The sequence below is a fragment of the Saimiri boliviensis genome, chromosome X (assembly GCF_048565385.1).
Source record: "Saimiri boliviensis isolate mSaiBol1 chromosome X, mSaiBol1.pri, whole genome shotgun sequence".
Classification (NCBI taxonomy): Eukaryota; Metazoa; Chordata; class Mammalia; order Primates; family Cebidae; genus Saimiri; species Saimiri boliviensis.
The window spans coordinates 45,273,149-45,340,185 of record NC_133470.1 but is presented as its reverse complement, the minus strand read 5'-3'; the positions used below and the strand labels follow the sequence as shown (position 1 = coordinate 45,340,185).

The following is a 67,037-nucleotide window of genomic DNA, read 5'->3' as shown; positions in this document are numbered from 1 at the left end:
TTGCTTCTTCTCCACTCCCACTGCTTCACTCGACTAGCCTTTAAAAAAAAAAAAAGAAAAGAAAAGAAAATAAATAAAATAGAATGAAAGGATAGCAAGAAATGAAGATTGTTCTTTGGGGTTAAAGTTGGCAAGGAAGCTCTCTACGAGGAAGTGACATTTCACCAGATAGTTGAATGCAGTGAGGGAGTGAGCCATGCAAATATCTGGAGGAAGAGTATTCAAGGAAGGGGAGTGGCAAGTGCAAAGGTCCTGGGGTGCTAATGTTTTTAGCACTTCTTTTTTTTTTTTTTTTTTTTTTTTTTGAGATGGAGTTTTGCTCTTGTCACCCAGGCTGGAGTACAGTGGCGCTATCTCAGCTCACTGAGCTCACTGCAACCTCCACCTCCCAGGTTCAAGCAATTCTCCTGCCTCAACTTCCTGAGTAGCTGGGATTACAGACGTGCACCACCATGCCCGGCTAATATTTTTTGTATTTTTAGTAGAGATGGGGTTTCACCATGTTGGCCAGGTTGGTCTTGAACTCCTAACCTCAGGAGATCCGTCTGCCTTGGCCTCCCAAAGTTGTGGGATTACAGGCGTGAGCCACTGCACCTGGCCACATTCTTAGCACTTTCAAAAAGCTACCAGTGATGGCCTGGCGCAATGGCCCACGCCTGTAATCCCAGCACTTTGGGAGGCCCAGGAGGGTGGATCACCTGAGGTCAGGAGTTCGAGATCAGCCTGGCCAACATGGTGAAACCCCATCTCTACTAAAAATTAAAAAAAAAAAAATAGCTGGACAAGCTCACTTGAACCCACGAGGCAGAGGTTGCAGTGAGCCCAGATTGCACCACTGTACTCTAGCCTGAGCAATAGAGTAAGACTCTGTTTAAAAAAAAAAAAAAAAAAAAAACAGTGAGGCTGGAATGGAGCGAGCAAGGAGAGTGGTGTGGAGTGAAGATCAATGGAGGAAATGTGGGAGCCAGATCCAGGGCTTTCTGGGCCAGGGTGAGAACTGTAGTTTTTCCTGAGTTCAGGAGCCATGGGAGGATTGTGGGCAGAGTTGAGATGTCCCACACAGGGTTTAACAGGCTCCCTCTGGCTGCTTTGAGAACAGACTGTTGGGGGAGGGGCAGCAGGGAAGCGTGGAAGCAAAAAGGTTCTGTGGGATCCAAGAAAGGTCTGTTCTGACTGTACTGATCCCCCTCAGCCTTGCCCATCTGCAGAAATCACCCCCTATTTCCTCATACAGGGAGAAGAGCAGTGAGAAGGACCTCCCACAGGAGAATGGAGAGCTGGTGAGTTACAAGCGTGGACACTGTCTACACCTCCCACTTCCACCACTACCTGTCTATGTGTGTATGTCTGGTTTTATGTTGTTGTTGTTTTATTTTGAGATGGAGTCTCACTCTGTCAGCCAGGCTGGAGTGCAGTGGAACCATCTCGGCTCACTGAAACCTCCGCCTCCTGAGTTCAAGAGATTCTCCTGCCTCAGCCTCCTGAGTAATGGATTGCAGGCGTACACCACCACACCCAGCTAATTTTTGTTATTTTTGATAGAGACGGGGTTTCACCATGTTGGCCAGGCTGATCTTGAACTTCTGACCTCAAGGGGTCCACCTGCCTCAGCCTCCCAAAGTGCTGGGATTACAAGCATTAGCCACCACACCTGGCCATGTGCATGTCTTTGACCTTCATTCTCTGCCTATTCATTCCCCAATTATTGCATTTCTTCCATGCCTCTCCTGTTTCCATTCCCTGTGTCTCCCTCACCATTGATGACCCCCGTCTTCCTGTCCTCAGGTGCCTGGTGTGGAGAAAGAGGAAGAGGAGGGTGCAAGGAGTGAAGGAGCAGGCAAGTGGGCAGGGCCAGGTGGAGCAAGTGTGGGATCTTGGGGACAGAGCTCAGGCAGACAGCTCCTGCTCCCTGAGACCCTCCTCTCCAGAGATCAGCCTTTTCCAGGATCATCCTGAAAATAACAGACTTGGTGTGTGGTTAGTAATATTTGGGAACGTTGAAGTTAAAGAAGAGAAATGCAACCTAGGCGACATAGCAAGACCCCATCTCTACAAAATTTAGTTAGCCAGGCATGATGATGCCATCCTATAGTCCCAGCTACTCAGGAGGCTGAGGCAGAAGGATCGCTTAAGCCCAGGAGTTCAAGGTTGCAGTGAGCCATGATGGCACCATTGAAGTCAAGCCTAGGGGACAGAGTGAGACCCTATCTCTAAAAAGAAAAAAAAAAAAAAAAGAAGACAAACACGTTTTGTTTACTGCTGAACTTCTCAGAGCCTTTATTATATAATAGTGTGTATATACAACATTCATTCAACACACATTTACTGAGTTCCTACTGTGTCTCAGGCACTGTTCTAAGTGCTGTGGACACAGCAGTGAACAAAACACACTAAAATACCTTCCTGGAGGAGCCAACATTCTAGCACGGAAATGGGAAGAATTTGCTATATGACAAATACTGTTCCGGGTGCTTTATGTCAACTTACTCAATTAATTTTCTTTTGTGGTCTTTCCCTGGTGCCAGACATGGAGGAGGAGGAGGAGGAGGAAGAGGAAGAAGAGGAAGAGGGTGCAGGGGGTGTGGAACTCCTGCAGGAAGTTGTACCCAAGGAGAAAGTCGTACCCATCCCTGAGGGCAGTGCCTTCTTCTGCCTCAGTCAAACCAATCCGTGAGTGCTGGAAGTGGCGGGGGGGCGGGAGATGAGGCAGGAGGGGCTGGGACAGACGGAGGACCATGGAGCAGCCAAGGTGGGAGTGAGGGCTTGGCCTGTTGCAGCAGGGCCAAAGCTGTAGCCCTTGGAATCCCAATCAATTCTGTGTTCCTGAGTTCTGACCACGGCCCACTCCCTCTCTGCAGGCTGAGGAAGGGCTGCCACACCCTCATCCACCATCATGTCTTCACCAATCTTATCCTGGTGTTCATCATCCTCAGCAGTGTATCCCTGGCCGCCGAGGACCCCATCCGAGCACACTCCTTCCGAAACCACGTGAGCCTTTGGCTGGGAGCTAAGAGCTGAGGGGAACCTCCCAGAGCAGTCCTAGTGGGCACAAGCTGGGGCAGGGTGGAGACAAGGAGAAGAGCCCTAGGTGAGACAAGAGAGAGGCTTAATAATGGCGGCTGATGCAATTCCAGCCTTTACTGTGTGTGCAACACACAGGGAAGCGCCAGGGAGGAGATCAATATTTGACTGAGGAGGAAGCTGTGCTCAGAGAGGTTAAGGAGGCCAAGGGCGCCCATGTAGCTGGGCAGAGGCAGAGGAGTCCAAATTTGAACCCTAATCTTTCTGATGGCCAAGCCTTTTGATAAATCACCTAGGATCCCCTTGAGTCGTGACTTGGTGGCTCCCTGCTCTTTCTCACCCGCCCCCGCCCCCCACACCGCTGCAGATTCTGGGTTACTTCGATTATGCCTTCACCTCCATTTTCACTGTGGAGATTCTACTAAAGGTGACTAATGGGACCACAGTCCTTCCCTCAGTTGCCCCAGCACTCTCCCCACCCGTCCTTGTAGTCCACCTCTCCTGTCCCCATCCCCACCTCCTCCAGCCCCCACCATCCCCAGGTCTGGAGTCTAGCCTCATGTCCTCCTGTCCCCAGATGACAGTGTTTGGGGCTTTCCTGCACCGCGGCTCCTTCTGCCGTAGCTGGTTTAATATGTTGGATCTGCTGGTAGTCAGCGTGTCCCTCATCTCCTTTGGCATCCAGTAAGTGACAGCCCCCACGCAGCCCTCCCCATTCCTCTCACGGGCCCCAGCCAGGGCCAGTGCCTGAGGATTGCCCCGTCCCCAGCTCCAGCGCCATCTCGGTGGTGAAGATTCTGCGAGTACTCCGAGTACTGCGGCCCCTCCGAGCCATCAACAGGGCCAAGGGACTCAAGGTAACCCCACCCCACCCAAACCCACAGGACCCAGGCCCTGCCCTGCCCCTGGGGCCAGAATCACTGATCAAACTGACCATTTGCACTGTTGTGTGGTCATACAGCCTGGACATGACATGTAAACACACATCCCTGATCGCTAGCCATGTGGCCTGACCCGTGTTCCTTCCAAGTGACCATACGTTTTTTACCAGTGACCACATTTCTCAGACCCAGCTCCCTGACAGGTGGCCACAGATCCCCACCCAGCAAACACTTATTCCTGGTGGGTGCCCACACGTCTTTGACCCGTGACACTGCCTCTTGAACACATGTTGCTAACCATACATCCCTGACCCATCACCACATATCCCCAGCCCAATCCCTGAGCTGCATCTATGACCAGAATCCCTGCCCCATGACCACTGTGGCCTGCAGTGTTCAGTAGCCATATGCTTGGTTGCCCGCAGCATGTGGTGCAGTGTGTATTTGTGGCCATCCGGACCATCGGGAACATCATGATTGTCACCACACTTCTGCAATTTATGTTCGCTTGCATCGGGGTGCAGCTCTTCAAGGTGGGGCAAACACTGGAGGGAACGCAAGGCAGGGGTCCGGGCGGGGGTGTGATGAAGGGTTAACCTACTTGACAGACATCCTCCCTACAGGGAAAATTCTACACCTGCACGGATGAGGCCAAACACACCCCCCAAGAATGCAAGTGAGTGCCCAAGCCCCTGCCTTCCATGGCGCTCAAGACCCCTCCCAAAGACTATAGAGACCCTAGATCTCGTCAAAGCCCAAAGATACAGTCCTGGAATTGTCCCAAGAACTGCAGAGGCCCTCAGATCTCACCAAGTCTTTGGAGAACCCTTGATACCTCCCCCAGATCCCTCTCCACATTCCCCAGAGTGACCTACATTCCACTCCAGAACCCTTAGCAATCACCACCCCTGCCCTGAGCCCCCAGCTTCCATCTTTTTGAAACTCCTGTAGAGGGTAGTAGTTAAAAGCCTGGGCCCTGAAGTCAGATATTCCTGTTTCAAATCCACTTCATGAGACTTAGGTACATTTCTTAACCTTACTCAGTCCCATTTCACTCAACTGAAAAATGGGGCTAAACAGTACCTATCTCGCAAGGATGTTGTGAAGAGTAAATGAGTTACTACATGGAAAATGTACTTTGTACAATGTAAAGTTGCTACACAGAAAACCTTGGCTTGGGCCGGGTGCTGTGGCTCACACCTGTAATCCCAAAACTTTGGGAGGCCAAGGCAGGCAGATCACCTGAGGTTGGGAGTTCAACACCAGCCTAGCCAAGATGGTGAAACCCTGTCTCTACTAAAAATACAAAAATTAGCTGGGCTTAGTGTTGTGTGCCTGTAATCCCAGCTACTCGGGAAGCTGAGGCGGGAGAATCACTTGAACGCAGGAGGCAGAGGTTGCAGTGAGCCGAGATCATCCCACTGCACTTCAGCCTGGGGGTGACAGAGGGAGACTCAAAAAAATAAATAAATAAATAAAAAGCAAAACCTAGCTCAGTGCCTAGCTAGCATATAGTTAGTGCTAATAAACGTTGGCTATTATTCATTATACTTTTTCCTGGCAGGTGATGATGAGGATGATAATGGTGATGAGGAAATGATGCCAACTATGTGCCAGACACTAGTCTCCTTTATTGACTTGTGACAAGCCAGGAAATCCATTCCGTTATTATCCTTATTTCTTAGAGTGGGGAAACAGAAGCAGAGAGGGTGAATGCGAAAGGTCATTCAGCCAGGACATGGAGGGATCAGGATTTGAACCCAGACCATCTTGCTCCACCACTATGTCCTGCTGCCTCGATGCTGGAGACCCCAGCCCCTTTTCTCCAGTTCCTCACCCCTCCTCACCCATCTAACCTGTTTGCAACATCCACAGGGGCTCCTTCCTGGTGTATCCAGATGGAGACGTGTCACGGCCCCTGGTCCGGGAGCGGCTCTGGGTCAACAGTGATTTCAACTTTGACAATGTCCTTTCAGCCATGATGGCCCTTTTCACTGTCTCCACCTTTGAAGGCTGGCCTGCGTGAGGGACAGGGCCCTGGAGATATAAGGGGATGAGGCAGGGGTCTCTGCAGGATTGGGTTGGGATCTCCTGGGAATGGGTGGGAGTGTACCTTGGGGATGTGACGAAGGTCTCTCGAGACTAGATAGCGTTTTCTGAAGAGTGGGGGATGTATCAGAGGACTGTAGAAGTGGGGTTCTCAGAATCTGGGTGGGGGTTCTTTGGGGACTTAGGTGAGGGGTCTCCAGGAATCGGACAGAGGTCTCTAAGGAACTAGGTAGCTAGATAGAAGCCTAGAGAGGATTGGAGATGGTCTGGGGGGACAGAGTGGAGGTCTGGGTTGGTCGCTTGCATTGGGGTGCGGCTCTTCAAGGTGGGGCAAACACCTTGGTCTTCAAAGAGACGAAGCTGAGATTCAGGGGTTTCTAAAAAGCTGCGCAGCTCTTTGGGGTACTAGTTGGGGAGCTCCGGGAAGAGATGGAGCAAGGATTCAAGTTGATGGGACAGGGATAAATTTCCAGATCATCCTGCCAAGTGAAATTTTGTTACAGAGGTTAAAAAAAAAAAAAAAAAAAAAAATTCCAGATCGTTGTGGGCAAGTTCAGGAGAGTTGCATGGGGGTCTCCGGGTGGTTGGAGACGGGGATTTGAAGGTCTGTGGGAACTTAAGGGATTTCTGAATCTTTGAGGGTCTGAATGGAGACTCTCTGGAGGGCTGTATGGGGGTTTCTGAGGGTGTGGGACAGGGGATTGGGGACTCTCTGAGGGCCTGGCAGGGGTCTCTTAGAGTATGTATGGAGGTTCCAGGTGGTTAGGTCAGGAGATTTAGGGGTCTTTGAGGTGCTGGGCAGGAAACTCTGGAGTGTCTGTGATAAGTGGACTGGGGACAGGTCTGAGGGGGTCTGAGAAATCCCCTAACCTGCCCCACATCTACCCACCTCTGGCTCCCACAGACTGCTATACAAGGCCATCGACGCATACGCAGAGGACCATGGCCCCATCTATAATTACCGTGTGGAGATCTCGGTGTTCTTCATTGTCTACATCATCATCATCGCGTTCTTCATGATGAACATCTTTGTGGGCTTCGTCATCATCACCTTCCGTGCCCAGGGCGAGCAGGAGTACCAAAACTGTGAGCTGGACAAGAACCAGGTGACCTCTGACCCTTGACCCCCTATGGATGGTCACCAACCCTTCCCCCCCTTGCCTCAGGACCCCACTGCTCACTCATGTCCTGCCCTGGTATGCAGCGTCAATGTGTGGAATATGCCCTCAAGGCCCAGCCACTCCGCCGTTACATCCCCAAGAACCCGCATCAGTATCGTGTGTGGGCCGCTGTGAACTCGGCTGCCTTCGAGTACCTGATGTTCCTGCTCATCCTGCTCAACACAGTTGCCCTAGCCATGCAGGTCTGAGATCTCTGCCTGCCCCCCACCAGACTCTGACCCTATTCTTTCCACATAATCCCTTGGGAACCATTAGGAACACTTTAGGCTGCAAGTAACAAACCCCCTGCCAACTAACAGTGACTAAAGCTATAAAGACATTTGCCATATTTCTTCAAGTCTATGCCCAATACTTGTAAGTTGCATCTTGATTTCAGAGATGTGAGAATGTGGAAAAAAAAGTAGCCAGTGGCCATTGTAAGTTGCCATTGATTATAAAATGCACCCCAATTTCAGAGATTCTAAAATGTAAAAAGATGTGCTTCCTGGAGTCAATGAACTGTGGTAATTACCTCATGTATCAAGACGTGCAGAGGTAGGCCATTCATTGTTCATCAGGGACCCATGCTCTGTCTGTCTTTCTGCTTCACCATTCTTAGCAAATTGGCATTTGTTCTCATGGTTGTTGTTTCATGGTCAGAGCTCCAGACATCAAACTCACACTCGAGGCAGGAAAAAGTAGGGAGAGTTGCACCAGGGGCCTCTCCTCATTTGATCCTCTTATTGGAAAGCAAAATATTTTTTACAGAAGCTGCTAATCAACAGCAGATTTATGTTTATGTATCATTAGTCAACTTGGCCTTGCCTAGATACAAGAGAAGCTAGGAATCAAGAACTAACCTTTCCAGTATCCAAAATGGGAGGCAGACAGTGCAAGGGGTTTGGCCAATCCATAGTGCAATCATGTCCCCACTCGCCTCAGCCCGGGCCAAGGAACATTTGGTTGGGAGTGGGGGATCTCTGCCTCAGGCTCCATCTCCACTTGATTTTCTCCTGTAGCACTACGAGCAGACTGCTCCCTTCAACTATGCCATGGACATCCTCAACATGGTCTTCACTGGCCTCTTCACTATCGAGATGGTTCTCAAAATCATCGCCTTCAAGCCCAAGGTGCCCCCCCTGCTTTAGCCCCACCCACCAGTGGATGAATTCCTTTGGGGTGGAGCACATTTCAAAGCTCTAGGGTTGGAGATGCGGGCAGCAACCAGGGAGTGTGAGGCTAGGGAGTGAGAGGGATTCAGGTGCAGGCCCATTGTGTGGTCCAAGTTAAGCCCTGGCCCCCTTAGCACCCCCTACTACTATTGGCGCCCTACCCTGGCTTAAGAACTTTGAGAAGACAGGGCACTGCTTTTCTCCTGCCTGCAGCATTACTTTACTGATGCCTGGAACACGTTTGATGCTCTTATTGTGGTGGGCAGCGTAGTGGACATTGCAGTCACTGAAGTCAATGTGAGAACTGGCCTTTCCACTATCCATTCACCCTACACACCTTCCCTCACCTTTATCCGGGGGCTCCCTTTCACGTGGGTAGGTGGCTCCCACTCACATCCTCCCTACTCCTGGAGACTCAGTGCTTCTCATTCTAGCTCTGTCTCTTCTGAGTCCCTATTGGGTTCAGCCAAAGTCCCCCTGTACCAGGTTCCTCATTCCATTTTGTAACCTATCTGCTGGCTCCACCATCTCCTGAAATGCCTCTCCTGTTATTCTGTTCTCTCTTTCATTGCCTTTACATCCCCCATCCATTGGCTCTGTCATCTCTACTGACTCCTGTTTTGGCTCCATCTTTTCTGATGACTTCATTGGCTTCATTTCTCCACCAACTTCATCGTCTCTGACACTGGCTCTTTCATGGCTCTGTCATCACCGCTGACTATATCATTGGCTCCATCACCTCCGTTGGGTACTACATGGTTCTGTCACCTCAACTGACAACGCTGCTGGTTCCATATCTCCATCACTGGCTTCTCCATTGGCTCCTCCATTGAATCTCTCATCTCCATCATCTCCATGACTCCACTGGTTCCATCATTTCCTCTATTGGCTCCAATGTCTTTCATCCATCCTTTATTCTCTCCTCTCCCTTGCACTCCCATTACCAACTTTTTCCACAACATCCTTATCCACAACCACATAAACTTTCCTAATGTCCTCTGTATAATGACCCCACGACCACCCCCTATATCTGCTTCATCATTTCTCCCCTTGTTCATTTGGGCCTATGATCTCATCATCTCCCCTATCACCACTTTATTGGCCATATCTCCCTCTAGAATGGTGGCCACCTCGGTGAGGTAGCCCACCCTCATAATAGGGACTCTCTGCTTGTCCCTCCGTCCCTCCGTCCCTCCGTCCCTCCGTCCCTCCGTCCCTCCGTCCCTCCGTCCCTCCGATTACCCTAGGACCTGAGTGATTTGGGTACTGGGAGGGCCAAAGCATGAGATGAAATAGGGAGATAACTGGAGTAAATGCAAACTGATCATCCCTACTGCACCCCTCACCCCAGAGCTCTGAAGACAGCTCTCGAATTTCCATCACCTTCTTTCGCCTCTTCCGAGTCATGCGGCTGGTCAAGCTTCTCAGTAAGGGCGAAGGAATCCGCACATTGCTCTGGACGTTCATCAAATCCTTCCAGGTAATCCCCTACCCCATCCCTTTGACCATACCTCGCCCCCATCTCACACATCTCAGCCTGCCCCTTTACCACCCTCAGTACTACATCCCGCAGCATGCCATACCCATTTCCAAATTATCATTTCCAATTTTCTCTCTTTTCTGGGCTCTCCATTCTCAACACAGCTCTGGCATCACTGACCTCACTCTATCTACTTAACACTATGTTCACATTTGAGAGACACCACAGTTCTGGGCACTTTGGAGATGGACTGCAACTCCCAGTAGGCCCAGGCCAGGGAAACCGGTGCATTCTGGGGCTTATAGTTCTCTGCCTGAACCTGTGCATCTATTCTCTGCCACCCTCACCCATCCCTATAGGCCTTGCCCTATGTGGCTCTTCTCATCGCAATGATATTCTTCATCTACGCGGTCATTGGCATGCAGGCAAGTGGGAACCTTAGGAGGCATCCCTTAGGCACTCCTCTGCTGACAGGGGATAGGGTAGGAATGGCTCGAAAGTAGGGGTGGCAGGTAGACAGACAAGCTGGATGGCCCTGGGTTAATCTACACATCTGTGAAATGAGATCGCAGTGATGCCCCGTTTGTCAGAGTTATGAGGCTCCTTTAGGTATTAGGAGGTGTGAAATGGGTGGGGCGTGGGTTCACCTAACTGACACAGCTCTGGTGTGTCCACAGATGTTTGGCAAGGTGGCTCTTCAGGATGGTACACAGATAAACCGAAACAACAACTTCCAGACCTTTCCGCAGGCTGTGCTGCTTCTGTTCAGGTGACATCTACTCAATCCCCTACCACCTCAATCTCCAGCATGCCCGTGGGTGCCCATACACCCTCTCTGAGCCCCAGACTGCTTGAGCTATGGGAATAACAGGGCAGCGTGGGGCTCCATACAACCCGAGATGTTTCCTGGCTATGATGTGAGGAGTCTGTTAGACTATTCTAGCCTCAGCCATTCTCTTTCTAGCTGTAAGACGCATCCCCTTCTCAGGTTTCAGTGCCTCATTTGTAAGATGCAAACACGACTGTCATCAACATGGCCACACTGGCTGTTACAATATTGAAATATTATCTGTGCCAGATGTAGCCCCTTGTGAGAAGTGGGTCATCTCCTCACTCTCCAGTCCTCCCGCAACTCCATTTGCCATGACTTCATAGCCTCCCCTTCAGGATTCTACCCCTGTGTGACCCCCACCAGGTGTGCCACCGGTGAGGCATGGCAGGAGATAATGCTTGCCAGCCTTCCTGGAAGTCGGTGTGATCCTGAATCTGACTTCGGCCCTGGTGAAGAGTTTACCTGTGGTAGCAATTTTGCCATCGCTTATTTCATCAGCTTCTTCATGCTCTGTGCCTTCCTGGTGAGGACCATTTCCTCACAACCACCACCACTGTCATGGGGGCTGGGCCTGAGGGGCTCAGGGATGTGATGTGGGCAGCCCAGATCTTCAGAGTGACTGGCCCGATGACAAGATCAACCCAGACTCATGACCCAGTGACCATATAAGCGCACACTAGCCTCCCACCATCCCTCCATGACGCTGTTCTGCCCTTCACCTAACCCCGCTCCTCTACTCACTGCCCCACAGATCATAAATCTCTTTGTGGCTGTGATCATGGACAACTTTGATTATCTCACCAGAGATTGGTCCATCCTGGGCCCCCATCACCTTGATGAATTCAAGAGGATCTGGTCTGAATATGACCCTGGGGCCAAGTATGCCCTCTACCGCCTTACCTAGAATCCAGGGGACAGTGCACTGCCCTACACAATCCCTTAGCCCCTGAATGTCTGACCTCTGCATCTCATTACCCAGTCAATAGATGCCCCGAGGTTTCCACTGCCCATCGTCTGCCCTCTCTGACTGCCCTCCGATTCTTCCCTGGCAAGCTCTGGAATGTTGGTGGGGGGAGGTAGTGATGAGCTGATCGGGCCTTGAGAAAGAGCTAGAGGGGGTATCACCAATCCAGTGGCACCTCCACTCCTCCCCCAGGGGCCGCATCAAACACTTGGATGTGGTTGCCCTGCTGAGACGTATCCAGCCCCCTCTGGGATTCGGGAAGCTGTGCCCACACCGAGTGGCCTGCAAGGTCTGTGCACCTGTCCACCCCCAGGCCCCTGAGAGGGCTGTCTATCACATGGCAAGGGTGGGAAGGGATCTGCCTTGGGTTGGAAGGGGTGTTTGGTCGTATCCTTAGAGGTTTCTGCCCCTGAACATTTGTGCCTGCATACCCGGCATTTTCCCAGAGTGGGTTTCATGTGTCTGGTGTTCACAGAGACTTGTGGCAATGAACATGCCCCTCAACTCAGATGGGACGGTGACATTCAACGCCACACTCTTTGCCCTGGTTCGGACATCCCTGAAGATCAAGACAGAAGGTGTAGGGGAGGGGCAGGAGTGGGATCCTCCCTGGGGAAGGTAAAAGGACCAAACTTATTGAATGATGGCCCCACTCCTAGTTCTGAACCTCAAAATGGGTAACCGGATTCTCCAGGCCTGTTCCCCGCCCTCCAATGGGGGCGGTGTGTATCTGCGGTAGCAGCTTGTGAAGCCCCCCCCCCTCCAACAGTGAGGGGGCAGCTGTGGAGATTCTTCCTATTGGCTTATGCCCCATATCCTCCTCCAACGCAGGGAACCTGGAGCAAGCCAACCAGGAGCTGCGGATTGTCATCAAAAAGATCTGGAAGCGGATGAAGCAGAAGCTGCTAGATGAGGTCATTCCCCCACCAGACGGTGAGCTATCCCCGCCCCAGTTCCCTGCGCCAGCTTCTGCATGGCAGATGATTGCTCTCCACCACAAAACCAGCGCTGGCCAGAGGGCGAGGGGAAGTCCATGCTGGTGGGTCGGGAGATGGGGAGGCGGGTTGGGGCAGAGGACCCCTGTGTGATCTTGCCTTCTATCCCTTGCCTCTAGAGGAGGAGGTCACCGTGGGCAAGTTCTACGCCACATTTCTGATCCAGGACTATTTCCGCAAATTCCGGCGGAGGAAAGAAAAGGGGCTACTGGGCAACGAGGCCGCCCCTAGCTCCTCCTCCGCCCTTCAGGTCTTCGGGGCTGGGCCTGTTGTGAATGGGCATGTGTGGTAGTGCTGTGGCTGAGGCTGACCTCCATTTTGATCTTGTGAAACCCATGTCACAGATAAGGAAACTGAGGCCCCAGGCCTCACAGAGGGCCACAGTGGCTGAAGGACTCCTTCCCCCACCCTACCCACCTGCATAGAAAACAGAGAAGGGAAGTTCAAACCCTGAGCTTCCTGCTTCCCTATTTCTTCACCCCCACAGGCTGGTCTGCGGAGCCTGCAGAACTTGGGTCCTGAGATGCGCCAGGCCCTCACCTGTGACACGGAGGAGGAGGAGGAAGAGGGGCAGGAGGGAGTGGAGGAGGGAGATGAGAAAGACTTGGAAACTAACAGAGTAAGGACAAGTTTTCACTCTCCCAGGAACTTGATTGTAAAATACTTCATCAATTCCCTGAGTGATTTTACACTGCTTCTGGGAAGAAGCTCCCCCCCACCGCCCCACCAGAGAACCCCCCTCAGCAATAGAAAAATACGCCTATAATCCCAGCACTTTGGGAGGCCAAGGTGGGAGGATTTCTTGAACCCCAGAGTTCGAGACCAGCCCTGGCAACATAGTAAAACCGCCTCTCTACAAAAAAAAAAAAAAAAAAAAAAAAAAAATTTAAAGTAGCCAGGAGTGGTGGTCCAAGCCTGTAGTCCCAGCTATTTGTGAGGCTGAGTCAGGAGGATCACTTGAGCCTGGGAGGTTGTGGCCACAGTGAGCCGTGATTGTGCCACTGCACTCCTGCCTGGTGACAGAACAAGACCCTATCACAAATATTTATTTATTTATTTGATATTTACCGCTGCTGTTGGAGGGCAAGGCCCATATTCATGGATCTGTAGGGGAGCTATGCTATATGACCAAAAGACTTAGCCACAATGGGGATGCAACACTCAGTCCTGTGACTCTCCACAGGACTCCACGATGATCTCCCAGCCCCCATCTCGCCGGGGCTCCAGGATTTCTGTGTCTATGCCTGTCGGGGACAGACTTCCAGATTCACTCTCCCTTGGGCCCAGTGATGATGACAGGGGGACTCCCACCTCCAGTCAGCCCAGTGTGTCCCAGGCTGGATCCCACACCTACAGGTATTGTCAAGTGTCTGGAGGTAGATTGTGAGGAAAGGCAAGGACTAGACACTGGATAGAGGTAATTGAGGAGACAGGAGGTTGGGTGGTAGTAGGGAGGGCCTGGAGGCCTTCGAGCAAAAATTTGGGAAGCATGGAGGTGTTTCAAGGGCTCAGGTAAAAATAGAGGCTGATAAGACATTCATATGAGAAAAGCAATGCAAAGGTTTAATGCAAAAAGCACATTATGTGAAACCAAGAGTTTCAGTTCAAATCCTTGCTCTGCCATTTGCTAAGTGACCTTGGGCTAGCCACTTCATTTCTGTTTCCCCCCGCCCACTTTTTTTTTTTTTTTTTTTTTTTTTCTGAGACAGAGTCCTGCTCTGTTGCCTAGGTTGGAGTGCAGTGGCTCGATTTCAGCTCACTGTAACCTCCACCTCCCAGGTTCAAGCAATTCTCCTGCCTCAGCCTCCCGAGTAGCTGGGATTACAGGCATGCACCATGATGGCTAATTTTTTTTTTTTTTTTTTTTTTTGTACGTTTAGTAGAGATGGGGTTTCCCCATGTTGGCCAGGCTAATCTCGAACTCCTGACCTCAGGTGATCCACCTGCCTCGGTTTCCCAAGTGCTGGGATTACAGGCATGAGCCACCAAGCCTGGCCTATTCACTTCATTCTATAAGCCTCAGTTTCCTCACCTGTATAAAGGGGATGATAAAGCACTTCACAAGGATAAAGAAAGGATGAAATGAGGTAATGCATGTCAAGCATTTAGCTTTTAGACAATACATAAGCAGATGAAATTAAAATTTAAAAAATAATAATTAGAGTGTATAACTTGGCCAGGCACAGTGGCTCACACTGGTAATCCCAGCACTTTGGGAGGCCAAGGCAGGAGGATCGCTTGAGCCCAGTAGTATAAGACCAGCCTGCACAATATAATGAGACCCTGTCCATATAAAAAATTTAAAAATAGCTCAGTGTGGTGGCGCATGCCTGTAGTCCCAGCTACTTGGAAGGCTGAGGTGGGAGGATCAATTGAGCCTGGTAGGTTGAGGCTGCAGTGAGCTGAGATCATGCCGCTGCACTCCAGCCTGAGTGACAGAGTAAGACCCTGTCTTGGAAAATAAAAAATAGAAATACGGCCAGGCGTGGTGGCTCATGCCTGTAATCTCAGCTCTTTGGGAGGCCAAGGCGGGCAGATCACCTGAGGTTGGGAGTTCAAGACCAGTCTGACCAACATGGAGAAACCCTGTCTCTGCTAAAAATACAAAATAAGCTGGGCATGGTGGCGCATGCCTGTAATCCCAGCTAGTTAGGAGGCTGAGACTGGAGAATCGCTTGAACCCGGGAGGCGTAGGTTCCGGTGAGCCAAGATCACACCTTTGCACTCCAGCCTGGGCAACATCCATCTCAAAAAAAAAAAAAAAAAGATGATTAGATGTCATGAGTGGGTAATTACAAAAAAAAGAAAAAAATGGAAATAAAAAAATAAAGTGCCGAGTTTTTACAGGCTCCCCTCATTCCTAATACATGCCCAGTTTTGTGTTGAAGTTGTCTCTCTAACAGGTCAACTTTGATTTTTTTTTAAACTTTGGGTCCTTCCAATGAGATGAATGCCTGTTAAACAAAAGCCCATGGTCACTTTAAAATGGTTAATGTTAATTTTATGTGACTTGTGCTCAACAAAAAAAAATCCGGAAGCCCAGTGTTTCTGTAGGGGTTGGGGCATGTGATTCGTGGAACCAGGGGCCCAGGACCACATATTGGGGGATCTGGTCTGCCTAATGTGCCTCACTTTCCACAGGAGAGGCTCTGGGGCTCTCATCTTCACCATCCCAGAAGAAGGAAATTCTCAGCCCAAGGGAACCAAAGGGCAAGACAAGCAGGATGAGGAAGAGGAAGTCCCCGATCGGTACACTGGCCATGCTCCACGGGATGAACCCATGAGCTGGGGTGGGGGAGGGGTGGGAACTGTGTAGGGGAGGACTGTTGCCCAAGTACATCCCTGGCCCTCCCACCCACACAGGCTCTCCTACATAGATGAGCAGGCAGGGACTCCTCCATGCCCAGTCCTTTTGCCACCTCACAGAGCTCAGAAATACATGGATGGACACCTTGCACCACGCCGCCGTCTGCTGCCCCCCACGCCTGCAGGTGAGAGCAGGGATGGATCCAAGGAGCCCCCAAGGGCCTGCAGGATAGAGATCTGGGGAAGCACTGACATTGCTGTTTGCCCCTGGTGCCCCACCCACCTCCAGGTCGGAAGCCCTCCTTTACCATCCAGTGTCTGCAGCGCCAGGGCAGTTGTGAGGATTTGCCCATCCCAGGCACCTATCATCGTGGGCGAAATTCAGGGCCCAGCAGGGTTCAGGTGAAGCTGCGGAAGTGGTTCTGGGGTCTGGAGAGGTGGGGGCAGCCTAGGCTGAATTTCTCAAACACAGTACATCGGGCCTTTCTTTTTTTTTTTTTAGATGGAGTTTTGCTCTGTAACCCAAGCTAGAGTGCAGTGGGGCAATCTCGGCTCACTGCAACCTCCACCTCCTGGGTTCAAGCAATTCTCCTGCTTCAGCTTTCCAAGTAGCTGGGATTACAGGTGCCCGCCACCATGCCTAGCTAATTTTTGTATTTTTAGTAGAGACACGGTTTCAGTATGTTGGCCAGGCTGGTCTCAAACTCCTGACTTCAGGTGATTGGCCCGTCTCAGCCTCCCAAAGAGCTGAGATTACAGGCATGAGCTACTGCTCCAGGCTTCAGGCCCTTCTGAAGAACAAGACACATGAATGAATGCACACAACACTCACTGTACTTGTGAGGAAACTGAGACCCAGAGAGGTTTATCCCAGATCATGCAGCTAGTAAGTGGCAGAGTTGACATTTAAACCCAGGCCTTCTGTGCTCTTACATAAATAAACTCAAGCCTGACTTAAATCCATTCAGTTTCACTCCAGTTGTATATTGAGGAAAAGGAGTAGGCACAGGAGTGAGTCCTAGATCCTCATACCCTACTCACCCATCCCTGCCCCTCTGATGTTTATTCTGGCTCAGGGTTCCTGGGCAACACCGCCTCAGCGGGGTCGGCTCCTGTATGCCCCGTTGTTGTTGGTGGAAGAGGGAGCAGCGGGGGAGGGGTACCTCGGTAGATCCAGTGGCCCACTGCGCACCTTCACCTGTCTGCACATGCCTGGAACCCACTCAGACCCCAGCCACGGCAAGAGGGGCAGCGCTGACAGCTTGGTGGAGGCTGTGAGTCCAGAGGGCATATAGACAAGATGGATGGGGGAGAAGGGAAGGAGGTGGGAGCTGGAGGAGGAGGGGAAGGAGTCCCCAGGTCCTTCATCGTGCATGTAAATATCCCTTTGCCCTACGACCTCTGCTCACCCCTGTCCCCCACTGACTTCCCTACATGCCCTCATGGGCACATCCTTTATCTACATTGAACCCTCTGTGAACACTGTGCCCTCTGTCAACACTGATTCCACCTGTGCCCCCAGGTGCTTATCTCGGAGGGTCTGGGCCTGTTTGCTCGAGACCCACGCTTTGTTGCCCTGGCCAAGCAGGAGATTGCAGATGCATGTCGTCTGACGCTGGATGAGATGGACAGTGCTGCCAGCGACCTGCTGGCACAGGGGACCAGCTCGCTGTATAGCGATGAGGAATCCATCCTCTCCCGCTTCGACGAGGAGGACTTGGGAGACGAGATGGCCTGTGTCCATGCCCTCTGATTTCCCACCCCTCCCCCACTGCTCAATAAACCTCCTGCCCTCCTCTCCCCAGCAGGAGACAGGCATGGACGACACCCCTGGATTTTCTTGTCTTTGCACTGGGGGCCTGGGGCTGCCCAGGGGCCCCCATCCATCCATCCCCTGTTCCAGCCCTGAGCCACTGCCCACACACGGGTATTTCCAGAAACCAGGACAGCCAGGCCTGATTATTCAGCGTCAAGGAAGGAGGGAGGAGGAGGAGGAGGAGGAAGAGACAGCAGCCAAAAAAAGCTGGAGGCAGAGTGGAGGAGGGGGAGAGGGAGGGCACTGGACAGAGATGGAGGAAAGTGGGGAGAGACGGTGTGACGGGTGCTTGGATCCGGAGAGGAGGAAAGGCAGAGATTTCACCAGGGCTCAGCCAGGTCCAACTAGGAAGGGTAGACGGATGAGAAGGAATGGACAAGGAAATCCAGAAGAGAGTCCTGCGGGGGGAGAGGCCTGAAGGTTGGAATCAGCCTGTTATATGATGACATGTCTTAGGCAAAGGGGTCGTCTGACGGCAACAGGAATTTTAGGGCAGCTAAGTTGGGATTGCCCTGTCTCCCACCTCCCACATTCTGCATGAGAAAGAAAAGAAACCCTAAATCCATCAGTAGACAACATAGGTGACAGCAAAGGGCAGGGCTCCCAGTCCTAGGGAACCCACTCAGGGCCCACCTGGCTTTCCTGAGACCACCAAAGAGTAACCTACTCTTCTCCCACACAGATCCCAGAGGTCCTCTCTGCTTCTTGCCCCAGCTTTATTCATCACCCAGCCCTTGGGGTTGTGTTTGCTCAGTGAAGGCTTATCAGGCATTTACTGCATGCCAGGCACCGGGTCTGGGTTTCCCTCAGGACAAATTGAGCTGGCTGAAACATGGGACAGGTCTCATCCAAAGTGGGAGTCAGCCCCACTCCAGAGGAATTGAAAGTAGCCTTGGCTGTGGTGCAGGATAAGACCACCAGGCAGGGAGGACCTCTTCCCGGATCTCAGAGCAAGGGTTTCTCATTTGTATAATTTGTGCCAATCAAGCCAGGACTGAAATTTGAGGGAAGCTAGAATTGGAGACTATGAATGAGAACGTCGAGTTACATTAGGCCTTGAAAGAAAAGCTTGAAGTGGCTGGGCTGGAGATTGGTGGGAACAGCAAGTCATGGGCAGGGCATAGAGAGTGAAGGGAGACTGTTGATGGATGAAGTGGGAGAAGCCACTGAGGCCAGATCAGGCGGAGCCTTGAATGCCAGGCCCCAAACTCTGGGATTTTTCCTATAAGCAGTGGGGAGCCATGGGAGGGATTTGAGTAGGGTAGTGACATAGTTAACATTGCATTTTAAATAGATGCTCTGACGGCTGTGCTGAAAACAGAAGGGAGGGGGAAGAGACTGGAGATGCTAAAATTGGCAGGAACGATGGCCGCCTTAGCCAGGGAAGGTGGCAGAGGAGCTGGTGAGAAGTGAGTGGATTGCAGAGATGTGTGGGAGGTAAAACGAACCAGTTATTGGGCCCTGTGCTAAGTGCATTACAGTGATTATCTCGTTGAATCAGTGCAACAACCTTATGGGTACCATTTAAACCATCTTACTTGTCCAAGGTCAAACAGGAAGAAATATCAGAGGTGGGATTCAAATTTAAGCACTTTGATGCCAAGATCCATGCTTTTTACCCCTCCTGTCTACTGCTTCCCCCAGTAAGGTAACTGGGAAGTATCCATTACATATTTGTATGAATTTTCATGTTTAAAAGAACAGGCATTGGGCATGGGCATGGTCACTCATGCCCATAATTCTAGCACTTTGGGAGGCTGAGGCAAGAGGATCACTTGAGCCCAGGAATTCAAGACCAGCCTGAGCAACAAAGTGAGACCTTGTCTCTACAAGAAAAGATAAAAAAAAATTAGCTGGGCATGGTGGCCCACACCTATGGTCAGATACACAGACGGCTGAGGCGGGAGGATCACTGGAGCCCAGGAGGTGGAGGCTGCAGTGAGCCATACTCATGACACTGCACTCCAGCCTGGGAAACACAGGGAGACCCTGTCTCAAAAAAAAAAAAAAAAAAAAAAAAAAAAAAAGAAAAGAAAGAAAGAAATATATATTTAATCAGAAGTTTCAAAATTCAAAAAGTAAGCTGGGTGCAGTGGCTCACACCTGTAATCCTAGCACTTTGGGAGGCCGAGGCACACAGTGGATCACTTGGGGTCAGGAGTTTACAACCAGCCTGGCCAACATGGTAAAACCCGTCTCTACTAAAAATAGAAAAAAAGTAAAAATTAGCTGGACATGGTGGCATGTGCCTATAATCCCAGCTACTCAGAAGGCTGAAGCAGGAGAATCACTTGAACCCAGGAGGCAGAGGTGCAGTGAACTGAGATTGCACCACTGCACTCCAGCCTGGGCAGCAGAGTGAGACTATCTCAAAAACAAAGCAAAACAAGAAACTACTGAGATACCGTTTTTCATCTTTCAGGGTGGTGAATATCAAAAAGTTTGATAATGTCCGTATTGGCAGGTTGGCCAGAAACAAGCATTCTCATAAATCGCCTGTGGAAGTTTCATTGGTATAACCTGTGTAGAAGGCAATTGGGCAAAATCTAGAAAAATAAATTCATTCACTGCTTGGTTCAGCTTCATACTTCCAGGAATTTATCTTACAGATAGATTCATACATGTGCTAAAAGATGTATAAAATGATATCTGGTGTGTGCTGCATTCAGCACTGCACAAGGATTTAAAGACCCAAGAGGGAATGGTGAGGGATAAAGAAAGACACAGACACAGACATAGAGAAAGCTGGGCCAGGTGGTTTGAGAGGTGAGGATGCTAGTTTTTTTGGCCTTGACCTGTTTTAGTGTACTTTATTTTATATGTTTACAAAGCACATAGCAGAGGGAGGGTGCAGTTACTTAGAACAGCCTGTGGTTATTATTTTTATACTTCAGTTAACATACTTTAGCTAAAAACTATCTTGCAGCAAGGTTAGTGAAAGCTGGTTATCTCTTTTTAGGCCCGTTTGTTCTTCTTTGAGACATACACATTCTCCTACTGTGGTTTCACTTTTCTGAAGTTCAACCAAAGTTCACAGCAGCCTTGCTGCTGATCCCCCTAGAGGGGGTGGGCTACTCCGGCTCCCTACAATGATACACTACCGGGCCATTTATTTTTTATTATATATTTTTTTTGAGACAGAGTCTCAAAAGGTACAAAGGGGTATAAAGTGAAAAGTTTCCCTACCCTCTGGAAGCAAATAGTGTTATCAGGTGTCTTTTATAGACATATAAGACAGTGTGCTGAAAAAAAAAAGATGGTATACTGATAAGTTAGCACAGTGGCTAAGAGTAACAGGTGCTGGAGCCAGACTTCCTGAGTTTATATCCTGGTTCTACCACTTACCAGCTGTGTGAACTTAGGAAAATTCCTCTCTGACTCTTAGCTTATTCAGCTGTAAAATAAAGATAGTTGTCATACCCGTCCCATAGGGCTACAGTGAGAATTTTAGTGAGTAATACAGGCAAAGTTCTTAAACAGTATTTAACAGAAAACAGCCACAATTTAAATGTTAGCTATTCTCTGTCTGATATAACCCTTCTCTTCTCTTTGTATACAATTCCCACACAGCTTGGCATCTTGCATTTTTTACTTAATTAAATATCTTGGCAATCATTCCACAGCTCCATGTTATTATAATGACAGTGACATAGTATCAGAGTTTATTTAAACAGGCTACCAGCAATTTTTTTTTTTTTTTTTTTTTTTTGAGACAGAGTTTCGCTCTTGTTGCCCAGGCCGGAGTGCAATGGCGAAATCTCACCTCACCGCAACCTCTGCCTCCCAGGTTCAAGAGATTCTCCCGCCTCAGCCTCCCGAGTAGCTGGGTTATAGGCATGTACCACCATGCTCTGCTAATTTTGTATTTTTAGTAGAGACGGGGTTTCTCCATGTTGGTCAGGCTGGTCTCGAACTTCCAGCCTCAGGTGATCCGCCCACCTCAGCCTCCCAAAGTGCTGGGATTACAAGCGTGAACCACCACACCCAGACACATTCTTTATCTTATTATAAACAGCCCTGGCCGGGCATGGGGGCTCATACCTGTAATCCCAGAACTTTGGGAGGCCAAGGTAGGTGGATCACATGAGATCAGGAGTTTGTGACCAGCCTAGCCAATATGGCAAAACTCGTCTCTACTAAAATGACAAAACAAAAAAAAATTAGGTGAGCGAGGTGGCGGGTGCCTTTAATCCCAGCTATTCTGGAGGCTGAGGCAGGAAGAATTGCTTGAACCCGGGAGGCAGAGGTTGCAGTGAGCTGAGATCTCACCACTGCACTCCAGCCTGGGCAACAGAGCAAGACTCTGTCTCAAAAATAAATAAATAAAAATAAACAGCCTAGTCATGTATCATCTTATACATACATCTTTTAGCACATGTATGAGTCTATCTGTAAGATAAATTCCTCAAAGTACGAAGCTGAACCAAACACTAAATGAGTTTGTTACTTTTCTATATTTTGCCCAATCACCTTCTACACAGGTTACACCAATGAAACTTCCATAGGCGATTTATGAGAATGCTTGTTTCTGGCCAACCTACCAATAGGGAACATTATCAAACTTTTTGATACTACCCTTGAAGATGAAATACGGTATCTCAGTAGTTTTTGTTTGTTTGTTTTGTTTTTGAGATGGAATCTCGCTCTGTTGCCCAGTCTGGAGTGCAGTGGCACCATCTCGGCTCACCGCAACCTCCACGTCCTGGGTTCAAGCGATTCTCCTGCCTCAGCCTCCTGAGTAACTGGAATTACAGGTGTCCACCACCACACCCGGTTAATTTTTGTATTTTCAGTAGAGATGGGGTTTCACCATGTCGGCCAGGCTAGTCTCAAACTCCTGACTTCAAGTGATCCGCCCCCCTCAGCCTCCCAAAGTGCTGGGATTACATGCATGAGCCACTGCACCCCAGCCGAATTTAAGTATCTTAAGCCCCAACTGTATTTTGGATCTTGCATCATGGCCATCACTGTTGACGTTAATGGGCCTAGTTTCAGTTGCATGAAGGAGAGTTATTCCGATTAAGAGAGAGGTAAGGAATAAATAGCAGTAAAAGTGATAGAGTTAGAATAGGCATTAATTTGACAAAAAGGAAGAGAGAAATAAGGGAAATGGTTAGAGGCGGGAAGGAGAGGGTTTTAGGATGTGCTTAAAATGCAGACTACGAAAAAGGAACCTGGGCCGGGCGCGGTGGCTCATGCCTGTAATCCTAGCACTTTGGGAGGCCGAGGTGGGTGGATCACCTGAGGTCAGGAGTTCAAGACCAGCCTGGCCATCTTGGTGAAACTCCATCTTAAAAAAAAAAAAAAAGAAAAAAAGAAAAAGGAACCTGGAAGATCTTAACCGCGTTAAAACTGCAGGGACTACGGGCACTGCCAGCTACTAGCTGGCTGACCTTGTGCAAGTCACTTAACCTCTCTGGGGACTCATTTTCCTCATCTGTAAAAATGGCCTCATAGTCCTAAGACATAGGACTTCTGTAAGCACTAAATGAGAGAACACGTTTAACAAATTCAGAAAAGGGCATGGCAAAGTTGTCACACTGTAGGACCCAGTGGGGAGGTCTCTTCTCCCGAGTCTCGAGCTGTGTTTTCCCAAGGCATATTCGCGGAACGCTCTCGCGGCTCCAGCCTCTAGGCCGGAATGGCTGCCGGTGAAGGCCGTGGTATAACCCGCTGTGCGCAGGCGCGCGGCGGGCGAGGAGGGAGCGCGAGGGGCGGGGCTGCAGCCGCCTGGGCTGTTCCAAAGAGCGCGCGCCGCCCCCGCCGCGCCCCGCGCCGCCCTTGCTAGCAGGCGCCTCCCGCCCCCTGCATTGCTGATGCTGCTGCTGGCAGACATGGACGTGGTGAATCAGGTACGCGCTCCAGCACCGTGGACAGAGCCCGCAGCGGCCCGGCTGCCCGGGCCAGGTAGCTCTGGCCCGCCGACTCTGGGAGGTAGTAGCCAGGATCTGGCAGCGGAGACCTGGTCCTTGGCTCTGGGGCTGGGGGTCTGCCGCAGGCGAAGGGGAGGACGGGGGAGATGGAGAAAAGGAGCGCGCTCTTTGCCGCAGCGAGGGCCATCCTCACTGCCGCAGCGGGGGGCCCCCGGAGCCCAGCTCATTACTGGAGACCGCGAGGGGAGGAAGAGGGGCCTGGGGGCTGGAGTGAGGGCAAAGGACAAGGGGAGGGGAGAATGGAAGGAAGTTGGGGGGGCTGCGGATAAGCTAGGAAATAGAGCGACAGAAGGTGTGGGGGCGGGGATGGGGAGAGGGCTGGCACCCGCTCCTCCCAAACAGACCGTACCCCCATAAGCGACCACCCCTTCCCCCAGAGCAGACCTAAGGGACAATCCGGTTTTGCTCCCTCCAAAATCCCCAGTCTCCTCACCCCCAACACATAGCTACTGAAGCCATGTCCCAGCCCTCCCCCACCTTAATCAGTCCAGACCCTCTCCGCCGTCTCTCTCTCCTTGGCCACCTCAGAAATTCACCCCCCGACCAGTCCCAACCATTCCCCATCCCCATCATTTCAGACCTCCACCACCACTGTCATCTGACACACCTTTACTGCTACAGCCCCTTCCCCCACCCCAGTCGAATGGACTCCTGCCCTGTTATGACTCACCTTCACCATCACGACCCCCCACCCGAATGCACCCAACTCCATCCCCAGTCTCCACCCAAGCCCCTTCCCCATCTGATTCGCCTTTACATTTCAGACCTGCTCCCTCTCCGTAACTAGTCTTGACCTCATCCCCATCTTCCTCACCCCCGACCTCCTCTGCCATCTGACTCGACATTTCTTCAGACCTCCCCATCAGTCCTAGGACCCCGGAGGGTCTTCTCTCAGAGACCCTGGGACTCACACCTTCCCCAAGGTGTCACTTTCTCCTTCTTACTCCCTCCCTGAGGTCACAAGCTCCATCCTCAGGGGTCATTGACCGGCAGCCTTGCACCTCACCTCCCTCTCTACCTCCAACAACCCCACCCTTTTCCCACTGTTTCTCTCCTCAGCTGGTGGCTGGGGGTCAGTTCCGGGTGGTCAAGGAGCCTCTCGGCTTTGTGAAGGTGCTGCAATGGGTGAGTGTGGTCCAGGCTGTTGGGGGAGAGTGCAGGGAGAGACGGAGGTCATGGGGTCCAGAAGAGCAGGGGTGGAGTAGGGGCGGGTAGACAGGGATGAGTGCGGGGGTTGTAGGGGATGGGGAAATTGGGCCCCATGGTGAGGTTTCAGGGGTTTGAGGCCAGAAAACAGATGAGCTGTGACGTCACATAGGGCTGAGGGTACCCCCGTCGTGAAGTGGGAGATTGTGACGTCCTAACTCCTCTCCTGAAGTGAGGGAGGGGTGGGGAGGTGGAGCCTGTAGCAGATGCTGGGTAAGAGATTGAAAGCCAGAGAAACTCAGAGACAGTGAAGGTGACAGAGAGAATGAGAGACAGGGAATGAGGGAGAGAGAGATGGAAATACTGAGAAAAAAAGAGATACAGAGATGAGTAGAGATACAGAGATAAGAGAGAAGAGACAAACAGAAACAAAGGGAGACAGAGAGCAGAGATGCAAAGAGAAACAGACGTGAAGGAGAGAGAGACACAGAGAGAAAGAGACACTCAGAAAAAAGAGAAACCAACACACTGAGAGAAGCAAGAAGGAGACAGAGAGCCATCCGGAGACTGAGTGAGAGACAGGACAGAGAGACAGAGACCAACAGACCAAGAAACAGAAAGACACAGACATACAGGCCTACACTTACACAGACAAACAGAGGAAAAAAAGAGACAGAAAGAGACACTGAGAGATCGGATAGGCAGAGGCAGAAAAGATCAGAGACAGAGAGACAAAGAGACATCTGAGAAAGACAAAGACACATAGAGAAACAGAGATACCGAGAGAAACAGAGACACAGTGAGATACACAGAGAACAACAGAGACAAACAGAGAGGAGGGAGGTCAGAATGGAGAGGCAGAGACAGAGAGAGACACAGAGAGAGAAACAGGAAGAGACAGCCATACCCTTGTAATCAGCTTGTCCTTGGTCCTGATGAGCCCTGATTAGGGGGTGGGGGTGGGGACTGCTCCATCTGCTGCTGCCTGTGCTGGGCCCCCGATCTGTCCAGAGGAGGGCACCTCCCTCCCACATGCACACAGGCTCACTGTGGCCATCCCCATCCCTGCTGCCCAAGGTCTTCGCCATCTTCGCCTTTGCCACATGCGGCAGCTACAGTGGGGAGCTCCAGCTGAGCGTGGATTGTGCCAACAAGACCGAGAGTGACCTCAGCATCGAGGTCGAGTTCGAGTACCCCTTCAGGTGTGCTCCCACCCTGGGAACCCAACAGACCTGGGAGAGGAAGGGGCAGGGTGGAACTGGCCAATACTTCCCCCACCCCCAGTAGCTCCTGCCCAGCTCCCACCTCAAGAGGCCACATCCCCTGGGATCACTGAGCACCTGCCTTGTACCTGGCACTGCTCTGGACTCTAGGACTATGTGGTGAGCAAGGCAGACATAGGCTGTGGCCTTCTGGCTCTGTTCCAGCGAAGGGGTAAGGGACAGGCAATAAACAAGAAACAGAAGTAAAAGACAGGTGTACATACATACCTTAACCCAGTAGGTGCTCAATTAATGTGAGCCCATATTATTATTTAATCCCCATTCATTCATTCTATACACATTTTTGAGAACTTATTGTATATCAGGTACTACTCAAAGTGCTGGGAAAATGATAGTCACTAAAACAGACCCAACTCCCTACCTTCATAGAACCTACATTATAACCAATCAATTAACAAAGAGGATAATTGCAGACTGAGAGAAACTCAAGGAGGGGATCCTCATGTAGGGTTTTATGGTAGAGAATAGAATAATGAGGGGCACTGCTTACATATAGGGAAAAAATAAAGCCAATTAAACAATCCTGACATTTATTGAGCTCACGCTGTGTGCCAGGCACTACACTGGGTGCTAGGTGCACAAGAATGAGCATGGCTGGCATGGGTGCTACCCTCACAACGATATTTACCTCCTGCAGGGTGGGACGACAGAGACCCATAGACACAATCCCAGTACGGGTTTCTGAGACTCTCCCACTCTTTGGCCAAATTACATAACTACTCTGGGTCTCAATTTCCTCATCTGTAAAAGGGAATACTAATGATAACTACCTCACAGGGTCGTGGTTAGTGTTCAATGAGTTAATACTCATCAGGTGCTTGGCACAGTGCCTGGCACACAATAAGTGCTCCATTAGTGTTTGTTCAATAAGTAAAATAAATTTAAAGGACTCAGGAAAGAGGACAGGGATTGAGTTGGAAACTGGGGGTTTCTGAGCACTGAGAGTAAATGTAGGTTCAAGAGATCACCCAGTGGGGGGAAGAGTGAAAATAGAGGAAAACCTAGCACAGGCCCTGAGCAATGATGGAAAAGAGAGGAGGTGCCAGGAAAGTGTGACCTGAGAGGCAGAGGGGCAGCCAGGTATCCATGAGTCCATAGAGGCAAGGGAGAAGAGAGTTTGGGGAAGGAGGGGGGGCTGGCAGCATGGGACACTGCTTAAAGCCGGCCCTTTGGGGATCCACAAGACCACAACCATCCCCTGTGCCCCCTCCCCATGCCTCCCATGTCTAGAACTTTGGGTTCTAAGGCTGTAACCCACAGGTCCCCCAGAAAAAGTTTTTGCTCTTCCCCTGAGTAAATCCCCCCAGATTGCCCTGATACCCAAAGACCTCTCATTCCCTCTCAGGGACCCCCTCTCCTGACTCAGACCACTAGAAACATAAACTCAAATCCAGATGCAACTCCTAGCTCCATCACTTAGAAGCTGTACAACCTTGAGCAAGTAACAACCTTGCTAAACCTCTGTTGATTCATCTGTAAAAAGGGTATAATAATGCCTGCTTTTTAGATGAGAACATGTACTGGAAGGAAATTGAAAAAGAAAAAAAATAATGCCTGCTTTAGAGAACTGCTGGAAGCTGTCATTAAATGAGACAATTATGTAAAGTGCTTAGTAGGTGATTAATAAGTGCAAGCCTCTTCCATCAGGGCCTTTGCTACACAAGGTCATTGGCACCATTTGCTCAGTCTCAGGATCCTGGCCTCCAATCTGAGACCGTACTCCAGTACTTCTCCCCACAGACATTTTTTTTCCGTAGCCCCCACCTCTCCTCCATCACACCACAGGAAAGGCCTTACTCCCAGGACACTTCCCCTCTTCCCTCACATACACACATCCTGTTCCAAGATCCCTTTACCCTCCTTTCTGTCTGTCTTTTCCTGTTGTCTAGTCACTGGGCTATCCTCTGCTACTCATACATTTTTTTCTCTCGGGGACCTGAACTGGGGTGGGGGAGAAGAGTCAACATGAGGTAGGGAAAAAACAAGGTTCAGATCCCAACTCTGACATTCCCTTGCCAGCTGTGTGACTTTAGGCAAGTTAATGCACTTCCCTGAGCCTCTGTTTCTGCCTCTGTACATTTCATTTGATAAACATTTCTTGAGCACCTGCTAGGTGCCAGCACTGTTCCAGGTCATGGAGATACGGCGGTGAAAACAGAGGAAAAAGCCCTGCCCTCTTGTAGTTACAGTCAAAATCAAGATTAAAAAAAATAAAATACAGGCCAGGCGTGGTGGCTCACGCCTATAATCCCAACACTTTGGGAGGCTGAGGCAGGTGGATCATGAGGTCGGGAGTTCAAGACCAGCCTGACTAGAGGGTGAAACCCTGTCTCTACTAAAAACTACAAAAATTAGCCAGGCGCGGTGGTGCACACCTGTAATCCCAGCTACTTGGGAGGCTGAGGCAGGAGAATCACTTGAATCTGGGGGTCAGAGGTTACAATGAGCCAAGATTGAGCCATTGCACTCCAGCCTCTGTGACAGAGTGAGAAACTATCTCAAAAAAATAAATAAATAGAAATAAAATAAAATACATGATATGTCAGATAGGGACCACTACTAGAGGTGGTGCAAGGAAGGAAGCAGCCTAAGGAGTGCTGGTTAAGAGAATGGTTCCTTGGCTGGGCGCGGTGGCTCAAGCCTGTAATCCCAGCACTTTGGGAGGCCGAGGCGGGTGGATCATGAGGTCAAGAGATCGAGACCAACCTGGTCAACATCGTGAAACCCTGTCTCTACTAAAAATACAAAAAATTAGCTGGGCATGGTGGCGCGGGCCTGTAATCCCAGCTACTCAGGAGGCTGAGGCAGGAGAATTGCCTGAACCCAGGAGGCGGAGGTTGCGGTGAGCCGAGATCGCGCCATTGCACTCCAGCCTGGGTAACAAGAGCGAAACTCCATCTCAAAAAAAAAAAAAAAAAAGAGAGAATGGTTCCATTTAATTTTAAGTAGGGACATCAGGGAAGATCTCACTGAGAAGGTGACAGTTGAGCAAAGCTTCAAGGAGATGAGTGAGAAAGACCCGAAGCTATCTAGGGAAAAGCATTCCCGGTAAAGGGAACAGCCAGTGCAAACAAAGATCCTGGGGTGAGAGAATGCCTGGCAAGTTCTAGAAATAATCTAGAGGCCAGAGTGCTTGGGTTGGAGTGAGGGATGAATAACACCTATCTCACCAGGATGTTTTGAGCAATTAATGAACTGTGACTGGTACATAGTAGGTGCTCGATGAATGGTTATTTCCTCCTCCTGGGGCCTTGTCAGAATCAGGGGGACCCATGACTGGGCTGGAGGGTTGAGGGGTTTCTTAGGGGCTGGGCCACACCTGCCCACCTCTGTCTACAGGCTGCACCAAGTGTACTTTGATGCACCCACCTGCCGAGGGGGCACCACCAAGGTCTTCTTAGTTGGGGACTACTCCTCGTCAGCCGAATTCTTTGTCACCGTGGCCGTGTTTGCCTTCCTCTACTCCATGGGGGCTCTGGCCACCTACATCTTCCTGCAGAACAAGTACCGAGAGAACAACAAAGGCCCCATGATGGTGAGTCCCCACAACCACTTGCATGTAGGGACCACGGGAGCATGGGACCTCAGGGAAACAGCCATGCTCACAGACCACACCAAATCCCAGGCAGGCCCACACGCAAAGAGCCACCATAACAGCCACACATATAGCTACCGCTGCTATGAGTCCACACCAAGCATCAGGGACACAGAGTCATAGAGTCACGGAGACATACAGCCCATGCAGAATCCCAGACAGGCCCACACCTGAGAACCTTCCCGCTCTCACACAACCACACAGCCTAGATCAAAGGAAGGGGCCCACAGAGGTTCACTGTGACAGTCATGCATGTCGTCATGCCACACAGACACACTGATTCCTACACCGCTGTACTCACACACCCTCAGCCTAGACACAAAATGACAAAAATTCCCACATGCAGAGACAAAAGTGGAAAGACACATTACTTTCCACAGATTCGGAAATCATCCCACAGAGTCCGCCTCCCCTCAACACCCACAGCCACATAACACAATCACACTCCCACATCCTCTGTGTCATGTACACACACAAGCCCAAGCTGGGAGGGCCACCTTCAGGTGAAAGTGTTGTGGGCTTGAGAGCTGAAAAGGCAGGGGAGACACAGGCCTCTTCTGGGGGACCACGCGCAGCAAGAAAGCCTGTGATCTGAGGAGGCCCCAGGGCCTAGTGTGAAGCAGTCCACTCACAGTGCCATCTTCCTCACCCCTGCCTGCCTTAGGACTTTCTGGCCACGGCTGTGTTCGCCTTCATGTGGCTAGTTAGCTCATCAGCATGGGCCAAGGGGCTGTCAGACGTGAAGATGGCCACAGACCCAGAGAACATTATCAAGGAGATGCCTGTCTGCCGCCAGACAGGGAACACATGCAAGGAGCTGAGAGATCCTGTGACCTCGGGACTCAACACCTCAGTGGTAAGCCCTGGGTGCCGGCTGGAGGAGGGAGACTGGAAAATAGTCCAGTCCAGCATGGGGAGTGGTGGAGTGGGAGAGTAAGAGGAGAGTCAGGGGAGATCCAAGGGGTGTCCCTGGAAAAGGCATGCCAACAACAGCATTGAAGGATGAGCTACCAATTGCAACCACTGTGACACTACAGACTGCCCCGAAAGGGGGAACATGAGAGCTTCTGTCCAGATTAGGTTTAAAAGACCTGGATCCCAGACCCAGCCTAGTCATGTGGAATTTCTGGCAACTCAGCACCCTCTTGGGACCTCAGTTTCCTCATGTGTAAAATGAAGGAAAAACTTGAAATGTTTCCCCACTTGGATGCCCCCTACTGGCTGGAGTCAGACTGTCTGAGCTCACTTCCCAGCTCTACTCTTGCAAGCTCCCAGACCTGAAACTAGTCACAGTCTCTCAGGGTTCAGTTGAGCATGTATAATCGATGACTAATAATAGGTCCTGCTCCAAAGTTGAGTATTTAGTGAACTAATAATACGGAGTGCTCAGAAAAGAGCCTAGCACAACGTAAAGTCGTATACAAGCGTTACAGATGCTAAGATGCTAAGATTACAAATTTTCTTTTTTGGCGGGGGATGGAGTCTCACTCTGTCACCAGGCTGGAGTGCAGTGGTGCAATCTCCACTCACTACAATCTCCAACTCCGGGGTTCAAGCGATTCTCCTGCCTCAGCCTCCTGAGTAACTGGGACTACAGGCACGCACCACCGCACCCAGCTAATTTTTATATTTTTAGTACAGACGGGGTTTCACCATGTTGGCCAGGATGGTCTTGATTTCTTGACCTCATGATCTGCCGCCTCAGCCTCCCAAAGTGCTGGGATTACAGGTGTGAGCCACTGCACCCGGCCAGATTACTTTTCTTTCTTGTCATTTGCTGGATGTGAGACTTCAGGTAACTTCGCCTCTAAGGCCTCAGTTTCCTCAACTATAAAATGGAGATATTACTTCTTGTCCAAAACTGAATTTTAAGTGAACTAATAACATGTAAAGCTCTTAGGAGAGCATAGCATATAGGGAAAGGTACATAAAGTTATTTTATGTCTTAAAATGACTTTATGTGGCCGGGTGCGGTGGCTCACGCCTGTAATCCCATCACTTTTGGAGGCCAAGGCAGGCTGATCACCTGAGGTCGGTAGTTCGAGACCAACATGGAGAAACTCCGTCTCTACTGAAAATACACAATTAGCCGGGCATGGTGGCACATGCCCGTAATCCCAGCTACTCGGGAGACTGAGGCAGGAGAATCGCTTGAACCCAGGAGGCGGAGGTTGCAGTGAGCCGAGATCGCACCACTGCGCTCCAGCCTGGCAAGAGAACAAGACTCCGTCTCAAAAAAAAAAAAAAAAAAAGTTTGTATCCTTACATTTTACTATATTACAAATTTTAATTTACATTTTATACATGCATAAACGTGTATATGTGTATATGTGCAAATAAGTAAATAATTGTATATGTAATACTGATAGATAGCAGTATCCCCAGGACTCCAAATCCTTCTAACACGCCCTCCACGCCAGAGGTGATTTTTCTGCACATCGACGTTCTCGCGCTGGGACTCACAGAGGGTCTGGGTTTCGGAAACCCCCACTCTGCGGAGCCTACGGATTCATTCCCCGCATGCTCATTACTGCATGCAGGGCCGCCAAGGCAATGGGCAGGGGACCACAGCCGAGCCTTGTCTCCCTGCAGGTGTTCGGCTTCCTGAACCTGGTGCTCTGGGTTGGCAACCTGTGGTTCGTGTTTAAGGAAACAGGCTGGGCCGCCCCGTTCCTGCGCGCGCCTCCCGGCGCCCCGGAGAAACAACCAGCACCCGGGGACGCCTACGGCGATGCGGGCTACGGGCAGGGCCCTGGCGGGTATGGGCCCCAGGATTCCTACGGGCCCCAGGGCGGCTACCAGCCCGACTACGGGCAACCAGCCGGCGGCGGTGGCGGTGGCTACGGGCCTCAGGGCGACTATGGGCAGCAAGGATACGGCCCGCAGGGTGCGCCCACTTCCTTCTCCAATCAGATGTAGTCTGGTGAGTGACCGGCGAGCGGTGCGGCCAAGGAGGGTACAAGAAAGGAGAGGAGCGGGTCAGTGAGCCAATAAGAATCAGGGATAGAGAGTACGTAAGGTGCTTACTGGGGCAAGTAAGGACTGAAGTTTGAAGGAGCCAATCAAGAGGCAAAACTACCGGCTAAGAGCGGAAAAATTAGCCAATGAGTGGAGAAAAGAAGAATGGTGCGTCAAGATGAACAGAATGAAGAGCCAATGGGAGGGAGGTAGAAGTGCAACTCCGAGGAAAGGCGGGGGGAGAGAAACAGAGCAACCAATAAAGGGAGGGAGTAGGAGGGACTTGCGCAGTAACGAATCAGTGGAGCGCAAGCGCCACAGGAGCGACAAGGAGGTGGGTCTTAGAAGCGACGGATAACCCAATAGGTGATAAGGCCAAAATAGATGGCGAGGGTAAATGGGCGTGGATCTTGAAAGTCAGACGAGCTCACCATTCCGGGAGGAGGGGATAGATCTGCCGCCTCTCCCCAACACTCGAGGGGAGGGAAGTAATGTGGAATTTCAAAGGAGGAAGAGGGGCGGGGTGGGGTCCTGGAAAGGCTTGCTGGGCATTAAGAGAGAAGTGAGGGTCCAGTTCGGTGGCTGACGCCTGTATTCCCAACACTTTGGGAGATCGAGGCGGGGGGATTGCTTGAGGCCAGGAGTTCGAGACCAGCCTGGGAAACATGATGAAACCCCACCTCTACAAAAAGTACAAAAATTAGCCGAGCGTGGTGGCATGCATTTATGGTCCCAACTACTCAGGAGGCTAAAGTGGGAGGATCATCTGAGCCCAGGAGGTTAGGCTGCCGTGAGCTATGATCCTGCCACTGCACTCCAGCCTGGGCGACAGAGCAAGACCCTGTCTCAAAAAAAAAAAAAAAAAAAAAAAGAAAAGAAAAAGGAAAAGAAAAGAAAGAGAGGCAGCAGAGTGCAGTGGGTCACGCTTGTAATCCCACCACTTTGGGAGTCCGAGGCATGCGGTTCACCTGAGGTCAGGAGTTTGAGACCAACCTGGCCAACACGGTGAAACTCCGTCTCTACTAAAAATATAAAAATTAACCAGGCATGGCACGCGTCTGTAGTCTCAAGTACTCTGGAGACTGAGGCAGGAGAATTACTTGAATCTGGGAGGTGGAGCTTGCAGTCAGCCGAGATTGTGCCATTGCACTCCAGTCTGGACAACAGAGTGAGACTCTTGTCTCAAAGAAAGAGAGAAGTGATATTTCCCTCAGATAGGAGGGAGGATATAGGGCAGGAGGTAAAGGTTAGGGGGTGGCATGAAGTGGGGGAAGGCAAGAAGGTGGCAATACTTCGATGGAGGTAATTTCTGGCACTGGGTTAGCCAGGATGGAAAGGGCATCCCACATCTAATTTTTCAACAAATCCTGTTGGCCCTACCTTCAAAATGTATCTATCATCTTCCCACTTCTCATTGTCATCTCTCCTAGGCCTCTTCTGAGGTCTCCACCTCCATTTCCATTCTGTTCTACTCACAGCATCCGGAAGGATTCTGTTAAATCCTAAATTAGGCCACAGTCCTCCTGTGTCAGAACTCTGCCCTGTCGCAGGCGGGAAGTGGTAGCCCACTTTGGGAGTGCTAGGCTTGAACTCCTGAGCTCAGGCATCCTCCCACCTCAGCCTTCCAAGTAGCTGAGACTATAAGCATGAGCCACCATGCCCAGCTCACTTTTTTTTTTTCCATTTCACTTATTGTCACTCTATGTTATACAAGATAATCCACTCATGCATCATGTGGGCTGTGTGAAGTCTCTCCCCCTGCTACAATATAACCTCCACAAAGACAGGGATCTTTGCTTTGCTCTATATAATTTATCACAAGTGGCTAGAACAGTACCAGTTAAGAGACTATTTTTTTGGTTGGGGTAGGGAAACTGTAATCGCTTTGGTACCTTAACCCAGTGGGGGCAAGGTCAGGTTTATCTTCTTGGTAGAGGTAGCTGGGATGAAGCTGGCTCCAGGACTATAAGTGAAAAAAGAAAATACATACAGCCAGGACAAAGGCATAGCAGCCCAACCACTATCTGAGGGCACCACCCATGTCGGACCCCCTCTCCTTTCTCCTTTTGTCTCTACAGGTCAGTGCAGCCCGGGAGGACCCCATGGGGGGACAAGAGCTCAGGAGAAGGCCTGCCCCCTTCCCACCCCTACACCCTAGGTCTCCACCCCTCAAGCCAGGAGACCCTAACTGTCTTTGCTGTTTATATATATATATATTATATATAAATATCTATTTATCTGTCTGAGACCTGCCCTCACTCCCCTCCCCTCATGCACTAGGTGCCCAGTCTTGAGTGGACCTCTCTCTTACCCCTGTCCCTTTCCCTGCATCCCTTGGCCCCGCTCTGTTTACCCTCCCTGTCCCCTGAGGTTAGGGGGATCTGAAAGGTGAACAGGGAGGGGACAGACCTCGGCTGCGTGGGGAGGATGGGCGTGGCTTCAGACTCTCCTCTCTCTCCCTGCCCTCCTCCCAACTCTGGCCTTGGTTCCTCCAGCAACCCCTGCCTGAACAGAGGCCATTAGGGAAATCCACTCCAGGGTGAGAGAAAGGCAGAGATTGGGGGGGCTTGGGATAGAGAGGACAGTTTAGGACCCAAGGTGGTCTTGGAGAGGAGCTGTGGGGTGGAGGAGTCAGCAGCGGGGTTGGGTTCCAGACATAGTGGATCTGGAGTCTGAAGGAGAGGAGTGCGCTAGAATGTTCTGGGGTGGGGCTTGGAAGGATGCTGAGGGCAGGGTTCTAAAAGGCGCAGGGCTTTAAGCAAGGCAGAATGGTGGGCTCCAGAGTGAGTAGGTGAGTCTTGGATTGGGACCAGAGCCTATGGAAAGGGTGTGGCTTGGAACATTTGGGAGACTGAGCTTGATTCTAAAGGGGACAGATCTTGAGCAAAGCAAGAAGTGGGATTCAGAAATGGGCCATTTGGAACGAGATCCTCAACAGGGTTCCAGACAGTGTGGGGCTTAGAGTAGGGCTTGCATGGGGGTTTCAGAAAGGGCAGCCCCTCCCCATAGTGCAGTGAAGAAAATGTTGTACAGTGGCCAGGTCTGGGCAGTGGAGGGGGGACTTGGTTAGGAGTTTCCAGGTGGGTTTTGTTAGGGGTTGGGGAGAGTGGCTCTGGCTACGGCTTAGGACCGAGATGACCTGAGAAGAGCCGAATGATATGGCTTGTAGGGTGAGGCATGGGATCCAGAGAGAAGCACCCCACCACCCTTCCCCACTCCCGTGATGAAACAGCTAGATAATCAGAGGACAGAAACGACGGGTCTGTGGGGCTGGCCCACCCCTCTTCCCCCTTCACCTGCCCCTCCCTCCCTCCACACCTCCACGCATCCTGGGGTGGTTGGAGGCCCGGTCTGGAGCCCCTATCCTGCACCCTCTGCTGTGTCTGTGATGTCAGTAGTGCCTGTGATCGTGTGTTGCCATTTTGTCTGGCTGTGGCCCCTCCCTCTCCCCTCCAGACCCCTACCCTTTCCCGAACACTTCGGTATTGTTTGAAGATCCCCCCTCCCCAAGGAAGAACAAATATGATTCTCCTCTCCCAAATAAACTCCTTAACCACCTAGTCCACCCGGCTCTGATTTCTCAGTGTGTCTTTTTCGGGCGCCAGGGAGGGGGGGTGGCCAGGGGAGAAAGGAGAGGTGGTGAGAAGATCACCGCGGACCTACCGACCAAAGTTCAGGTTGCTGCGCCATTTCAGGCCTCTTCAAAAGTGTTAGGCAGAGGGGCATCCTCTGGGAAGCCTCTCCAGCCGATCACTCTTGTCACTCTGAGTAGCCCTGCTTGCCCTCCCACTACTGGCCACCGAATGCCCTGTCGTTCTAGGATTTGGTTCTAATTCTCGTTCCTTAGCCAAGCCCCTTGCAAGCCCCTGTGGAGCCCTCTCCTCAAATCCCCAAGGGGTCCGAAAGGAGGAAACCTCACATTGCCTGTCCCCCCTAATCTTCAGGCCCTGCTGTTTCTCCTTTCCCTGCCTCCGCCCAGCCTGGAAAATTGGGAGACCGGTTAGGCAAGGCCAGGGGGTGCGGCACCGGGTTGACTCCTTAGTTCATTAGTATTCTCTTTTACCCCTCCACTCCGGACGTGTGTAATGGGGGCGGGAAAAGGTCCCCGGCGCCCACGATGGCGGCTGTCGCCTCTGTGCCTAATTAGAGACCCCGGCTGCGGCGCCCGAGTTCTGATTGAGGGCATGGGACCTCCCTCCTCCCAGCCCTGAGGCACAGTCAAGCCTGAAAACGCATAGGTGAGGCTCCCAGCCCTGGAACTGAACTGGGGAAGCTGACCTGGAACTGGAGAGAGAAAAACGGGGGCGGAGGAGGGAAGGCTTTAAGATCGACTTCTCAGGACTTGGGGGGCTGGACAGCTAGGTTTATAAGGATGAGGAGAGAGAGGGGAGGAGGGCTTTGGAACCTGGTCTGGCTCTGAGAAGGGAGGAGTGCGTATGAGATGTAGCTCTCTGGTAGCTAGGGCCAGATTCCCAGGTTCCAAGGGAGCACCACCTGGGGCTGCGGGTGAGGTTGGCGACCATTGTTACAGCATTCATCGTGACCTCACCGGCGGGGAGGAGCCAAGAGGTGTCTTTAACCCCTCTCCCAAATAAGCATCCAAAATAAATAGACACAAAACGTCAACACAGCACTCTAGCGCGCCCCCCACCGAGTCCAGTCAGCCACCTCCGAGTCTCCCCCTCCTCCACTACAGAGCCCTCAAGCTCCAGGTCCCGTGAGAGGTCACGTGGCACACAGGGGTTCTGGGGGGTGTTCCTTGTGACGCCCCGCTCCAGCTCAGAGCGGGAAGTCAGGATCCTTTCCCGCGGGGCGCCCCGGGCTGCGTGCAGCTCACATCTAGGCAGGGGGCGCCATGGCCGCGGAGAGACCACAAGGCCGGGGGTGGGCCCTGTGGGGCGCGCTCCTCCCACGCGGGTGTCAGGTTTACGGAACCGAGCTCCCAGGCCTGATGCGCGGTGGCCTGACGGTCCCGAGGATTACATTTGCCTGACCCGGTCTGGCTTGACCCTGCCCGGGTGCGCCATGTTCGCTCGTGGGTCCCGGAGGCGCCGCTCGGGACGTTCGGTGAGCGTGAATCAGGGCAGCGGTGGGGATTGGGGGTAAACTGAGGCCCGGGCGAGGGGGCAAGGGATAGGCATAGCGAACAGGCGCCCTACAGAGGGTCCAGGAATCCCATCCTCAACATTCCCAGACCTGGGGCTGGGGCTGCTGGAGGCGAATGGATGAAGGAAGGACGTAGATCTGGTGGCCCAAGACCCCTAATCACCTCTACGCACACCTTCATCAGCCCTCCTGGGACCTGGTGGGGACCATTTTCTTGTGAATTGTGGAGGGACTTGTGAGGGCCACATGGGGCCTTAGGTTGAGCAGGAACCTCCTGAGCTTCTTTTTTCTTTTTCTCTTCTTTTCTTTTCTTTTTTTTTTTTTTTTGACGGAGGCTTGCTCTGTCACCCAGGGCAGAGTGCAGTGGTGTGATCTCCACTCACTGCAACCTCCGCCTCCTGGGTTCAACCGATTCTTCTGCCTCAGCCTCCCATGTAGCTGGGATTATAGGCGCCCACCACCACACCCAACTAATTTTTGTATTTTTAGTAGAGACAGGATTTCACCATGTTGACCAGGCTGGTCTTGAACTCCTGACTTAAGGTGATCCGCCTGCTTCGGCCTCCCAAAGTGCTGGGATTATAGGTGTGAGCCACCGTGCCTGGCGGACCTCCTGGGCTTCTAAAGAAAAGGGCACAATGCCTTGGAGGAATGTGGATGGAGGGATGGAGTCCTACATTCCTGGGATGCCAGAATGCTGAGGGCCAAAAGACCGGGATTTGGGGGAACAAGGCTTCCAGGCTTCTGCCTGAGGAAGGGAGTTTTTGACTTTTTAGATAGGAGGGTCTTTCACTTCCTTTGGAGTGGGTCCCCGACCTGGGAATGTGGGGTCTGGGTTTGGTGGTCCGGAGAAGGACTAAATAGCCCTAGGATAGGAGGGGTAAAGGCCAAAATTTCTTGGGGTGGGGGTTTCTTAATGAAGCAGGGGCCTCCTGAGATCCTGGGGGAGGGTCCCCAGTTCCTTAGATATCAGAGCTTGAGGCCAGGGTTTGGGGGAGGAGCTCCTGAGCTTCTGAAGAGAGGGGCAGGATTCATGTGGGGATCTTGAAGAAGGATGAGGTTTCACCCCCTACTCTGTGGAGCTGGAATGCTGCTGTCAGCGTAGGTGAAGAGGGAACCGGGATGAGGCTTGGGAGAGGATGCTCAGAGTAGGGGCTCTGTGCTCTGGTGGGGAGAGTACTCTGAATTCTAAAGAAGGTACTTGAGCCCTGGAAGGATCTAAGGCTGGTGGGAGGTGTCTGAGGCTAGGGGCGACGGGGGGTGGGGTCCGAGGCCAGTCTAGGCAGGGGAATTCCCCGAAAAGGGGACATATAAAGAGGTAGCTTCAACTGCCCCGTCTCTGCCTCGGTTGCGTCCCGCTCCCCCGCACTCCGGGAGCTGTCCCAGCCTGCCCAGCGCTGCCCAGGTGAGACAGGCCCCAGCGTGCGGTCGTGGGCAATGAAGTGGAGGGGCGGCCGTTGACTTCTTCCCTGCTCCCGCGCCTCACCCGGCACTGCGTCTAGCCCCGCTCACTGCAGCCTCCAGAGGCAGAGGACCCAGACCGGGGCCAGCCCTGCAACTCCTGCAGGGAGCAGTGCCCCGGCTTCCTGCTGCACGGCTGGAGGTAAGTGACGCCCCCAAAGGGCCTCGCCTTTGTCAGAGCTCCGCCTTCGCGGGGTAGGGGGGGAATCCGGGAGGCTTACCCACGCCCCTAAGCTTGAGCTCCGCCTACAGAGGGATCTCAGTTGGGAAAAGAGCCTCAGGCTGATTCAGAGCCCCGCCCCCTGACTCATTCCCAAAAGTAGTGTTCCCAGGAGAGCTCCACCCACCACGCAGCCCCGCCCCCAGAAGAGTTCTCCCGTAGCCCCTGAGTCGCATCCCTAGGGAGATTCTTCGTCCCTAGCTCTGAGCACAGCCCACTGGCCTTCAGCACCCCTCTTAGACTCAGACCTCCCAGGCCCAGCGTCCTATCCTCCTACTGGAGCCCTGCACCCAACAGACAGAGCCTACAGTCCCCAGACTCAGACCCTACCCACAGGCTCAGAGCCTCATCACAGGCTAGATGCCTGTGTCTAGTGAAAGTTCCGCCACAAAGCGCCCCACTCCTCGCGACCTGTCCTCTGGCTCACAGCCCAGCCACACCCTGGCTAATAGGCCCACCTCCTGCAACCCCGCCCCCAGGTGATAATCCGCATGTCCCGACCTGGGCTGCCGAGGGGTTTGGGTGGGCAACCCCTTAGTAATTGACCTCCATCCTCGGCCCCTCAGAAAGATCTGCCAGCATTGCAAATGCCCACGGGAGGAGCACGCAGTGCACGCAGTGCCTGTGGACCTGGAACGCATCATGTGTCGGCTAATCTCGGACTTCCAGCGCCATTCCATCTCCGACGATGACTCCGGCTGTGCATCCGAGGAGTATGCCTGGGTGCCCCCAGGCCTTAAACCGGAGCAGGTGACCAGAGGCCAGCCCTCCACTCTTGCTGTCCAGTGGGTGCACACTCATGCTCACGCGCACGCACACACACACACACTCATGTGGGAACCTATTTCTGGAGCTATGCTAGTGTGTGCAATCAGACGAGGATCCTTCTGGCCCTTCTGTGATGGAGGAGCGGTCAGCCCGCCCACACCTTGGGTGATTGAGGGACCAGTTCCTCAGGGCCTGTTCACCCCAATCCTATTCTTTTTGTTTGTTTTTGAGACAGAGTCTCACTCTGTTGCCCACCACAGCCCCTCACATAGCTGGGACTGCAGGCACATGCCAACATGCCTGGCTAACTTTTTAAAGTTTTTACAGAGACAGGGTCTCCCTATGTTGCCCGGGCTGCTCTGGAACTTCTGGGCTCAAGTGATCCTCTTGCCTCAGCCTCCCAAAGTGTTGGGATTACAGGAGCAAGATACCGTACCTGGCCCCACTCCCTATCCTACCCTTCCAGCACTTCATTCACCACGTGACTTCATTGATTGAGTCCTTCAACACATAGTTATGGGACACCTACTGCATGTGAGACACTGTTCTAGGCCCTGAGGACACAGCAGTGAGTAAAACGCTTTTTGGGAAAAGAACACAAAATAACATATCTTCCCAGGGGCATGGTGGCTCACACCTGTAATCCCAGCACTTTGGGAAACTGAGGTGGGCAGATTACTTAAGGCATGGCAAAATCCCGTCCCTACTAAAAGTACAAAAATTAGCTGGATGTGGCAGTGTGTGCCTGTAATCCTAGCTACTCAGGAGGATGAGGCAGGAGAATTGCTTGAACTCAGAAAGTGGAGGTTGTGGTGAGCTGAGATCCTGCCACTGCCCTCCAGCCTGGGTGACAGAGTGAGATCCTGTCTCAAAAAAGAAAAAAAAGGCCAGACACAATGGCTCACGCCTGTAATTCCAGCACTTTGGGAGGCCAAGGCGGGCAGATCACCTGAGGTCGGGAGTTCCAGACCAGCCTGACCAACATGGAGAAACCCCGTCTCTACTAAAAATACAAAACAATTACCTGGGCATGGTGGTGCATGCCTGTAATCCCAGCTACTCAGGAGGCTGAAGCAGGAGAAGTGCTTGAACCTGGGAGGTGGAGGTTGCAGTGAGCCGAGATCATGGCATTGCACTCCAGCCTGGGCAACAAGAGCGAACCTCTGTCTCAAAAAACAATAATAATAAATATACATACATATATAATATATATATTATATATATATTATATATATATATATATATAGAGAGAGAGAGAGAGAGAGAGGGAGAGAGGGAGAGAGGGAGAGAGGAGAGACAGGGTCTCACTCTGTCTCCCAGGCTGGAGTGCAGTGGCATGATCACAGCTCACTGCAGCCTCAACTTCCTGGGCTCAAGTGATCCTCCCACCTCAACCTCCTAAGTAGCTAGGACTACAGGCATGCACCACCACACCCAGCTAATTTTTGTATTTTTTGTAGAGACGGAGTTTTGCCATGTTGCCCAGGCTGGTCTTGGACTCTTGGGCTCAAGTGATCCTCCTCTCTAGGACTCCTAAAGTGCTGGGATTACACCCAGCCTATATTTTGGAAGTAGAGCTGAAAGGATTTGGTTGTGTGGGTGGGAGAGAGAGAATTGAAAGAAGCCCCCCGAGGATGAGTAGATTAACTGGTGTGGGAGAGGCCAAGACAGGAGCGAGTTGGAGAGGTAAGAGCATGAGACTGGTTCTGGCCATTTGGAGTTTGAGATGCCTGTTAGACATCTAAATAGCCACATTACCTAGAACTCAAGAAAGAAGTCACAGGGCTGTAAGTATGTGTTTGCCATAACGTGTCACAGGCTGGAGGTGACACATTAGCCAAGTAAATGATATTTACATCCATGAGGTTGAGTGTAATTCCCAAGAGATTTAATGTAGACAGAGATAAGAGGACCAAGAGGTGAGTCCTAGGATCCTCCCGCATTTAGGGGTCAGCTAGTTGAGGGGTCAGCTAGTTGAGGAGCCAAAACAGGGACAGAGAAGGAGCAGCCAATGAGGGAGACGGAAAATCTGGACTGTGTGTTGTCCTGGAAGCCAAGGGAAGAAAGTGTTTCCGGGAAGAAGGAGTGGTCAGCTTGGTACATTGCTACAGTCATTAAGACTGATGAAGCTGAGACCTGAACAATGATTTTAACAATGCGGATGTCGTTGATGACCTTGACAGCTTTGGAAGAGGGATGGGAGCGGAAGCCTGCCTTGAATAGGCTCAAGAGAGACTGGAAGGAGAGGAAGTGGAGTGAACACAAGTGCTCATAACTTTTTGAGGAATTTTCCCACAAAGGAAAAAAGAAAAGTGGATCAGCAGGCCGGGTGCGGTGGTTCATACCTGTAATCCCAACACTTTGGGAGGCCAAGGTGGATGGATCACTTGAGGTCAGGAGTTGAAGACCAGCCTGGCCAACAGGGTAAAACTCTGTCTCTACTAAAAATACAAAAATTAGCTGGTCGGCCGGGCGCGGTGGCTCAAGCCTGTAATCCCAGCACTTTGGGAGGCCGAGGCGGGTGGATCACGAGGTCAAGAGATTGAGACCATCCTGGTCAACATGGTGAAACCCCATTTCTACTAAAAATACAAAAAAATTAGCTGGGCATGGTGGCGCATGCCTGTAATCCCAGCTACTCAGGAGGCTGAGGCAGGAGAATTGCCAGAACCCAGGAGGCGGAGGTTGCGGTGAGCCGAGATCGCGCCATTGCACTCCAGCCTGGGTAACAAGAGCGAAACTCTGTCTCAAAAAAAAAAAAAAAAAAAAAAAAAAAATTAGCTGGGCATGGTGGCATGCCTGTAAATCCCAGCTACTCTGGAGGCTGAGGCAGGAGAATCACTTGAACCCGGGAGGCAGAGGTTGCAGTGAACCGAGATCATGCCATTGCCCTCCAGCTTGGGCAACAGAGTGAGACTCCATCTCAAAAAAGAGTGGATCAGCAGCTGGAGGAGGAAGTGAGATCAAGACATGCAGGAACTCTCAGCATATTTGGGAGCTGAGGGAAATTATCTGCCTTTAGGAAGAGGAGATGGGGGAGTCCAGAGAAGGTCCCTGCAGATGCCTTTCATTTTCTCAGAGAAATGGCAACCCGACATCTCACTGCATCCCAACTCACCTCTCATTTCAGCTGTTTTCTCCCACGCCTATGTCTTCCCAGGTGTATCAGTTTTTCAGCTGCCTCCCGGAGGACAAGGTCCCCTACGTCAACAGTCCTGGGGAGAAATACAGGATCAAGCAGCTGCTGCACCAGCTGCCCCCACATGACAGTGAGGTGAGGAGAGAAAAGACAGGAAGGGCATGCCAGACATGGGGCACAGCCTGGGCCACTGCTGGGCAGGGTCAGAAAAGGAAAGGTGAGCTGATCGGAGGTGAGTAGTCCAGATAGGCAGGGACCATCAGGGGATGTTCCTTGGCAAAACCACAGCTAGAGCTTGGAGGAAGAGGTGGGTACTTCAGGCAGGAGGCACCATCTATAGAAAGACCTAGAAGTAAACTTTCAGGGCATGGATGAAGTCTGGAAGAGGGGTGGGGACAGATATCAAGGGAGGAGCCTGGGAGATGCCTTCTCCTCCCAGGCACAGTACTGTACCGCACTGGAGGAAGAGGAGAAGAACGAGCTCAGAGTCTTCAGTCAGCAGCGGAAGCGGGAGAATCTGGGGCGTGGCGTTGTGCGCATCTTCCCGGTGACTATCACTGGGGCCATCTGTGAGGAGGTGAGCCATGGAGGGCCTCAGTGAGTGAGCAGTGCCTCTGCTCCAAGCCCTGAGGAGCAGGGCACATCTTCCAGGCAGTGGGAAGATGAGGCCTGCCACTGAAGCCCCAGTGCGCTGTCTCTAGGGTCCCTTCTGCTGGGCGGGGTCTCTTCTTCACATCTCACTGTTGAGCAGGGACTGTATCTAAGGCAACCTCTAGTGGACAGGGACCTGTCCCATCGATCCCACTGTCGTGTGTGGTTTTCTCCCCTTCTGTGCAGTGAACATGGCGCATGGGCTGTCTCTTTGGTCCTCCTGTGGTCAGAACTTGTCCTCAAGAGCTGACCCACAGTGGCAGGGCCTGTCTGCAGGGCCCAGTGGTAGGCAGGGCCTGTCCTTAGATCCTACTGTTAGGTGAGATCTATTGCTAAGGTCCCAGTTGGTGAAGACTATCTCTGTGGTTTCCCCCACTAGGCCTGGCCTGTCTGTCTTCCCCACCCCTGAGGAGGGAGGCTTGCCTGTAAGGCCACCCACCATGGGTAGGGCCTGTCTCTGTGGCTTCTGCCATGAGCAGGCTCAGTCTCTAAGGTACCTCCCAACCCCATCCCTGGTGTAGGCAGGGCCTGTCTCAAAGTTACCCCATGGGTGGGGCCAGTCACAAAGGTTTGCCATGGGAAAGGCCCAAGTGTAACACACTTTGGCTGACCCCATCCATCTGACCATCTTGGTGACAGTGATGGTAACCATCTTGGTGCTTGTCTCCTGGCAGTGTGGGAAGCAGATTGGAGGTGGGGACATCGCAGTGTTTGCCAGCCGTGCAGGTCTGGGTGCCTGCTGGCACCCACAGTGCTTTGTGTGTACCACGTGCCGGGAGCTTCTGGTTGACCTCATCTACTTCTACCATGCTGGAAAGGTCTATTGCGGGCGTCACCATGCCGAATGCCTGCGTCCACGCTGCCAAGCCTGTGATGAGGTTTGAGCCTCCCTGCCCAGGGGTGGGAGTGGAGGGCGGGCAGGGCCAGGGGCAGGCTCATCTGACAGCCACAGATGGCCTGTGTCCCCCAGATCATCTTCTCCCCTGAGTGCACGGAAGCTGAGGGCCGCCACTGGCATATGGATCACTTCTGCTGCTTCGAGTGTGAAGCTTCGCTAGGAGGGCAGCGCTATGTGATGCGTCAGAGCCGCCCCCACTGTTGTGCCTGCTATGAGGCCCGCCATGCGGAGTACTGTGATGGCTGTGGGGAGCACATCGGTGGGTGAATGCAGTGGGAATGGACAGAGGGATGGACGGACAACTGGGCCACAGCCCCACCCCACCAGGACACCTCCTGTCCAGGCTGCAGGGTCCAGCCCCACAGGGTCTAGTGGGTGTTCTTTTGTGTGCAGAGACGATAGATGGTAGAAAAGAAAGACACAAGACACAGAGATAAGAGAAGAATTCAGTTGGGCCTGGGGGGTGGGGGGGCCACTGCTGGACTCCGCTCCTTGATAGCAGTGGTCCCCCTGGCCCAGCTGAACTCTTCTCTTATCTTTGTGTCTTGTGTCTTTCTTTTCTACCATCTATCGTCTCTGCACACAAAAGAACACCCACTAGACCCTGCGGGGCTGGACCATGCACCAGATCGCACCCTGCACTATGCCCTGCACTTTGTCCAGCCCCAACACTGTAGGCCTGTATGCTTAATTGCAAGTCCCACTCCCAATGTCCCCACTATGCCATGCTTTCTAAATCCCACCAATACAATGCTAGGCCACCACCACACTTCTAGACCCATCTCCAGAGGGTGCTCTAATTCCTGCCCCAGGACTCCTCCTAAGCCTAGCCTCCACCACCCCAAGCTATGCCCTGTTCTCGTCCACTCTCCTGCATCAGCCTAGGTCAGGCCTAGCTTCAGCTACACCCTACCCTGTGAGACCCACTCCTTTCTCACGAGGGCCACACCCCACCTTCCAAGCCCTGCCCCCACCAGCCAGGCATCCTCTTCAGGCCCAGCCTTCCACTCTCCTTAATGTCTAAGCCTGGCATGGATCTTAGAATCCAATGCCCACGCGGCTCTGGGAGAGAGCACCCTGTGAAAGAAAGGAAGGAGTGAGAGACAGGTTCACCAGCCAGTCTCCAGGAGAGAACCAAAACCCGTTTCCTGCTTTCTCCAGAAGGGCCCCATTCTGGAGGAGGAAGGCGCCCAGGAGTGCCTTGCCTCAGATTTCCCACCTCTTCCCGAGAAGGGACCCATTCACAAGAGGTAGGGGTATGCCTGGGGATTCTGCTTCAGTTTTTCCCCCTTTTGGTCCCCACAGGCCTGGACCAAGGCCAGATGGCTTACGAGGGCCAGCACTGGCATGCCTCAGAGCGCTGCTTCTGCTGTGGTCGCTGTGGGCGGGCCCTACTGGGCCGTCCATTCCTGCCACGCCGAGGCCTAATCTTCTGCTCTCGAGCCTGCAGCCTTGGGTCCGAGCCCACTGCTCCAGGGCCGGGCCGCCGCAGCTGGAGCGCCGGCACTGTCACAGCCCCACTTGCAGCCTCCACAGCCTCTTTCTCTGCTGCGGAGGGGGTGTTGGAGACCACCACCAAAGGCACCTGCACGGAGTCAGAGCCAGGTGAGCTAACCCTCCAGCCACAGCCCAGTCACCCCCACGTCCTTGCCCCGCCCTCAACCTTGGCCCTTCCCCCTTGACTCCCCAAGGCCCTTCACCTGCTGCATCCCTGGGCCCCGCCCGCATCTCAGCCCATCCTCCTTCCCCACACCAGGCCAAACCTGGTCTCCATCCCAAACTACACCCGCCTTGAGAACCCTGGTTCCACCCTGACAATACAGGACCGGTCCCCTACCTCAACTTGTCTCTGCTTGAGCACAAGTTCCTCTCCCTCTTCTCCAGCTGGTCGCACTTCATCTTCTGCACCCAGGCCCCACCCGAGTTATCGCAAACCAAATCTACTCCAGCCTATGCCACACCCCTTCCATCCAAAGCCACACCCCGTACCCTGGCCACGCCCCCCAACTAGTCCAGTCTTTCTACCTGTTCTTCCTTCCAACCCTCTCTCCACCCAGAGCCTGCTCCAGGTCTCACACTTCCCGGGCTCCCCATCTCCCTGCCCTTCTCCGACCCCTGCCCCCACTTTCCCAGTCATAGTGGAGGAAAGAAAGCTCTTCCGCAGGCCTCCCCATAGGAGGGGGCCAGTGGGAGGGCAGATACAAGAAGTCGCTCTGTCTCTCCCTTAACAGCTGCAGGCCCCGAGGAGCCCTCCCACTTTCTGAGAGGGGCCCCCCACCGCCACTCCATGCCAGAACTGGGGCTCCGCAGCGCCCCCGAGCTGCCCCCAGAGTCCCCCGGCCAGCCTAACCCGCGTCCGGATGATAGTGCCTTCGGTCGCCAGAGCACCCCACGTGTCAGCTTCCGCGACCCTCTGGTGTCTGAAGGAGGTCCGCGCCGGACCCTGAGTGCACCCCCGGCCCAACGCCGTAGGCCACGCAGTCCTCCACCCAGGGCCCCCAGCCGTCGCCGCCACCGTCACAATCACCGTCACCGTCACCATCACCATCACCATCACCACGGAAACCCAAGCAGACGTCGCCACTATCAGTGTGACGCGGGATCGGGGTCAGACTCGGGATCTTGCTCCAGCTCGCCGTCCAGTTCCAGTTCCGAATCCTCAGAGGATGATGGCTTCTTCCTAGGAGAGCGCATCCCTCTGCCCCCCCATTTATGCAGGCCCACTCCTGCTCAGGACACTGCAACGGAGACCTTCACCTCCCCATCTTCATTGCTCCCCAGGGACTCTCGCCCGAGACAGGCCCGAGACAAGAACTGTATCTTGGCTTGAAGGCAGGACGTCCAGCAGGGGGCTCCATTCTCCAATGAGAGTAGACCATGAGGCCCATACACCTCCCACACCCACACCACACCCTCACAACCTAAGTCATAAATCCTCTTCCTCCCTCCTTTGTCTGTTTCTATTTTTGTTTCCGTTTTAGAGACATGGTCTGCTCTACTGTCCAGGCTGCAGTGTGTGATCAAGGCTCACTGCAGCCTCAAAGTTTTGGACTCAAGTGATCCTCCCACCTCAGCCTCCCAAGTAGCCGGGACACCAGGCTTGTGTTAGCGTGCCCAGCTAATTTTTTAATTTTTTGGTAGAGATGGGGTTTCGCCACGTTTCCCAGGCTGGTCTAGAGCTCCCGGGCTCAAGCAATCCTCCTGCTGCAGCCCCCCAAAGGACTGGGATTACAGGCATGAGCCACCTCACCAGGCTTCTAGTTTGTATTATTGAAGTAATTTAATATTTGCTGCAAAACTGGCCTGGCTTCTTTGCCTCCTTGCCCCAGCTGTCTCCGCTCCATTTCTCCCTCCTGATGCTTGAAATTTACCCACATTTGATGAAAGGATTACTTTATTCATTATCATATATTTTAACAATATGTTTATTATTTATCCCTCTACAGAACCACCACCCACACCGAGGAGATTATTTGGAGTGGGTCACATCCTGGGGCCTGGACTCTGAAATCTAAGTCTCCCTTCCTCATTTTGTGACTCAGGTGGGGGCATGGTTCAGGCAGAACTGGTATCTCCTATTGGATCCTGCCGAGGGAGGACCTAGGCCCAAGCATAATGGTGGCCACACCCAGGAGGGTTGATTGGCAGGCTAGAAGACAAAAGTCTCCCAATAAAGGCACTTTTACCTCAATGAGGGGGTGGGATTTGGTTGGCTGGGAATGTTGTTGTGGGGATGGAGAGGTGTATTTCAGTGGAGGAGTTGTTTGCAGACTGCAGAGAGAAATGAGGGGAGTTCGCCTACACCGGGCCATCTGCGGGGTCTGCAGGTGAGGAAAAGAGAGAAAGCAATTGCTGAATCTATATGCCCATTTTTAAAAACAAGATCCAAAGTCCATGAACATTTTATGCACAAGAATACTGAAGCTTATGATACCTGTTGGTACAAAAGCCCATAAGAACCAATACTGGACAGAGTTGGCATTCATGTCTTTAAGAGATTGCTTTCCTTCTCTCCTCTGCCCTCTCAGCAATCCCCTTGCCCCCCACCAACACACACATACACACTTACCAGTGGGGGCTGCTGTATGTCTTGGCTGCCGAAAGGGGAAGGTGACATAGGCATCATAGCCAAAGAGGCATGTAGCGATTAGGCCCAGTACCTGGGGGACAGGATAGGAGTCGTGGGGTTAGATTAAGTAGTCAGGGTACTCAGTCTCTTACCTTCTTGTATTCACCACCTCCAGCACCTGCCCCATGCAGGACGGGACTGAAAGTTGGGAAGCCAAAGAACCCCAGGGGAAGGTCAAGAGAATGCATCCTACCCCACCCTCCCTCCTCCTATGCTTCAACACAGGGAGGTCACACTGTGGCCCTACATGTAGCATGCACAATTCATACTACTTTTTTTTTTTTTTTTTTTTTTTGAGACACTGTCTCACTGTCACCCAGGCTGGAATACAGTGGCATGATCTCAGCTCACTGCAACCTTTGTCTCCTGGGTTCAAGTTATTCTCCTGCCTCAGCCTCCTTAGTAGTTGGGACTACAGGTACCCACCACCATGCACGGCTAATGTTTTTAGAAGAGACTGGGGTTCACCATGTTGGCCGGGCTGGTCTCAAACTCCTGACCTCATGATCCACCAGCCTCGGCCTCAGCCTCCCAAAGTGCTGGGAATACAGGCATGAGCCACCCTGCCCAGCCCCAATCCCTACTACATTTGGGAAAAAGTTCTTTTTTTTTTTTTTTTTTTTTTGAGACAGAGTTTCGCTCTTGTTACCCAGGATGGAGTGCAATGGTGCGATCTCGGCTCACCACAACCTCCACCTCCTGGGTTCAAGCAATTCTCCTGCCTCAGCCTCCCGAGTAGCTGGGACTACGGCACGCACCACCATGCCCAGCTAATTTTTGTATTTTTAGTAGAGACGAGGTTTCACCTTGTTGACCGGGATGGTCTCGATCTCTTGACCTCGTGATCCACCCGCCTCGGCCTCCCAAAGTGCTGGGATTACAGGCGTGAGCCACGGCGCCCGGCCTGGGACAAAGTTCTTGCAGATGGTAGTCTAGTGCATTGACAAAGGGGCCACCTGTTTGTACTTCCTATCCTTGTGTCTGACAAGGGACTGCCCTTCGCAGCAAATGAAGACCTTGGGAGGTAAAACCAAGGCCTGGGACATGCATGCCCTGAGGACAAGTGTGACTTGCTATGGATCACAGGCTTTCTGCTAGAAGCACAGGCAGAATTGGCCCCTGACAGGTTCCTCAAACCCTTCCCTCTGTGCTTCAGAGCTGCTCCCATGACCTTTACCCCTGCGACGATTTTGGAGTGGTTTCCTCTCTCAACAAGGACGACAATGGAGGTGATCAGGTAGAGGATCGCAGCTATGAGGGTTCTGAAGAAATCCTGTGAAGTGTAGGGAGGAGAAGAGGGAAATCAGCATCCAGAGTTCCCCAGACAATCCTAATTGCCCAGACCCCTCCCTGGCCTTGCCATTGTTGACCCCTTCTCACACTCCAGGGCCAGTTGATGAATGGTATCTTGCTGTGCAGGTCACACATGTAGACAACAAAGAAAATAGCAGCAAGGATCATCTCAACCACGGACAGGGAGGAGTAGCCTGGTGTGGAGGCACTGAAGCAGATCAGGATCACCAGGCATAATATCTGGAAAAGGGAACATGGGAAAGGAGACCTAAGGGCTGAGGCGATTGGTTTAAATTGGGGGTCCTATGTTTGGATGCCTACCAGGGCTAGGGAAATGACACATAATAATAGCTAAACATTTTTTGTGTGCTCATTGTGTTCCAGATTCACTTAATCATCACCACAATCCCATGCTGGGTACTATTATTACTCTAATTGATAGATGAGAAAACTGAGGCACAGAGAGGTCTAATGGCTTGCCCGGGGTCACCCAGCAAGTAAGGGGTAGACTTGGGTGCCTCAGTTTCTTCCCCCTTTCCCTTCTAGGATATGGGCAGCCTGAGGGGAGTGGCGCTGCCAGGTGTTTTGCGAGCCCCGGTGACGCCGGCTTTGTGGCCTTGACCTAGGCGGGACACCCAGTTCCCCCAGCAACCCCTTTGGGAAGTGGTAAGAGTGACACCAGAGAGGCGGGACTCCGTTAAAGGCACCGCACCCCTTCTACAAGTGACTCAAAGGCAGCGCCCACTTTGAGGAGGGTGGAAACCCCGAAAAGCTAAGGATATCCCGCCCGGCCTCAGACGGGCGAGGAAGAACTGGCAACGGGTGGGGCGCTCTACACCGCGGGACTAGCGCGGGGGGGCCCACCCCAACAAGCCCTGCCCCTGGGCGCGCTGCCAGCCCGCCCTCCGGTGCCCAGGCCGCGCCACGCCCTGCCGCAGGAGGCCCCCACTTCCCCCTGCCCCAGGACCCCTTCGATGCGTCCGCTGATGAGTCCACACAGGCTCCCCCTACGCAGCCCTCCGTTTGCGTTATAGGCTTCTTGCCTCACCCCGGGGCCACTAGATCTCAACCACCTTCTTTTCCAAACCCCACCGACTCGCCGTGCGCCCCGGGTTTCGGGCCTTCACCGTGAACCCACCCACCTGCACCCCACTGCCAAGCGCCCCGGCCATGTGCCCGCCTCACCCGGACCATCCGGTTCTGCGTGGTCCAGCCACCCCATCCCGCTTTTACCCACGCGCCTGCCCCAGGACACTCACAATCTCAGCAAACAGGAGGATTCCCTTTCGGGTGCGCGAGAAGTTGGTGCAGGCGGCCCAGCAGCCGGGGGCCGAGAGGCGATCTGAATCCGCCATGGCATGGGCTGGAGTCCCTGGGGCCTCGGAGGATCTGCTCGCTTGCTCGTGGGTTCGAGGACTCTGCACACCCAGCCGTCTTGCCCGCCGTCTGGCCGGGAAGGGGGCCCCGGGGCGAAGGAGGGAGTGAATCACCGCGCAGAGCTGACGCGGGCGGGGCCGGAGGGGGCCGGGCCAGGTGGCTGCCGCCCCGGAAGCCCCCTCGCCCCGCCCGCCAAGGATACTCCCAGCCTGACGCACAGCCCCCAGGGCGCCCCATTGGCGGGATGCGTGGTAGCTGCAGGTACCAGGAGCAGTAATAGCGGGACCCTTCGCCTTTTTGGAATGCAAATGTACCCGAGACAGCTTCAACTTAGAACCAAGGGAATCTGGCTTTGGGAGGGAGTGACTCAGTTTCCTTAACTGAATAAAACGGCCGAGGCGGAGTTAAATCCCAAAGACTTGGGACCCAGTACGTTGCCAGAATTCAGAACATTTTTTATTTCGGAGTCTTCCTGTGCATATACTCTCAGCCGGGGTTTGGAGCTGACGCGTTAAAAAAAATAGAAACAGCCGGGCGCGGTGGCTCAAGCCTGTAATCCCAGCACTTTGGGAGGCCGAGGCGGGTGGATCACGAGGTCAAGAGATCGAGACCATCCTGGTCAACATGGTGAAACCCCGTCTCTATTAAAAATACAAAAAGTTAGCTGGGCATGGTGGTGCGTACCTGTAATCCCAGCTACTCAGGAGGCTGAGACAGGAGAATTGCCTGAACCCAGGAGGCGGAGGTTGCGGTGAGCCGAGATCGTGCCATTGCACTCCAGCCTGGGTAACAAGAGCGAAACTCTGTCTCAAAAAAAAAAAAAAAAAAAAAAGAAAGAAAGAAACAGTGTTTATTCAAGAAAAAGCATGAACGTTCACAGTAACTGGTTAAGGATTGAAGAGTGTTCCTTGGCCGGCCGCGGTGGCTCATGCCAGTAATCCCAGCACTCTGAGAGGCTCAGGTGGAAGGATTGCTTGAGCCCAGGAGTTTGAGATCAATCTTGGGAACATAATCGTCTCTACAAATAATTTTAAAAATTAGTCTAGGCACGTGCCTATAATCCCAACTACTCGGGAGGCTGAGGTGGCAGGATTGCTTGAGCCTGGGAGTTCGAGGCTCAGTGAACCATGATCACGCCACTGCACTCCTACCTGGGCAACAGAGAAAGATCCTGTCTCCAAAAAAGGAAAAACAAAGAAAGAAAAGTGTTCCTCATTAGATCAGGTCAAATTTTGTAACCAAATAGTGCCTAACTCGTCAGAAAACCACCAGTTTACAGAGCTTTTTGTTCTCTAGAATTTTGGATAATGGATTGTGGACAGTGGAAGAAACCTCTGAGCAGTGATGGGAATAAGATCCTGCCCGTGTAAAGGCTGTGTGAGAACAGGGCTTGGTGAGCATTGAGCTGATAAGAAATAGGGCAAGCCTTGTTTCTAATGTTAGAGCCCAAGACCAGGAGCAGTGGCTCACACCTGTAATCCTAACACTTTGGGAGGCCAAGGTGGGAGAATCACTTCAGCTTGAGTTCGAGACCAGCCTGGGCAATGTAGTGAGAGCTTGTCTCTATTAAAAAAAAAAAAGAAGAAGAAAAAAAAAAACAACTTTTTTTGTAATGGTGTTAGAGACCAGGGTCTGATTCTGTGCTCTGCAATCCCAAGGAAGTCCAGGAAGTCCTGGCCCTAAATGTTGGGCTTCAGTTTCCTGGTTCTGAAGAGAGGGGCCAGTCAGCACAATCGTACATGAGGAATAGGAAAGTTTATTTCTGGGGGATTGGAAAGATGAATGGACAGTTCCTGGGGTGCAAGGCTGGGTGACATTTGTAGACACTTTATTTATTTTTTAGTAGAGACGCAGTCTCGCTATGTTGGTCAGGCTGGTCTTGAACTCCTGACCTCAAGCAATCCTCCTGCCTTGGCCTTCCAAGGTGCCGAAATTACAGGCATGAGCCACCACACCTGGCTGAGTGTGTTATTTTGAGCAGGTTATTTCCCCCAGCTCAGCCTTAATTTCTTCATCTAAGACATGCATCTGGTCTCCTGGAATCAGAATCCCAGAGGTACCCCGAGGGACATACTCTCCAGACTAGATGTTGCTTTTATTCTTATCTCATTTGAAGTGGAGGAGAATCATAACTGGGTGGCCAAGAGGATTCAACCCAAGGGCCTGCCTGCTCACTCTGCCCACACAGGGCCCCTCAAAACTAAGGAAAGAGCACCCCCCTTCAGTCCAGGTTGCTGGAAGTGGGAGTGAATAGTGGAAAGGATGAAACATACTCTTCCCAGTGATGAGTATGTGCTTGCCAACTCTGTGAGGACACATCTGAGTTTCTGAAACAAGACAAACCTGGTTCCGCTTCAGCCCCCTGTTGTCAATGTCCTTCGCTCGGTGCTTCATATACCTGGCTTCTGCTCATTCAGTTCCCAGCTCAAGTGTTACGTCTTCAAAGAGGCCAGAAGCCCACCATCATCTCCCACAATATAACCTCCTTCATAGCTTCATGGCTCTCACTTCTCTCTGAAATTGTCTTTTTTTTTTTTTTTTTTTTTTTTTTTTTTTTTGGATACAGAGTTTTGTTCTTGTTGCCCAGGCTGGTGTGCAATGGCGCAACCTCCACCTTCCAGGTTCAAGCAATTCTCCTGCCTCAGCCTCCTGAGTATCAGGGATTACAGGCATGTGCCACCACACCCAGCTAATTTCGTATTTTTATATGGGATTTCTCCATGTTGGTCAGACTGGTCTGGAACTCCCAACCTTGGATGATCTATCTGCCTTGGCCTCCCAAAGTGCTGGGATTACAGGTGTGAGCCACTGCACCTGGACTTTTTTTTTTTTTTAATAAGGTCTCACTGTCATCCCAGCTAGAGTGCAGTGGCAAAATCATGGCTTGCTGCAGCCCTGACCTCCCGGGCTCAAGTGATCCTCCCACCTCAGTGTCCCAAGTAGTTGGGACTACAGGCATGAGCCACCACACCCTGCTATTTTTTTCAACTTTTTGTAGAGGAGGACTCTCTATGTTGCCCAGGCTGGTCTCAAACTCATAGGCTCAAGCAATCCACCCGCTTCAGCCTCCCGAAGTGCTGGGACTACAGGCACGAACCACCATGTCTGTCCTGAAATGGGTTTTGTTGTTGTCGTTATTGTTGTTGTTTGAGACGAAGTCTTGCTCTGTCACTCAGGCTGGAGTGCAGTGGCACAATCTTGGCTCATTGCTGCAACATCTGCCTCCCGGGTTCAAGGAATTCTCCTTGCCTCAGCCTCCCGAGTAACTGGGATTACAGGCACCTGCCACCATGCCCACCTAATTTTTGTATTTTTAGTAGAGATGGGGTTACTCCATGTTGGTCAGGCTGGTCTCAAACTCTCAACCTCAGGTGATCTGCCAGCCTTGGCTTCCCAAGGTGCTGGGATTACAAGTGTGAGCCACTGCGCCCAGTCTGGTTTTTAATTTATTCATTTTCTTGTCTTTTTTGTCTAACATCTGTTTACCCTCAGCTACACAAAGATAGAAATATTATGTCTTGTTCCTCCAGCATCTCCACAGTACCTAGCACAGTGCAATGTATACAGTTGGGGTTCAATGAATATTTGTCAATGCAGGTGAAATTAAGAGGACAGGCTTGGAAATCAGGCTTTGATTAAATCTTGCTTTGACCCTCTTCTCTCAAGCTATCTGCACTCCCTGGGCCTCGCTTTCCTCCTCTGTGAAATGGACATATTTGGATCATTGAGTGGATGTGCAACTACTGTAGATGAAAATAAATATTGCAATAAAGCCAGTAGCAAAGATAAAACTAAGTACATGCTGGCTGGGGTTACTATTATTAGTCTCCTGGGTGGGACTGTATTTATAGGACTGGGGCTCTTGAGCCTTTTGCTGAGTTCTGAAGAACCACACCTCCACCAGGCTCTAAGTCAGGGGTAGCTGGAAGCCACCCTGGCACACTCTCCCACAATGTCTATGTACAGCTTTAACCACTCAGTGTTCGCCTCTTCACCCTCCAGCTCCCAGCTCTTGCAGCTTGTCTTCTCCGTTCCTCTTTCCTCTCCAAGGCCACCTGGACTCTCACACTCGGGTCCTTTAATTTCTTTCTTTTCTTTTTTCCTTTCTCTTTTCTTTTCTTTTTATTTATTTATTTATTTATTTGACATGGAGTTTCAGTCTTATCACCCAGGCTGAAGTGTAATGGTGTTAATCTCGGCTCACCACAACCTCTGCTTCCCAGGTTCAAGCTATTCTCCCTCAGCCTCCCGAGTAGCTGGAACTACAGACGCATGTCACCACCCCTGGCTAATTTTTGTATTTTTAGTAGAGACGGGTTTCTCCATGTTGGTCGACCTCAGGTGATCCGCCAGCCTCTGCCTCCCAAAGTGCTGGGATTATGGGGGTGAGCCACCGCGCCCCACCAGATCCTTTAATTTCTTTCTTCCTTCCCCGTCTTCTCCCCACAGGGGCAAAAGTTGCCCATTCCGTCAAACCACAGCTTCCCTCTTGGGGGGGGATGGAGCCGAGTGCTCAGGATGTGGCGACAGCGGAGGTGACTGGACATTGCTCTCCTCTGCCAGCGCCTTCCTCGCGGCTACCCCGGTTGGAGTCCCGCTGGCCATATAAGCCCTGGCTGTGGAGCTCTGTTCCCAGGGTGAAGGAAACTCTGGGCCTCTCCCAGGGCCAGGAACGCCCAGTGTGTGGCGTGTGCACACAAGCCGGGCTGCAGTTCTTCACCATGTACGGAAAATGGGGGCACGGCCCAAAGGTTCTAACAGCCTTTTTTAGCCCGGCCCGCCCGGGGGCGCTGACTCACACCTTCCCTGCTCCGCCCCAAAGGGGGCTCCAGGTCCCCAGCTGGTGCCCTGAGAGTGGTAGCCTAGGTGCCAGCAAAAGCTGGCCGACTAGGCCGGAAGTGGGAGACCACAGGCCCCTGGCGAAGGAAGCCGCCCTGCTTCGCCCGACGTCAGCTGAGGGTCTGTGGGTACACTGGTGTAGTCCCGCCACGACAGGCCCACCATGCCATGCACAATAATTTATGTGTGAGCCCCTGCACACCTCCAAAAAGGTGAAATGAATGAATAAGGAGAGGAGCAGGAGACGGTAAAGAGAAAAAGAATGGGGAGAAAGCACGCCGGGCTGAGAACCGGCAGGCAGAAGCAAAGATCTGTGTGCAAGCAGGAGACCAGCTGCACGAAGCACGTCAGCGATTACTCTAAACAGGATCGACCCACTCGCTCCTTTACAGACTGCTCTGAGCAGCCCTACCCCGCCTCGAGCACCTGGCAAGCCAAGACCGGGTCGAACCATTTTATTACACACACACACCCCCGCCCGCCCCAGAACCAGAAGTTCAGGCTGGCCGGGCTGGAAGGGTTGTACCACTGACGCTGAGAGGGGAGTGCGGGCAGAGCCACTGCGGAGCGGGAGGGGGGACCAGACCAAGTGGAAGCTCTGGGGAGGTGACAAGAGCGGGGCGGCCACACGCGCCGGATCCAGGTTGGGCGGTAACTAGTGAGCCCCGAGCCGCCACAGGTAGGCTCAGTGCCTCCGCCTTCCGGCTGCCTTCTCCTGAGCGAGCTGCGCTGCCCCCCGGACCCCTAGGGTGCGCAAGAGCCGTTCCTCGCTGGGCACTAGCCAGGGACCCGGGGAACCAGGGGTCTGATCGTTGGGATCCTCAGTGAGGCGCTCAGGAGGAGAAACCTTGGGGCCACCGGCGGCTGCCTCTGGTCTAGGCTCCGGGCTGCCCCGGGTCTTCTTGAGTGTCGTCCGGGATGGAAGGTGCTGAACTGGGGAAGTGCTGCTGCTGCGAGACCCCATCGCCTCCGGCCCTCCAGGATCTGGGCTGCGATCTGGCAATGGCGGGACTACGGGTTAGATTGGGTGGTGAAGTAGGGAAGGGAAATCAGGGCTTTTGGCCGAGGGTGGACAGAATAACCCAAAGGCTGTGGGAGACGGAGAACTTGGCCCTTAGAAAAATCTCCTCTCGAGGCCTTCTGGGGCCAGCACCGCCCCTCACAACCCTAACACCTCCTTTCCCGAGACCCCTCCCCTCCTGGATCCAGAACATGCCCCTCAGAAATCATTTCCTACAGTCTCCAAAGGAAATCAAGCCCCTCTCATCTAGGATCCCCTACTCTCTCCTCTCATCCCACCTCCCTTGACTCCCAAATCACAGACTCTGTTCTTCAGAACTAGACCCGATACCCTCTGGATCTCCTTCCCATTTCCTCCCCGGTAAGATCCACTCTGCCTTCCCCTCTAAGAACTAAGACCCTTCCTTCCAAACACTTGCTTTTATCCCAGACCCCTTCCCTTCTCTCTCCACAGTACCTGGAAAGCCCATCCTCTGAAATCCCTATCCTTGGGACTGACACCCCTCCCTGCCCCTACTTTATTCCTATCCTGGGACCCTGGGACCCTCCCTGCTCCTACTTGTGAGAATACCATGACCTCTTGCATACTCTCCCCACAGAGACCACCAAACCCTTCCTACCCAGAATCTCAGCCTCTCCACTCTGTGAACCTCTCCCTTCTCCTCACTGATCTCTGACTTCTCTTCCCTGGGAAACCCACCAACTCCTTTTTGGGGCTCTCCCACCCCTTGAGGCTTGCCAGGGTGGGTCTCTAGAGGCCGATGAAGCACCAGGTGGAGCTGGGGGCCTCCAGCTCGGATCCGCTCCACAGCCTGGGCATGGGTGAGGCCCTGCGTTGACTCTCCATTGATGTGAAGCACGAGGTCCCCGACCTTCAAGAGTGCAAGTCAGTAGTGTTGGAAAGGCAAAAGGAGACCATCCCAACAAATGGAGAGATAGCACCTACCAGTGGAAGGGGCTTCAGGGCTCACCTCCAAACGACCACAGCGCTGTGCCGGGCCATTCTTCAGCAGCCCGCGCACGGACAGCGGAGCATCCCCAACCACATCCCGGCCCCCACCTAAGGTGAGGCCAAAGCCTGCGTGACCGCGGACCAGCTCCACAGAGAAGTGACCAGAGGCCTGGGAGGGCTTTGGAGCACTACGTGCCTTACCCTGGATCACTTGGGGAGGCTTGTTACATGTCTCTAACCGACGGTGCTGGAATAAAGGACATAGGTGTACATAGATTGCCCCGAGGCAGGTGGCCTCTAATAGAAGGATGAGTTGGTACCTGGGACGGGTGATCCACAATAGTGGCATGAGGCAGGCGACTGTCTGTGACCTCTATGTCTGCAGAGTCCAACACACTAACAGCTGGGGAATAAAAGTGGTGGAGAGGACTGTGGGGGGACATGCCATGGAAACTACCTAGGACCTGCTCCCTGAGTTAGCATTCTAACCTCATCTATTTGCCTAGCCCCTGCACCTCATTTACAAACTGGCCCACCATTTCACTAGGCACCATCCCCTCAAGTAATCTTTTAAAGGCTCTCAGCCCAAACAAATAACTGTTCGGACCCCACCTTCTTAACAAACAATCCTGGGCTCACCCATGTGAATAATCTTCCAGGCCTTCCTATCTCCCTCTAATAACACGCAGAACACATCCCTCAAATAACACCATTCGGCCCACCCTGAAGGGTGCTACTCCAAAATTTGGCTCCCAAACCTTCCAGAGCACACCCTCTGATTAGCCTCTAACCCTCATCCCATTCCTGACATCTCAAGCCCCGCCCCTATGGGCCTATAGGCTCCACCCCCGTGACTCACATTTTAGGCCTGCCCCTCCGCTGCATGCCCGCCCCCAGCACTCTCCAGGCCCCACCTCCTCGGAAATGACCCTGGAAGCCTCATCGGCCAGAACAGGGATCCAGCCCCGCATTCTCACTTTTTTTTTTTTCTTTTTCTTTCTTTCTTTTTTTTTACTCCTCCTAGACTTCAGAAGACAGTCCCGCACTCTCAACTGATCTGGCCCTCGCCTACTGCGATAACCGTCACGGACTATTTTAGGATAACCCCAAGGCTCCGCCCACTCGAAGCAGCCTCCGAGCCCCGCCCCTCCAAATCGCACCCCTTGGCTCCACCCAAGACAGGGCAGTAGCTGCTGATCCCCAGGGCCTGACCCTCTGAACCCAGCTCCTCTCCGAACCTGCCCCCCGGGGAGGCCCCGCCCCTTCACGCACCCTCCTTGGGACGCAGGCGCAATGTGGCACCTGCCCTGCGTACCAGCGCCGCCACGTCGCCCGCAGCTCGCGCCGCCAGGGGGCGCGCGTCCAGCCGCGCCAGGAGCTGTCGCGCGCTGGGGCCCGCCGGCTGAGAGGTTCCGCGGCCTGGGCGGGAGAAGGGGACAGGTCAACGTCAACCTTCGGCCTCGGCCCACCCCCACGCCCTCAGGATACCCGGGGATCCCTGGCCACTCCCTCAATAGTTCCGGAGGTCGCCGCTGTCCCTCCCCTCACCCGATCCCAGACCATCGCGGGTAGCCGGTGCACCCCCGCCTGCCCTCACGGTGTCCCTGGAGATTGCTCTTTGACTGTAATAGTCTTGGACACCTCTTAACACCCTGTGAAGTCCTCGACTGCCCCCTAATCACCCTGGACGCCCAACTCTTCGCCCACGATATCTCCGGGGACCCCGTTTCCCCCAGATATTCTAGGAGAACATGACCTGACCCCGTAGCCCTGGGTCCCCCAATTTCCACTCTAGGTATCCTAGGCAACCTCTGCTATCCCCATGAATTTCCTCAGAAGGCCCCTTCCCCCATGACCCATGTACCTCCAGATTCCCCCTCCACAGGTCCCCAGGGACCCCAGCTCCCCTACCCTCAGCTCACTACAGACCCTGAGAGCTCAGGTGTCCCCAGTGACCACGGACAGACCCCGCCCCGCACATCTGCACATCTCCCTGGAGACTCCTGAGAGCCCCTCCCTTGCTCTGGTACGCGGCCCTTTCGCTCGGGTGTGGGGGTGTATAGGGGACCTCAAGTCCAGCCTCCATCGCTGGGCCCCTGCCCCCTGCCAGCGCCACTTGGGCGCCAGAGCAGCTCTGTTTACCACCTGTCAGAAGAAAAAAATGTGGAGCGGACAGGCCGGAAGAGGGTGGCAGCAACTCAACCTGTCCTTCCCCAACACCCCCAATCCCTGTACCTCCTCTGCTCCCCTTAGGGTCCGCGGCGCCCCCTGTGCGCGGCTCCATAGCCAGTAGCCGCCGAGTAGACGCAGGGCAGCCAGCGACGAGTTTTGAGCGCTGCGGCGCGCTCGCCTGGCGGTCTGCCCAGGCCCTGGAGGCTGACGCTGGCTGGTCCCGTGCCTAGCTCCTGGACCCGAGCGGTGACCTACCTGGCGGCCAGCAAGGAGGCCAGGCTGTGGGAGCCAGCAGGAGTGCTTGGCCTCAGGCTGCTGTAGGCTCCGCGCTCTGTCAACTAAAGGTCCTAGTTAGAATTTAAAATCAGACCATACCAACTGTTGCTGAAGATATGGAGGAAATGGAACTCCTATACCACCAGTGGAAATGTAAAATGATGTTGCAACTTTAGAAAACAGTTTCGTAGTGTTTTAAAAGTTAAACGCGCCGGGCGCGGTGGCTCAAGCCTGTAATCCCAGCACTTTGGGAGGCCGAGGCGGGTGGATCACGAGGTCGAGAGATCAAGACCATCCTGGTCAACATGGTGAAACCCCGTCTCTACTAAAAAAAAAAATACAAAAAATTAGCTGGGCATGGTGGCGCGTGCCTGTAATCCCAGCTACTCAGGAGGCTGAGGCAGGAGAATTGCCTGAACCCAGGAGGCGGAGGTTGCGGTGAGCCGAGATTGAGCCATTGCACTCCAGCCTGGGTAACAAGAGCGAAACTCCGTCTCAAAAAAAAAAAAAAAAAAAAAAAAAAAAAAGTTAAACGCAGCGGCCGGGCGCGGTGGCTCAAGCCTGTAATCCCAGCACTTTGGGAGGCCGAGGCGGGTGGATCATGAGGTCGAGAGATCGAGACCAACCTGGTCAACATGGTGAAACCCCGTCTCTACTAAAAATACAAAAAAGTAGCTGGGCATGGTGGCGCGTGCCTGTAATCCCAGCTACTCAGGAGGCTGAGGCAGGAGAATTGCCTGAACCCGGGAGGCGGAGGTTGCGGTGAGCCGAGATCGCGCCATTGCACTCCAGCCTGGGTAACAAGAGCGAAACTCCGTCTTAAAAAAAAAAAAAAAAAAACGTGGCCGGGCGTGGTAGCTCACGCCTGTAATCCAAGCACTTTGGAGGCCAAGGCAGGTGGATCACCTGAGGTCGGAAGTTGAAGACCAGCCTGACCAACATGGTGAAACCCATCTTAAAAAAAAAAAAAAATTAAACATACATGGCCAGGCACAGCGACTCATGCCTATAACCCCAGTGCTTTGGGAGGCCAAGGCTGGGGGATCACCTGAGGTCAGGAGTTCGAGACCAGCCTGACCAACGTGGAGAAAACCCGTGTTTACTAAAAATACAAAATTAGCCAGGTGTGGTGGCATGTACCAGTAATCCCAGCTACTCAGGAGGCTGAGGCAGGAGAATCACTTGAATCCAGGAGGCAGAGGTTGTAGTGAGCCAAGATCTCACCACTGCACTCCAGCCTGGGCAACAAGATCGAAACTCTGTCTTAAAAAAAAAAAAAAAAAAAAAAAATTAAATGTAAGTGTACATATGAGCCAACCATTCCACTCCTGAGTCTTTATCTGAAAGAAAGCATACATCTATACAGCCTTGTCTTACAAATGTTCATAGCCAGTTTCATTTCTTGTCTTATTCATTTAGAACTACTGTAACAAAATATCGTAGACTAGGTGGCCTAAACAAGATGTTTCTCACAGTTCTGGAAGCTAGAAAATCCAAGATCAAGGTGGCAGCCAATTTGGTTCCTGGTGAGGTCTCTCCTTTTGGCTTGCAGATGCCAAATTTCTGTGTCCTCACATGGAATTAAGAGAATAAAGGAGGCCAGGCGCGGTGGCTCACGCCTGTAATCCCAGCACGTTGGGAGGCCGAGGCGGGTGAATCACGAGGTCAAGAGATTGAGACCATCCTGGTCAACATGGTGAAACCCCGTCTCTACTAAAAATACAAAAAATTAGCTGCGCATAGTGGCGCACGCCTGTAGTCCCAGCTACTTGGGAGGCTGAGGCAGGAGAATTGCTTGAACCCAGGAGGCAGAGGTTTCGGTGAGCCAAGATTGAGCCATTGCACTCCAGCCTGGGTAACAAGAGCAAAACTCCGTCAAAAAAAAAAAAAAAGAGAATGAAGGAGAGTAAAGGGGTGAGAGAGCGAGACACACAGAGGCAGAGATCGCTCTCTTTTCTTTCTTATAAGGTTACAGTCCTAGCTGATTAGGGCTTCACCTTAATGACCTCATTTTGCCTTAATTTCCTCCTAAAGAAGCTATCTTCAGATACAGTCACATTGGAGGTTAGGGCTTTAACATATATATTTATGGGTGGACACAATCCAGTCCATAATATTTGTTAATATCCAAAAACTGGAAATAACCCAAATGCCCATTAACAGTTGAATAAGGGGCCGGGCACGGTGGCTCAAGCCTGTAATCCCAGCACTTTGGGAGGCCGAGGCGGGTGGATCACGAGGTCAAGAGATCGAGACCATCCTGGTCAACATGGTGAAACCCTGTCTCTACTAAAAATACAAAAAAAAATTAGTTGGGCATGGTGGCGTGTGCCTGTAATCCCAGCTACTCAGGAGGCTGAGGCAGGAGAATTGCCTGAACCCAGGAGGCGGAGGTTGCGGTGAGCCGAGATTGAGCCATTGCACTCCAGCCTGGGTAACAAGAGCGAAACTCCTTCTCAAAAAAAAAAAAAAAAAAAAAAAAAAACAGTTGAATAAGGCCAGGCATAGTGGCTCAGGCCTGTAATCCCAGCACTTTGGGAGGCAGAGGAAGACAGATCACGAGATCAGGCATTCGAGACCAGCCTGGCAAACATAGTGAAACCCTGTCTCTACTAAAAATACAAAACAAAATTAGCTTGGTGTAGTGGCGGGTGCCTGTAATCCCACCTACTCGGGAGGCTGAGGCGGGAGAATTGCTTGAATCTGGGAGGTGGAGGTTGTAGTGAGCCAAGATCAAGCCACCCCACACTCCAGCCCAGGCGACAACGCGAAACTCCATCTCAAAAAAAAAAAAAAAAAAAATTGTTGAATGAGGCCAGGCCAGGCCCAGTGGCTCATGCCTATAATCACAGCACTTTGGGAGGCGGAGGTGGGAGGATCGCTTGAGCTCAGGAGTTGGAGACCAACCTGGGCATCATAGTAAAACATTGTCTCTATTGTGAAAACATAGGAACATTTTCTCTATTTAAAAAATGCTAATGACACTAATCCTAGCCCTTTGGGAGGGTGAAGGTGGAGGCAGGAGGATTACTTGAGCCCAGGAGTTCAAGACCAGCCTAGGCAACATAATGAGACCCCATTTCTTGCCAGGCGCAGTGGCAGGTGCCTGTAGTCCCACCTACTCGGGAGGCTGAGGTGGGAGGATCGCTTGAGCCCAGGAGTTCTGGGCTGTAGTGCACTATGCTGATCTGGTGTCCACACTAAGTTCTGCATCAATATGGTGACCTCCTGGGAGTGGGGGACCATCAGGTTGCCTAAGGAGGGATGAACTGGCCCAGGTCAAAAACGGAGCAGGTCAAAACTCCCGTGCTGATCAGTAGTGGGATCGAGCCTGTGAATAGCCACTGTACTCCAGCCTGGGCAACATAGCGAGACCCCGTCTTTAAAGAAAAAAAAGAAAAGAAAAGAAAAGATAAAAGAAGACCTCATTTCTTTTTTTTTTTTTTTTTTGAGACGGTGTTTCGCTCTTGTTACCCAGGCTGGAGTGCAACGGCGCGATCTTGGCTCACCGTAACCTCAGCCTCCTGAGTAGCTGGTATTACAGACACGGGCCACCATGCCCAGCAAATTTTTTGTATTTTTAGTAGAGACGGGGTTTCACCATGTTGACCAGGATGGTCTCGATCTCTTGACCTCGTGATCCACCCACCTCGGCCTCCCAAAGTGCTGGGATTACAGGCTTGCGCCACCACGCCCGGCTTGACCTCATTTCTTAAAAAGAAAACAATTTTGAAAGAAACAAATAGGTGAATGAATTAACAAACTATGGTATATTCATACAGGGAAATACAACTCAGCAGTAAAAACCAATGAAGGATTTGGATAGATCTCAAAAATAATTATGGTAAAAGAAGCCACACCCACTCTCCAAAAAAGCACATGCTGCATGATTTCATTTATATAAAAACCTAATAAAATGCAAACTGATGTACAGTGACAGAAAGTGGATAAGTGGTTGCCTGGGGGGAGGGGGCCAAAAGGTCAGGAAAGAGAAAATACAAAGGTCAGGAGAAAACTTTTGGCAGAAATGGTTATGCTCAGTATTTCTTCTTTTCCTTTTTCTTTCTTTTTTCAACAACTCCTGAGCACTATTTTTTTTTAAGTGACAGGGTCATATTTTGTCACGAAGGCTGGATTGCAGTGGCACAAACATAGCTCATTGTAACCTCAAACTCCTGTGCTCAAGGGATCCTCCCGAGTAGATAGGACTACAAATATGTGCCACCACGCCCTGGAAATTTTTTACATTTCTGTAAAGACAAGGGTCGGGGAGGGGGGGTGTCTCACTATGTTGTCCAGGCTGGTCTTAAACTCCTAGCTTCAAAAAATACTCCCAATGGCCGGGCGTAGTGGCTCAAGCCTGTAATCCAAGCACTTTGGAGGCCAAGGCCGGTGGATCACCTGAGGTTGGGAGTTCAAGACCAGCCTGACCAACATGGTGAAACCCCGTCTTTAAAAAATATATAAATAAATAAAATTTAAAAATACTCCCACCTCAGCCTCCCAATGTGCTGGGATTACAGAGGTGAGCCACCACACCCAGCCTGTTTAGTATTTTCACCATAGTGATAGTTTCACTGATGTAAACATATTCAAAACCTATCAAATTCAAGTCAGTTGTATCTCAACCGCTTAAAAACTTAAATTAGCTGGGCATGGTGGCATGCACCTTCAGTCCCAGCTACTTGGGAGGCTGAGGCAAGGAGGGTCACTTGAGCACAAGACTTTGAGGTTACAATGAGCTATGATCATGCCATTGCACTCTACCTTCAGTGACAGAGCAAGACCCTGTCTCTAAAAAAATAAAATATAAATTCTCAAAATATGCTGGGCATGGTGATTTATGCCTGTAATCCCAGCACTTTGGAAGGCCAAGGTAAGAAGATCACTAAGGCCAGAATTTTGAGACTAGCCTAGCCAACGTAGCGAGACTTTGTCTCTAATAAACAAATAAATATAAGCTTTTGTTAAATTAATAAATAGGGTGAGGCTGTGAGAGAAAATGACTTAATCCTTGAATGAGGTGAGGCTAAAAGGGGTAATTGGTTTATTTTTTAACTATTATTATTATCATTATTATTATTTTGGAGATGGAGTTTTGCTCTTGTCACCCAAGCTGGAGTGCAGTGGCATGATCTTGGCTCACTGCAACCTCCACCTCCTGAGTTCAAATGATTCTCCCGCCTCAACCTCCGAGTAGCTGGGATTACAGGCATTCACCACCCCACTCAGCTAATTTTTGTATTATTAGTAGAAATGGGGTTTTACCACATTGGCCAGGCTGGTTTCGAACTCCTGACTTCAGGTGATCCCCCTGCCTCTGCCTCCCAAAGTGCTGGGATTACAAGTGTGAGCCACCGTGCCTAGCTATTATTATGTTTTTTTGTTGTTGTTTTGTTTTGTTTTGTTTTGTTTTGTTTTGTTTTGTTTTCAGATGGAGTGCAGTGGCATGATCTCGGCTCACTGCAACTTGCACCTCCCAGTTTCAAGTGATTCTCCTGCCTCGGTCTCCCAAATAGCTGGTATTACAGGCACTCACCACTACACCCAGCTAATTTTTGTATTTTTAGTAGAGACGAGGTTTCACCATGTTGGCCAGGCTGGTCTCAAACTCCTGACCTACTGATCTGCCCTCTTCTGCCTCCCAAAGTGCTGGGATTACAGGCATGAGTCACCACACCTGCCTCATTATTAGTTTTAGTTTCACTCTCTCACCCAGCCTGGAGTGCAGTGGTGCAATCTCAGCTCACTGCAACCTCTGCCTCCTGGGTTCAAGCAATTCTCATGCTTCAGCCTCCCAAGTAGCTGGGACCACAGGCACCCACCACCACGCCTGGCTAATTTTTGTAGTTTTAGTAGAGACAGGCTTTTGTCATGTTGGCCAGGCTGGTCTCAAACTCCTGGCCCCAAGTGATCCACCCACCTTGGCCTCCTGAAGTGCTGGGATTACAGGCGTGACCCACTGCACCTGGCTGGGTAATTTGGGTTGTGTCATAAATTGACGAGGCCAAGAGGGGCATTGGTTTGAATCCACAATGGAGCAGAACTAAGCAGGGGTTTGCTCCCCCACAGTGTGATTGTAATCAATATCAAAGATAAGCACCAACACTGCTACCAAATAGCTTGGCTGGGCACAACACCAGCA

The 67,037-nt window shown here is 52.1% G+C and overlaps 5 protein-coding genes across 9 annotated transcripts in view; 3 read left to right on the top strand and 2 right to left on the bottom strand.

Moving 5' to 3' along the window:
• CACNA1F (calcium voltage-gated channel subunit alpha1 F) overlaps positions 1–17,680 on the top strand; it is a 25,777-nt gene extending 8,097 nt beyond the window's left edge. The window contains exons 15-44 of the mRNA XM_010350230.3: positions 1,235–1,280; positions 1,786–1,837; positions 2,526–2,670; positions 2,859–2,988; positions 3,389–3,448; positions 3,599–3,705; positions 3,791–3,878; positions 4,328–4,435; positions 4,526–4,578; positions 5,778–5,924; positions 6,856–7,057; positions 7,156–7,314; positions 8,131–8,241; positions 8,497–8,580; positions 9,635–9,763; positions 10,123–10,188; positions 10,441–10,532; positions 10,959–11,118; positions 11,347–11,474; positions 11,752–11,848; positions 12,035–12,137; positions 12,391–12,492; positions 12,674–12,804; positions 13,042–13,173; positions 13,738–13,910; positions 15,696–15,803; positions 15,918–16,045; positions 16,150–16,262; positions 16,937–17,134; positions 17,383–17,680. Of these exons, the coding sequence (XP_010348532.1) occupies positions 1,235–1,280; positions 1,786–1,837; positions 2,526–2,670; positions 2,859–2,988; positions 3,389–3,448; positions 3,599–3,705; positions 3,791–3,878; positions 4,328–4,435; positions 4,526–4,578; positions 5,778–5,924; positions 6,856–7,057; positions 7,156–7,314; positions 8,131–8,241; positions 8,497–8,580; positions 9,635–9,763; positions 10,123–10,188; positions 10,441–10,532; positions 10,959–11,118; positions 11,347–11,474; positions 11,752–11,848; positions 12,035–12,137; positions 12,391–12,492; positions 12,674–12,804; positions 13,042–13,173; positions 13,738–13,910; positions 15,696–15,803; positions 15,918–16,045; positions 16,150–16,262; positions 16,937–17,134; positions 17,383–17,613 (3,583 nt within the window). The 3' untranslated portion in view covers positions 17,614–17,680. The remainder of the gene's footprint in view (positions 1–1,234; positions 1,281–1,785; positions 1,838–2,525; positions 2,671–2,858; positions 2,989–3,388; positions 3,449–3,598; positions 3,706–3,790; positions 3,879–4,327; positions 4,436–4,525; positions 4,579–5,777; positions 5,925–6,855; positions 7,058–7,155; positions 7,315–8,130; positions 8,242–8,496; positions 8,581–9,634; positions 9,764–10,122; positions 10,189–10,440; positions 10,533–10,958; positions 11,119–11,346; positions 11,475–11,751; positions 11,849–12,034; positions 12,138–12,390; positions 12,493–12,673; positions 12,805–13,041; positions 13,174–13,737; positions 13,911–15,695; positions 15,804–15,917; positions 16,046–16,149; positions 16,263–16,936; positions 17,135–17,382) is intronic.
• A 5,744-nt stretch (positions 17,681–23,424) lies between these two features.
• Positions 23,425–36,154, top strand: SYP (synaptophysin). Its single transcript, XM_003939570.4, has 7 exons — positions 23,425–23,528; positions 24,669–24,734; positions 25,833–25,957; positions 29,378–29,573; positions 30,298–30,489; positions 32,226–32,556; positions 34,670–36,154. The coding sequence occupies exons 1-6, from the start codon at positions 23,493–23,495 to the stop codon at positions 32,550–32,552; spliced, it is 942 nt and encodes a 313-aa protein (XP_003939619.1). The 5' UTR covers positions 23,425–23,492; the 3' UTR covers positions 32,553–32,556; positions 34,670–36,154.
• Positions 36,155–37,320: 1,166 nt separating this feature from the next.
• PRICKLE3 (prickle planar cell polarity protein 3) lies at positions 37,321–47,783 on the top strand. 2 transcript variants are annotated; one of them, XM_010350228.3, is made up of 9 exons: positions 37,321–37,658; positions 39,200–39,300; positions 39,945–40,128; positions 43,307–43,420; positions 43,725–43,862; positions 44,611–44,814; positions 44,907–45,093; positions 46,140–46,439; positions 47,066–47,783. In XM_010350228.3, exons 1-9 carry the CDS (start codon positions 37,617–37,619, stop codon positions 47,662–47,664), a joined length of 1,869 nt encoding a protein of 622 aa, XP_010348530.1. In that variant the 5' UTR covers positions 37,321–37,616; the 3' UTR covers positions 47,665–47,783. The 2 variants fall into 2 exon arrangements, with proteins under 2 accessions (XP_010348530.1, XP_010348531.1); XM_010350229.3 differs by having other exon boundaries at positions 39,075–39,300.
• A 444-nt stretch (positions 47,784–48,227) lies between these two features.
• PLP2 (proteolipid protein 2) lies at positions 48,228–51,776 on the bottom strand. The gene is made up of 5 exons (XM_003939569.3): positions 51,516–51,776; positions 50,344–50,496; positions 50,141–50,236; positions 48,904–48,994; positions 48,228–48,655 (listed from the first exon to the last, which is right to left on the bottom strand). The coding sequence occupies exons 1-5, from the start codon at positions 51,609–51,611 to the stop codon at positions 48,633–48,635; spliced, it is 459 nt and encodes a 152-aa protein (XP_003939618.1). The 5' UTR covers positions 51,612–51,776; the 3' UTR covers positions 48,228–48,632.
• Positions 51,777–56,912: 5,136 nt separating this feature from the next.
• Positions 56,913–60,848, bottom strand: MAGIX (MAGI family member, X-linked). 4 transcript variants are annotated; one of them, XM_010350226.3, is made up of 6 exons: positions 60,680–60,848; positions 59,717–59,863; positions 58,765–58,847; positions 58,464–58,691; positions 58,193–58,364; positions 56,913–57,468 (listed from the first exon to the last, which is right to left on the bottom strand). In XM_010350226.3, the coding sequence occupies exons 1-6, from the start codon at positions 60,726–60,728 to the stop codon at positions 57,158–57,160; spliced, it is 990 nt and encodes a 329-aa protein (XP_010348528.1). In that variant the 5' UTR covers positions 60,729–60,848; the 3' UTR covers positions 56,913–57,157. The 4 variants fall into 4 exon arrangements, with proteins under 4 accessions (XP_010348528.1, XP_039331339.1, XP_003939615.1 ...); XM_039475405.2 differs by having other exon boundaries at positions 58,232–58,364; XM_003939566.4 differs by lacking the exon at positions 58,464–58,691 and having other exon boundaries at positions 60,680–60,847.
• Between the last annotated feature and the right edge of the window lie 6,189 nt (positions 60,849–67,037).

Bases quoted from the DNA above. Each gene is read 5' to 3' on its own strand.
- SYP (XM_003939570.4), top strand. From the start codon at position 23,493: ATGCTGCTGCTGGCAGACATGGACGTGGTGAATCAG. The intron at 24,735-25,832 runs GTGAGTGTGGTC...CTGCTGCCCAAG, and splicing joins TTGTGAAGGTGCTGCAATGG to GTCTTCGCCATCTTCGCCTT. The intron at 29,574-30,297 runs GTGAGTCCCCAC...TGCCTGCCTTAG, and splicing joins ACAACAAAGGCCCCATGATG to GACTTTCTGGCCACGGCTGT.
- MAGIX (XM_010350226.3), bottom strand. From the start codon at position 60,728: ATGGAGCCGCGCACAGGGGGCGCCGCGGACCCTAAGGGGAGCAGAGGA. The intron at 58,692-58,764 runs GTACCAACTCAT...CCTTTATTCCAG, and splicing joins TTGTGGATCACCCGTCCCAG to CACCGTCGGTTAGAGACATG. The intron at 57,469-58,192 runs GTGGGTTTCCCA...CGCCATTGCCAG, and splicing joins AGAGCCCCAAAAAGGAGTTG to ATCGCAGCCCAGATCCTGGA.
- PLP2 (XM_003939569.3), bottom strand. From the start codon at position 51,611: ATGGCGGATTCAGATCGCCTCTCGGCCCCCGGCTGCTGGGCCGCCTGC. The intron at 50,237-50,343 runs GTGAGAAGGGGT...TACACTTCACAG, and splicing joins TCATCAACTGGCCCTGGAGT to GATTTCTTCAGAACCCTCAT. The intron at 48,995-50,140 runs GTAAAGGTCATG...CCTGTCCCCCAG, and splicing joins ACTCCAAAATCGTCGCAGGG to GTACTGGGCCTAATCGCTAC.
- PRICKLE3 (XM_010350228.3), top strand. From the start codon at position 37,617: ATGTTCGCTCGTGGGTCCCGGAGGCGCCGCTCGGGACGTTCG. The intron at 40,129-43,306 runs GTGACCAGAGGC...ATGTCTTCCCAG, and splicing joins CAGGCCTTAAACCGGAGCAG to GTGTATCAGTTTTTCAGCTG. The intron at 46,440-47,065 runs GTGAGCTAACCC...CTCCCTTAACAG, and splicing joins CTGCACGGAGTCAGAGCCAG to CTGCAGGCCCCGAGGAGCCC.